The sequence below is a fragment of the Manis javanica genome, chromosome 2 (assembly GCF_040802235.1).
Source record: "Manis javanica isolate MJ-LG chromosome 2, MJ_LKY, whole genome shotgun sequence".
Classification (NCBI taxonomy): Eukaryota; Metazoa; Chordata; class Mammalia; order Pholidota; family Manidae; genus Manis; species Manis javanica.
The window spans coordinates 84056640-84117587 of NC_133157.1; the positions used below are offsets into that span (position 1 = coordinate 84056640).

Genomic DNA, 60948 nt, shown 5'->3' on the forward strand with positions numbered 1-60948 from the left:
GTGCCAGAGGGTTAGGAACTCAGCTGAGGGAAATGACCTTGTATAGGACCATTGGGAGGCATGTGGTCTCTTGGTTCCTGTTCCCCTTGATGGTGGAAAGGTCCTAGTTAGCATAAAGCATCAATGTTGTGTCCTAAAATTCCTTTAGTGATGTTTGATGATTGACAATTTGTTATCCCTTGTTTTGCATATCCCTGTGGGGATGCCTGCTGGCTTGTCTAGTTACACTGCCTGCGGACAAATCCTGGTTTCCACACATATCAACTAAGGAACGTTCGAAACCTCTCCAACCTTCAGTTTATTTATCTGGAAGATGGGGATACTTGTTATAAGCAGATGGAAGGCTGTGATGCAAGCAGAGTTTTGAGTGGGCAACACATTCCAGATTTTCTGCTTGCTCCAAGAGGCCACAAGGAGGCAAGGTAGCACTTGGATGCATTTTTCCCATTTTTGTTGATCTGTACTTGTTAAGATTTCATAATGATTACTTGGATAACTTTTTAAGTGAAATAAATAATAAGTGCAGAATAAACTGCTAGAAGGACAATGGGCAGGGTCTCTGAGAATCCTTGAAAGCAGCCACTACCAAGTATTTACTGAAAATTCTAATGGGAGGAGGTGATCCAGGTGGAGGATGAGCTTCCTGTCCCGTCCCCAGGAGCAGGACATTAGGAATGTATGACATCATTTCTCCGGATCCAGGAGCTGGTTAGGTTATTGTTCCCTGTGGCAGTTAACTTTCACATATTCTATAGTTTTAGAAGAAACCAATGCCTTTTACAACATACTGTGAAGAGGTCAGGACCTAGAGACTGAAATTTTAAGGGAACTGTTTTGCTAGTGATTTCATTTAGATGGGACCAATTGAAGATTCAGCCCACCAGAAATAAAGTTGTTTTTAACATTCTTATTTGTATGAGAATCTGAAAGAAGAGAATATGAAGGAGCCCAGCTTCCCAGATGGATAACTGGTCAGCAGGTTCACCAAGGCTAGGCCTGCGCTCAGCATTGCGTTTCCCAAGAGATTCTGTCCACAGTTGACCTATTTCACGGCACCATGCATGTCAGGCTTAACAAGCAATGAAAGCACGGGAGAGAGCAATGAGGGTGGGTGTTAATTTGGCTGAAGACACGCCAAGGGCACAATAATTCTTTAACTCTAGAAAGAACCAAGAGGACAGAGCACACCTGAGGCAACACACTGAAATGGCTTCCCTTGAGATTCCTTGTGTCCCTAATTTTCTGTCATATCTGCTGTGTCCTAAGATGATGATAAGTGCTCGGCCCTATCCAGACCTCAAGGGCTTATCACATACCCATTATTTTTCTATTTTCTGACAATTGTGAAACCATTAGTGATATATCTTATGGGATGGTATGATCACAGCAAGGGTATTTTGATAAAGGCCTCTACAAATTCCAGAGCATCATAAAGAAGAATCATAGATAATTTCTTAGAGCTGAAAACAAATTTCGATTCCTTAAAAGCTTTATCTGAAACATTTAATTACTGTCAGAAGCTGGGGGCGAGCGTAGTATCTTCCTCTGGAGCTCGCACAGGGAATACAGCCCTGTAATGATGTCGGTTTGGAATTCTAGCTTCCAGACCGTGATAGGATATATTCTGGTAATTTCAGCCAATGAGTTTGTGGTAATCTGTTTCATCAGCTCCAGGAAATGACTGTACCTGGTGTAGCCTCATGCTCCCCTCAGCAACCAGAGGGCACACAGAATAAAGCTGGGGGAATTACGCTGCCCGACTTCAAGCTCTACTACAAAGCCACAGTAATCAAGACAATTTGGTACTGGCACAAGAGCAGACCCGTAGACCAATGGAACAGACTAGAGAGCCCAGATACAAACCCAAGCATATATGATCAATTAATATATGATAAAGTCAAGATGCCCTTCATCACCACCACAGCTTGGTCATTTCTCATTTGCACTGAGCCTGAGATGGCTAATTTTAAGTGTTGTTGGGGGGGTGATGGTGCTCAGGAATTTGGTCAAACTTGAGTCTGGAGGTTGCTGTGAAGTCCCTGTGCAGTTGCCAGATTGCCCTCCCAGAAGGCTGTCCCTGGACCTGGCTCAGAGCCGGAAGGAGAGCTCCGTCTCCCAGCACCCTCAGCACACTTGATACCCTCAGTCTTTGTGGGTTTGATGAATCTGATGAGTGGAAGCAAGCTATGGATATACAATGGGGAAATGACAGGACAGCCTCTTCGAGACCTGGTGTTGGCAAAACTGGACAGCTACATGTAAGAGAATGAAACTGGATTACTGTCTTAACTCCATACACAAATGTAAAATCGAAATGGATCAAAGACCTGAATGTAAGTCATGAAACTATAAACCCCTTAGGAGAAAACAGGAAAAACTCTCTTGAATGTAAACATGAGCAACTTTTTCATGATGGGTGCGGAGCCCTGACCTGCACCCAAGTTGAAAGCTGCCTTTGGTTTGTGTGAACCACCGCCCCAAAGCTGCGCTGGGAAGGAGAGCCCGGCCGTCTCCGCGCTTCTCCCGGCCCCGCCTCCTCCGCGCTTCTCCCGGCCCGGCCGCCCCCCTGCCTTCACCTCCGTCTAATGCGTCACTCTGGCGGATTTTCTGGTGTTGAACCATTTTTTGGTTTGGGTTTAAACCTGTCTGAATGCATTTGTTTTAAATACTTCTGGACGTGGTTTGTCAATATTTCATTAGGATTTTTGGTCTCTAGATTCATATACATATATAGCAATTCACACCCCATCTGAATCTTGACATAATTTAGACAAATGAAGAGTCATTTAAGCAGTATGCTGTGGTTAGGCCCTAGAATAGATTAAAACATTTACTCCAAAAAATGAAAATGAAAAAGTTAACAGGTTAAGAAAAGCATTTATTAATTTTTAACTATTAACTCCGGTTACTATGTGGCTCTGTCAGTAGTTTTTGCCATTGCTCCCAAAAAAGGCTCAATCCAAAATATTAGAACTTGTAAGCCATCAGATTTCTAACCCAAAACATCCGAAATAAAACAAAAACTCTTCTAAGAAATTGCCAGCCATTTAAATATACAAATATATTTACATATGTCTTAATATTTATATGTAATTTTAATGTGTAGAGATACATTTAGTATATAAACAAATTAATATGTTTCTATTTCTATGTAAATTATGTGTCTATTTCTCAAGAAAGGAAATGAATCACTACAAGAGAAGGCACTAAGTTCAAATTTCAAGCCAATCAAGACAAATTCATATTATCTGGGCTTTTTGCCCACAAGTAGACAGCTGCCAATTACTTAGGCTCCCAGAATTAGAATTACTGTTTGCCTATATACAAAGGAAGACAAACCAAAGTTGTTCTTTCACACATGGATTTTATTTTCAGCCCTCCAGTCTGGCCCCAGCCCCGCCTCTGTTCCGGAGCCCGAGCATCTGCTGCTGCGTCCTGGGAGTGACCAGGTGGTTCACCTTTTCTGCTCAGCACCCCTGTCCCTACTCTCCCTTCTCTCAGGGTCCTGAATAGAAGGTACAGGACAAAGAGAGGAGGGCTCGCAGGCCACTCACTACCTGCCTGCCTGATTGCTCTGCACACAGGTGAGATAGTCCTGCACATCATCCGGGGACCCCAGGATGAGCGGGACACGCTGGTGGAGGGCCTCAGGCCTCACATCCAGCACTGGCTGGGTGCCCGTGGTCGCCAGGCCTCCCGCCTGTTCGATGATGAAGGCCACAGGATTGCACTCATACAGGAGCCGGAGCTGTAGGGAAACAGGCAGGCGGACAAGCTGAATGGGTGGCCCACCTGAGTCATGGCCCAAAGCCGGCCGAGGAATTCCAGCTGCTGGGCTTCTGTCTGTCTCATCAGCACAAGGATGCCCACACTCCTCAGCAGAGTGGGCTGAGGTCAGGAGCCTCAGGAGGCTGGGTGCACCAGCCCATGCTCTTCACTGTGCGTTGGGGGCACTCTGCTCAGTTTGGCCTGCCTTGGGTCTCTGTGCACATGGGGTCCTGCCTCTCACCTGGGAGTAGGACACAGGGGCACTCGCTTCCCACTGGCTCAGCCATGAGGCCTGGTTAGGAGCCACTGGACAGGACCTTATGGCTGATGAGAAGGCAAGTTTGGCAGGACTAGAAGGGTCTCCTCAGAGTGCTTGGGGTCTCTCAGGAGCACCTCAGTGTCTGGGATTGTTGGGAGCAACTCCACACCTCCAGGGTGGATTGGGCAACTGTGCTGCTGGTGTCTTAGTGCCCTTTGCTCTTGGACCTTGAGAAAAAGTCCCTCTGTGCTGTGCATCCCCATGGCATCCTGCATGTCTCTGTTCATAACAGTCATGACACTGAGGTTTCTCTGTCATCTGCCTTCCTCCCTAGATGGCACCCTGGAGGCTGGGGATAGTGTCTATCTTGGCTGGTCATGGTGGCATCTCCATTCCAGCTCTGCCTGACCCAGGGAGAGTGTCCACACAAGGCTACTGTGAAGCTCGCACAAGGGCTCCAGGATAGGGGGCTGGAAGGTGGGGTGTGGGGTGGCAGGGAAAGGGGGGCCAGGGGAGATGGGGGGTGGGGGAGGTAGAGGGAAGGGGGTATAGTCAGCCTGCACCCTACTTGCCAAGCTGTGCACACAGGCCAGAGCAGAGCCTGTTATGAAGAAGGAATGTTTTTTCTCAAAGTGCTAGGAGCACTAGCAGGTGTCTGCCCTGCGTCCAGCAAATACGCGGGAATTGAATTGAAGTGGGCAAGACTGAATGTCCTTGGTGGGTCTGTGTCTGTGATTAAGTGTGGCTCCCTCCCCACCCACACTAGACACACACACACATGCATGGCTGACCGTATCATACCATCTGCTCCGGCCTTCTCTGACAGGTACAAAATGGGTAACTTAAAAAAACGTTCCCTTACAAAAGTGGTTGACCTGGCTCTCTGTGGCCTTTCATTGAATTCTTCCAATCCAGGGTGAAGGTGTGATCTATCATTTTTCTGCAGTTATACAGGGACAGAGAAGAATACACACCTACACCCAAACACATGTGGTCACAGAGACCATGGGAGCTAACACGTGGGAGTTCAGGAACCAGTGGCATTTTCCATACAGGTGGTAGTCTTGGTGCTGTGACTACAGATTACATATGGAATTTTATATGCTTATGAAAATGCTTAGTCTTACACAGGTATTTTCTGACTAATTTTTAAGTCGTTTTAATAATTAGCAACAGTAGTCTTAATATTCTCCATGTTGGAATAGAGTAGGAGGCAAGAGTGGTTCTACTTAAGAACTTCCACAGTTCCTATTTCCCACATTTAATCCTCATGACCCTTTCCTTCCTCAGCACCTTTCATGCAGACCTCCCATGATTCTCAGTTCACCAGGTTCACATACATGAGCTAAACACTCACATGAGGAGAAATACCTGATACACCAATCTGCATATGAGAAATCTCTCTGGTCTCCTGGGCTGTTAGATTCCTTATCATGGCTTGAATCTGGCATTCCAGTAATTCAGATCTCCCACCCAGAGAGACGTCCATATGTGTGGCTAGCTGTGGGCATGTCAGAGAATGGCAGGACTTTGTTTGGATTTGCCTGATTACCTATGATTTCTGTGCTTGGCTAAAAACCAGACACTTTTCCATAGGCTCTTCTATTCAAGAGAGGTGCATTTGGATCATAATATTCCCACTTGATAGTAAAAATATTTTTGGTTTTGTGTCATAAAGCTACAGTAAAGAGGTTTCAGGAGCTACCTCTCCAGAAATAGAAGGATTTTTGAGCAATTCTTATTCTGGAGTCTGGGAATTCTCCAGGGGATTCTTGGATGGGCTTCAAATCATCTGATAGGCCCTGAAAATGTATGTGATGGGTATGTTCATGTGCACTTTTTCCTGAGAAGTAGGTCCTTCAGCTTCATCAGATTCTCAAAGGGGTTTGTGGTTCATAATCAGTGGTGCCTCAGCTCAAAGTCAAACAGAGCAACTACGAAGTGGGGGATGCATGTGGATGACTCATGGTTTAGGACAGGCACAAGGCCAGAGGAATTGCAGCCACTGTAAAGTGCTGACAATCTGCAGACTTCCCCTCCAAACTTTTCATCATGGCCCCAAATTCACAGGTGGGAAATTTATCTCGTTTCCCTTTCACCTGCCCCTCACAGACAGACATGCCAAGGACAGGCAGTAGCCAGAAGCAGGCATAAGGAGAAAGGAACTCTGCTCTGGCTCCCTGACCAGGTACAGCAAGTGGACAGGGGGAATTACCTTGCCCTTAGGACTCTTCTGGTTGGCTGGGTACAGGAAAATTCCTCCATAGACCAGGGTGCGGTGTACATCGGCCACCATGGAGCCCACGTACCTGGCCCCATAGGGAGCACTGCCGTCCTAGAGGGTGAGGGGGAGACAAGACCAGTGAGCTCAGCAAGTACCAGGTCCAGTTCAGGACTATGGGTCCAGCTGCTGTGTCCTCTGCATTCTAGGTCCTCTGTCCTTCACTCACAGCCTAGGGTGCAACAGCATTATGTGGTTGAGTGCTTCATCCATTAAGCCCCCCCACCCCTCGCCCAGTGATTGAATTCATTAAATGTAGGACTACTTGAAGGAAGAGATGGTACCCTGTAGCAAACTTAAGAGAGCAGCTAACAGCACAAAAAGGGAAATATATACTGAAAGAGAGCAGAAATGCCACCCCAAAACATGCCCCTTTAGCATATTTATTTATTTATTTATTTATTTATTTTTTATTTTATTTTTTTATTAATTTTATTTTGGTATCATTAATCTACAATTACATGAAGGACATTATGTTTACTAGGCTCCCCCCTCCACCAAGTCCCCCCCACATACCCATTCACAGTCACTGTCCATCAACATAGTAAGATGCTGTAAAATCACTACTTGTCTTCTCTGTGTTGCACAGCCCTCCCCGTGCCTCCCCCCACACTATACATGTTAATCATAATGCCCCCTTTCTTTTTTCCCGCCCTTATCCCTCCCTTCCCACCCGTCCTCCCAGTCCCTTTCCCTTTGGTAACTGTTAGTCCATTCTTGGGTTCTGTGCTTCTAGCATATTGATTATTTTGAATTAAAGACAGTTGAGAAACTGCTAGTGCAATAAAGACCCTCTGACCCTTTTATACCCCTGAATGGAGGAACTAATCTCACATATGAAAGGTACACTCCCTGCACCAGGAGAAAGAGAGATGTCCTTATCCCTAGAGATAGAAAATTAAAGCCCAGAAGGCTGTATAAACAAACCTTGTTACTTTCTCACTAATTTCTTAGGCCAGCCCTAACTTGGTTGTCTTGTCAATTCTTCAGAATGTATTGTTTCTTTGTCTAAAAGACATAAAAGCCACCTGCTTTGGTCACTTGAGTCTCCTATTTTATATGGGGATCCCATACATGAGAAGTTGTTTATAAATCATGTATTTTCTGTAAATGGATTGCCAACACTTAAAAAGTTGGGTAATTTCTCATAGCACCCAGATAAAAACCACAGGCAGTGTTGGGTATGTGTGGGCCCAGGACCGGCCATTGATGAGAGAAGATGCTCTCCAGGTGTTCATGGGCCTGCCATCCCTCTACACATGGGGCTGGCTTCACCTGAAATAGATACTCCCTTACTCACAGATCCTGGTTTGGGGGATTACAGAGGAAAGGAAATTGACTAGTAAAGCCTTCTAAGAAGAGAAGGGGAAACCAGCGGGATTTGGGCTTGGCTTAGACCAGTAAGAGAAATTCACCCAACAGAAGATACTGAAAGACATCAAGGAAATGTGATAAAAGCGGACACTGCAGGTGATTTCAAGCACTGAATGTTAGATGGAATGCAAAATCTGCCATATACTTTTCTAGCCAAAACATGAGTAGTTCTGTGCAGAAATCTCAATTCAGTAAAAAATTTTAAGCACCTTATTCATGACTAGCACCAGGTTGGGCCCTGAAGATGCTAAAACTGGCAAAACAGTCAATGCCCCAAGGAAGTCACAAGCTAAAGGAGACTAGCATATGCAAATGCATAAAAATAAGTGAATTCATAATTCTATAAGACAAATAGCCTAATACAAAATGGTAAAGGACTTACCTTGCACCACATAAAAAAATTAAGTGGATTGAAGACCTAAACAATAGCTAAAACTATATAGCTCTTAGGAAACGTTAGAGAAAATCATGATTTTGGAGTTGGCAATGGTTTCTTTGATACAATACCAAAAGCACAGACAAGATAAATAGCTAAACTGACTCCCTCAAAATTGAAAACTTCTGTGCATAGAAGCACACTATCAACAGAGTACAAAAGCAACACACGTAAAAGAAAATATTTGCAAACCACATACCTGATAAAGGATTAATATCAGAATATAAAGAACTCTAATAACTCAACCACAAAAGCCTAAACAACCCAATTCTGAAATGAAGGAAGGATTTGAATATGGATTTCCCAGTGAAGTTATGCAGATGGGCCATAACACATGCAAAGATATTCAGCGTCTTTAGCTATCAGGGAAATGCAATCAAACCGCAATGACATATCACTTTACATTTACTATGATGGCTGTTGGAAAAAGATAAGTGTGGGCAAGGATGTGGGGAAACGAACCCTCGTAACTGCTGGCAGGATTGTATAATGATGCAGCTGCTGTGGGAAACAGTCGGGCAAGTCCTCAAATAACTGAATATAGAGCTACTATGTGATCTTACCATCCCTAGGTACACACCCAAGAGAAATGAAAACAAAACTTTGCACACAAACGTTCCTTGCAGCAGCCAAAAAGCTGGAAACAACTCACATGTCCATCATCAACTGATGAACTGGACAAATAAAATATGGGCTATCCGTACAGTAGCACATTATTCAGCCATAAAAAGGGAGGAAGTCCTGACACATGCTACAACATGAACCTTAAAATCATGATACAGAGAAAGAATTCAGTCACAAAAGATCACGTATTATACAACTTCATTTATATAAAATGTCCAGAAGAGACAAATCTATAGAGACAGAGTGTAGAGATTAAAGGTGCCGAGGCCTGAGGCATATGGGGAGATTGGGGTAACGGCTGAGGGACTGAGGTTTCTCTTTGAGGTAATGAAAGTGTTTTAAAATTGATAATGGTGATGGATGCAAAATTCTGTGTCTATAATAAAAGCCACTGAGTTGTAAACTAAATGGGTGAATTGTATGAAATATGAATTATATCTCAGTAAAGCTGTGATACAATAAATGAATCAATGCATTTGGTTGTGGCTGGTGCCACTATAAAGGCAGGTTCCGCGGATAATGGGCAACATGAGGAGTGTGACTGTGTCACCTGTGGGGGCAGGGAAGGTTTCCTAGCACAGGTGATGCTTAAATAGGGAGTTCACCTGACACACAGACATGAGAAAAGCTTTCTTAGCAGAAAAGCAAACACACAAAGACCTGGAACGTAGGAAAGGTGGGAATGTTCACAAGCATCTAGTATAGCTGACAAAAGGGAGCAAGAGGGACAAAGTAAGGAATGAAAGGCCAGGTCATAGGGGGCCTGGCTAAGTGAGGTTAGGGAGTTTGGCTTTTAGCCTATAATAGATATGGCTTTTATTTTGGTATCATTAATCTACAATTACATGAAGGACATTATGTTTACTAGGCTCCCCCCTTCACCAAGTCCCCCCAGCACAAGTATAGAGAATGGGTTGGAGACAATTAGGTATTCACTGCCACCTGCATTGTCCACTACACCTGGCATCAGCTGCAATAAAATGCATTTGTTGTAGGCATTTGTATGCCAGGCCCTTCCATGAATTTGTGATGTTATTGCAGAAAGAGACTGTCGTCTTATTCCGGCATTCCCTTGCCCAGCTTAGTGAAGGCATACAGCAGGTGCTGGGAAATACTTACTGCATTGCACACACATGAAGTTTCTAGAAAGCACTACTCAGGTTGCCACCTTAAAAATTTATATGGAGAATTTGCATGCCTCCTATATTTTATTCACATAATGATATTAACTAAATAAAAACATCTTTGGATGCCAGCTAAGAGATTCTCAGTAGGTAAGAGAATGGACTTTATTACACCAATGGTCTCATGGATGAAGAGCATGGACTTACCTGAGAAACAGTTGATAAATAGAGTTGATACCACCTAATGATCGATTAGACATGGGTATGAGAAAGAGGGAGTCCTTGGCTCACTCCCAGAACCTTGTTGGGGATGCATATGAGGTTGAGGGCAGTCTATCATGAAAAGAAAGAACAGAGGAGGGAGCAGGTGTGGGGTGTGGGCTTGGCAAGGGGTGTGGTATAGGAAGGTCAACTAGAGGTGAGGAGGAGCAAACAGATTGGAAGCCCATGAGAGCAGGGGTGACCAGGAGGTACTGGTCGGGGTCACCCTGGGGGACACCAAGTGTGAGCCAATAGCCTGGCTTGGAATGGAGTCTAGTAGTGCACCAAATTTAAGGGCAGGCACAGGTGTGGGAGCACACAGAAGAGGCTGGGAAGGTGAATAGGAAGGTAGGTGGAAAACTGCTCAAGATAAAGGAAGACAGTTTCCTGGAGGAAGTGGTGAACAGTGCTAAATGCCATGTAACGTGAGGTGGGAACATGACCGCTAGGTTTGGCAACATTTCCAAACCTGGTGACCTTTGCCAGGATACTTGCAGAGGATTACGAAGGACAGACACTGAGCGAAAAGAGCCAAAGAGGGAATGAAAAAGAAGAAAAGCTTTTTCAAAATGGAAACTTCCCTGCCACTTCTTGGTGTATATCCAAAAGAATTAGAAACAGTATCTCAGAGATATTTTTATTTGTACACTCATTCATTGCAGCATTTATTCACGATGGCCAAGAAATGCAAGCCACTGAAAGGAAATGAAGTCTCTTCTGAGGGACATAAAAGAAAATTAATGCAAAAGAAAAGATACTCTATGCTTCTCTAAAGTAGGAAGTGTTATTTTAAAGATACTAATTCTTTGTAAATCTATTCATAAATTCAGTGTAGTTCATGAAAATATCAATGGACTTTTTGTGGAGAAACGTGAAAGAAACGGTGTTAAATATATCTGGCAAAGTAATCCTGAACACTTGTGAAAATAAAGACTAAGAAGGGAAGACAGTAACCACGAAATCTAAGAACATATTGTGAACTAATAATATTGACATATCCAGGCTGGAGAAGAAATGCAAAAGCTGACAGTAGCTCAAAGTCCAGTCACAGGTAAATCATATATGAGAATTTGATTTCTGGTAAATGTGACATTTCAAGTCAGCATGGTAGAACTATTTAGTATTAGGATAGCCAGCTAGCTTCTTAAAAAAGAGTTATGTGGAATTCCCACCTCATTCTTTACACCAAAATTACTTCAAGATGGATAAAGATGTAAAAGTAGGAAAGCATAAATAATTAAGGATAAGTCTGTCCAATGGAGTTCTCTGTGATGATGGAAATGCTTTTTATCACTCTGTCCAATACAGTAGCCACCCACCACATGTGGCTATTGAGTTCTGGCAATGAGACTAGTGAAGATGAAAATCTGACTTTAACTAATTTACATGTAAATGGCTATATGTGGCTAGTAGCTATTCTATTGGACAGCACACAAGAAAAGATGAGCACATTAATTTACAGTTTGGTACACAAAACACATAGAAATTTAAAAAATAAAACTATTGACAAAATTTTTAAACATTTCTGTGGCATAAAAGCTGAAAGGCTACATATATTTCTAACACGAGTAAGAGACAAAAGGCTAGTTTCCTTCGTTTACGAAGTTTACACAAGCACCAAGAAAAAGATGAACACTATATAATAATGGAAAGGATAGGAATAGTCAATCTACAGGGACAAAAACAGATGCTCGATAAATATAAGGAAGCTTGTACAGCCTAAATCGTAATTACACATGTGCAGATCAAGTCACAGGGTACACCTTTTTATCCATCAGATGGACACAATTTCAAAGGATTAACCATATCTGGCACTAGTGAGGCTGCAGCAAGAGGGGTACTATTTTATACTGTGCCAAAAAGGATAAATTGATGCAACTTTTCTGGAAGAATATTTGGCAGTATCAAGATGCTAAATGCCCATACCCTTTGATCCAGCAACATCAGTAAGAAATTTGCCCTACAAATACACTTGCAAAATGTCCCCAGTGTATGTAGTTGGGCATTTCCATTACAGCTCTGTTTCTGATGGTGAAAAACCACAAACAAGCATAGCTTCTCCATGAGGAATTAGTTCCGTCATTCCTGCTCCACACAGGGCCGGGCAGCCCTCTCAGGGAGTGCAATAGGTCTGCTCATGCTTAGCTTAGCTACAACAATCTTCAAGGTCATCAAAAAAATAGGTGAGATTAATATGCTATATCTTATGGCTTAAAAGGGAGACGGGGGTAGATAAGGAGATAGGTGCATATACTCCCTCATCACCATTCCAAATCAAAGAACAAAAGAAACACTTAACAGTGGGATCCCTGGAAAGAGCTACTTGGCTGGAATGGGGAGAGGGAAAGCTTTCACTTTTAATTTTGTATATTTCTGTATGTGTAAAGCTTCCTAATCTTACATTATTTTAAAAATTGAAGTAAAATTCAATCACATAAAATTAACCATTTTGAGGTGTACAAATTCAGTGGCATTTAGAATATTCATAATGCACAAGCAATCACCTCTATCCAGTTACAGAACACTTTTATCACCCCAAAAGAAAACCCCATACCCATTAGGTATCCTTGCCCTCCCCTCCCCAAGGTCCTAGCAACCATTGACCTGCTTTCTGGCTCTATGGATTTACCTTTCCCTTGCATCTGGCATCTTTCACTTAGCACAAATATTTTCAAGATTCATCCATGTGACAGTATGCATCAGTATTTCATTCCTTTTTAAGGCTGAATAATATTCCCCTGTATGGATATACCACCTTTAATTTATCCATTTATCAGTCAATGGACATTTGAGTTGTTTCCACCTTGAGATATTATGAATAACACTGCTATCAACATTTGTGTGCAAGTTTTTGTCTGCATACCTGTTTTCAATAATTTGAGGTATATACCCAGGAGTGGAATTGCTGGGTCATTTGGGAATTCTATTTTTCACTTTTTAAGATATATTACTTTTTAAATTTTGTTAACAAAAATAGAAATTATAGTTTTAATCAAGTGGAAAATTACAGACTATTTACTGTTTTCTCTTTTAGGCCTTTCTGTATTTAAAATGGTAAATAAAAGTACTTCATAAAGCACCAGCTTCATGCCAATGCTCAGCATGCCAGCCTCTCCTCCTGTGATCTCTACTCCATCTCTTCATGGAGAGTTTCTCAGAGAATGGGGCTCAGGTTATTTTCCTTTGCTGTCTTTTAATTTCTCTAAGGGAACACTGTGAACCTCTCCCGCAGCCCAGGGGGTTGCACACCATTCTGTCAATGGTATGTCCACTTGTCTGGGGTTAATACTGCTTTTTATATCTATAGGGCAGATTCTGAGATCCAACTGTATTTCACTGTGTCTCTGCTTTTCTTATCAGTCAGAACTGGACATTCCCAAGACCATCCAGCACTTCAGTCAAAATAATGACAGTTTTTGAATCAAGAAGAAAATCTCCCCGAGAACTCTCAACCATTGCCTATGGAAATTATCCAGCATTCACACTGGTCCCTTGATATGTGACATGTGCACTAGCGTTTTGGGGCCAGATCCAACTAACCTCTAGTCTTCAATTTATGAAACTTGTAAGGGATATTAGGTAAAAGTGAGCAAGCAAGACACCAAACAATTCATTTTTTGCTAAGGACAGATGTACTTTAAAACTAGTTTCACATTAAAAAGGAATGGGAAGATTCTGGAGTCTTGCTTTATGTTGGGAAATGGTGTACCTTCCTTTAGTTCCCTTTGTTTAGAATTCCTATTTTTAAAAAGGAGAGAAGGATCTCATTTTGTTTTTTTTTTTTAGAAAGCATGTTTATAATTACATTTTGTATTTATACATGAGTATGTATGTGTGTGGTTTATGCATAAAGTTAATACAATAATAATGAAAAGAAATTTGTAAAATATAAATCATTTATCAAATTCAAGAAAAAAGGGTCTCCTCTTTGAATCAGTACTGAAATATTGATTAATATGTTGAGTTCACTGGTCTCTTTATGATTTAAGTGACCACCAGACTTTCTATTTTCTACAACTGACCAGAGAGACATGGAGACTTTTAACAGCTGACTAATACTAAACATCACAGAATCCAGGAAAAAGAATATACTATTTTTAATAATTAACTACCTGATATATTTTTTCTCCTTAAATGTTTTGGTTGCATACACTTTGATTGCTTCTTCAAATGACAATGATTTTGTAATAATTTCTATAAAGAAAATTGGAATAAGCTATTTTCAGTAACACATGATCATTGCACATATTTACACATATAGAAAGTGAAGAACCATGTAGCCTCAACTTTCAGAAACCACTGTTAATGAAATGGAACAGTCTTTGAAGACATTTTATGCATGTATGCATGCTACATATATTTGTGTGCATAAATATATATACATAGATATATATACTTACATATATGAGATTACATTTCGTTCTGTAACCCACTTCTTTCACTGAGTATTTTGTAGACATGTCTTACTACCTATAGATAAGAAGGACTTACCTTTCTAGTGGATGAATGTGTAGCACAACACTTCCCTGGGATATTGTGGCTATACCATAATATATTAACCAGCCCTTACTGATGGACACTTCAGTTCCTTTTGTTGTTGTTATGAACAATGCTGCAATGACATATCCATGTGCATTTATCAATTTTATTTGACCTGTTAGTTCCTTAGGGCAAATTTCAGTGGAATTTAGAAGAAACTGCTGAGTCAATGGATATGGATACTTAATATTGGAAATCATACTGAGAGACTGTCCTCCAGAAAGGCTGGGACATTTGTTTCCTTTAACAATTCACAAGAGGGCCTGTCTTCCCACACCACTGGGCACTGCTTATCTTTCAATCATTACCAATCTCATATGCAGAAGTGGTAGTGCATTTTAATTTGCATTTGTTTTTTAGTGGCCACTTCCCACTTGCTGATGGGACATGTATGTTTCTTCCATGACTTGCATGGCCATGCCTTTGCCCAGTTTTCTATTTGGAGGCTCATCCTTGGGCTAAGATTTGTAAGGCATCCTCGTGTAGTCACTGTTCCACCTGTTGTTGGTCATCTATGTGCTGATTACTTTTTTCTCAGTTTGCAACTTCTCTTTCAGACAGACTTGTGGTAATGTTTATGTATAGGAGTTTTATTTTTTAGCAGTAAGTGTCTTCCTTTATGGCTTCTAAAGGAGGCACTTTTTAGTCTAGAATGGGAACCACTAAGAAAACATCTCCAAGACTGGGGAGATGTAGTTTTGTAAATAGTTTTAACTTTATCAACCTCATAACTCATATTCTGTTACTTTTGGCCTCAAGACATCTGATGGGTTCGTGTGCTATGGCAAAAGGAAGAGGTAAAGGAAATGCACTTTTGAGAATTTCACTTAAAAAAACAAACAATAAGAAAGGAAGAAGAAAATTCTCTGAAGTTCCTGTTGGAGGCAGCAAACGCAAGTCTCAGTGTCCAGTTGACTGAGTGCCGCCTGGTCCCATGGAACCCTGAGCTCTTTCTCCTTGGAGCTCAAGTGGAGGTCCAGGGACTCCCAGGCAGGCACCCCACCCCACTGCGTTTCCATCACAGGAGAAAGGCCTCCCTTACGATATCCTCCAGAATTTGGTGAAAGAGGGTCCCACTTGTAAATAAGCTTTTGCTCCCCTTCCAGTCTAAACCAGACTTCACACACTTGATCTGGAAGTTCCTCGACTCTGCTGCCATCCATGACTAGAAAGCTCCCTGTATGCTGACATATTGAGTGGGTTATTCGGGCTGTATTAATGCATCCAGAAACGGTGATCATGTTGGGAGCCAAAGAGATGTCTAAAACTTGGGATAAACACAGGTCCCTGTATTAGAGCACATGAGTAGAATTATTCCACGTAAATGCGAATGTAACTGAGTGATCAGCATCTATACAAGCAGTAGCTCAGCAAACAAATGACTTGAGAGAGGTTCTGGCCTGAACCTCCGATTTTGAAAATGTTCCTTTGACCTTCTTTATAAACAATTTCTCTTGGAAAAAATTTCACCTGGAGAATGCAATCTTTAGGAGGTTAATTTTAGCTATAAAAGACATTGATTGCTTATAAAGAAAGGCAGAGTTCACCACACACACGCTGATCAGAACCACCACCTCACTCAGCCAGCCCCAAAGCCACCATCAGAGCAGGAGCCCACTGAGGTGGCATTCTCCCCCTGCCGCCTCAGGCTCTCTGTACTCACCTCGGGAAATTTCTTTTTCTGCACATATTCTGTGGTGGCACCATCAAAATACTTGGCGTAGCCCTCATTGAGGCTGTAAATCTTTCCCTTCTTTTTAATCTTGACATCTTTCTCCACCAGGACAAATTCACCAAGAGCCTAGGAAGAGGAGGAATACCAGAAAGAAGAGGGATACCAGGCCACAGAAGCCACCACTCCCCAATGGCCACAAAGGTTGGTCAGCAATCAGGTGTAGGTCTGCTGGAAGATCTCAGGGCTGCCTGAGTCCGTCCACAGCCTGCCCGGCCATGTTTGAGGAGTTGTAGAAAAACAGTGACAATACTGAACCCACATAGGAAGCTCAGGCAGTAATTAACAAGAGATAAAACAATGGGGGTGGGAGAGGGAAAGTTCCTTTGTAACTACCTTTCACTGTCAGCTGGGATACTCATTTAAAAAGAGTCTAGCTGTGTCTCATCCACAGTTAATTCCTAATGTTTTCAGGAAGAACTGAGCCATCAACAAAGAGAGAAGGAATTTACATAGATGTTGTCTTGCCAATGGGTTTCAGCCCCGGGCAAGTTCGCTATGGATTCAATGTGACCAAAGAAATTGACAGCAAAACGTTCTTTGGGGTGAAAGGGTTTATTACCCGGCTTGTTCTCCGGCAGTAGAGCACCAGCGTCTCTGCCTCTGCCCAGAGCACTGGGCCGAGCTCTCTATATAGTGGAATAATAGCTACTGCCTAAAGGTGTGGAAGTGGCAGCCCAGCAACAGGCCAGTTACATCATCAGGTGGTTTAAGTTCAGTGAGGATACTGGCCATAGGAACCCCAGCTTCCCCAGAGATGTTGAGATGAGATTTGTCATAAAGGTGGGACATGCAGTTTAACCACTAATTTGTGGTCCAGTTTTCTTATTTATCTTAAAGGCTTAATCTTAAAAACAATTTAAAGTGTCATCCCGATGACTCCTACATGGTATAAAGGGGAAACCCCTTCAGTTAGAAACTGTATTCACTGGGCATAAGGAACAGTTGATAAAAATTAAAAATCCTCAGGATTGTTAATAAAACTGTGCCCAGTCCCCCTGTGGTTTCTATGGATGCTCTCTGCAGGACATCCCTCAGGTGCCCCTTTATCTGAATGCTGGGGACATCCTGGTACCCACATGTATGGGATTAGCCAGCTGCAGGCATCACATGGAAAGGCCGGATGTCTCTAGATCACCAGGAGGGAAACCAGGGCCCAGGGAGCCAATCAGCTTTGATGAACTTCAAAGACTAAGACAGTGATATCCCCCAAAATGACAGCTCACAACTGGCAGGTAGACTAGAACTTTCCTAACAAACACAGACAACATTTCCAGAATATCAAGAGGCAAGGTCACATCTTTACCAATGAATGTCTACCCTCACTTTAATCTTCCCACCGACTCCATCAGAATCATTGAGATACATAATCATTACTTGTATCCACTGCAGACAACACCCAATCCAGAACTGACCCTCTGCTTCTCAAATCCTCTTTAGAACCATCAAGCAAAAGCCCACATGCCTTATGAGCCCCACCTGACCCCTCTGAGCATGAGGCCCATGGTTCGTCCGGAGTGCATTCTCCCTTGCTCAGTTAACCCAACTTCTTTTTATTAGAGGAGATGTTCTCAGTGGTCTCTGGTTCATGAGTTTTAATAACCTGTTGTGGACATACATTGCTGTGGAGCAGCCCAGGGTGGAGTTCCACTCCGTAAAGCATCCTAACTTCCTCAGAAGAATTAACTCTTCTCACCGGATGCCAGTCTAAGAAGACCCTCAGCTGGGCTTCCTCTAGCCCACAGTCAGGCGTTTGATGTAGCTGGGTAAATTAGGTACTCCTCCCTGGTGTTTGAAACCTGAGCAAGAGGCACAGAACCGGGGTGGTGTCCTGGCCAGACCGGCCTTGCTACGAGACCATTCCCATAATTCCTACCACCTGGTCCTCTAAGACCTGCCCGTTTCTAGCCTGGTCCTCAGCCTTCCCATTATTGCAGTAATATCCTGTACTTAAATGAGTAGGATACTTTTCTCTCTAGCTTATTTGCAAAGACCAAAAAAGATACACATCTGTTGTCTAAACAGTATCATTCACCTGTTTATCCACCCGGGGTCTTGGGGTGGGGATCCTCACACTCCTGGAGAGATGATCCCTCTTGTGGATGGAGATGCTGTGGAGACTTAGCCTAACCAGGAAAATGTATTCCATTGTTCTAACTATGGTCACAAACAATGCACTGGTTATTAAGAAGGCCTCTGACAGCTTTGAGAAGAGGCTACCTGATAATCAGGCACCATATCCTTGTCACTCAGAAACAGTTTCTGACATTTGTAAATGAATGTGGTTTATACCACAACTGAGAATTTGGTTAACATGAGGTGGTCTCTCTGTGCCTGAATAAAATGTGTGCTGTGACACAAGCAAGTTACCAGCCTGGCAAAGTGACAGATCAGACAGTCCCTGACTGACCTGCCGAGGAGCACTGTCCTGGGGGGCCTCGCCTGAGTGTCCCTGGCCGCCTCCATGGTTTCCTACCTGTGACAACTGTTGTCAGCTGCTTCCACTGGAGCTACTTCAGCCTCTCAGACTGGCCCCAAGATTCTTACCGGGGTCCTCTGCTTAAATGTCCTTTGTGGTCAGGTGATGCGATCCAGAGCACTTTCAGGCTAGCGAGGACAGGTCACAGGGACTGTGCTGGGGTTTGTCCCTTCTCTCCCATGCAAACTCAAGCCCTCAGACCAGGCCCTCCTCCGGGGGGGAAAGCAAGTGATCTAGCTGCAGGATCCTCCTGTTGGACCCCTGAGCCATGGGCAACTCCCTACTGCCTTTAGAATCACCTCAGGATGTTTTTGGAGATGTTCTGCTTGCAGTTGAGAGCAGTCTTCTCAAAATTGCCTGGCATAATAGTTAAGTGTAAGACTGCCTGTAAGTAGGTGTTCTGGAGCCAATTCCAATGTGTGGGGGTGGGGGTGGGGGAGGGCGCTGGGCAGGGGTTTCCACACAGGCAACCAAGCAGTTCTTGGACCCTAGCAGGGAGTCTGAGAATTCAAGTCAGTTCAGCTCAGTTCTGACACTGTCTACCTGGAGGTAGCATCAGATCCCATGGTCAGGGTTCAGTCCCATAAGACCGCACTCCCCTCCCCCAACTTGAGACACCAGCCACAAACCCAGTGCTTCTGATGCACTGGCTGTAAGCCAGAGGTTCCCAGGACCCCTCCTTGGGTCTGGTTCGCTTACAAGAGCAGCCCACAAAACTCAGGGAAACTTGTTATCTACTAGATTACTGGTTGTAAAAAGGTGTGATTCTCCCACAGCCAGATGGAAGAAATGCTCAGGACAAGGCCTGGGGAAAGCCTGCTGGGCTTCCATGTCCTCCCCAGGCATGCCACTCTCCGCAAATCTCAGTGTGCTCACCAGCCCTGAAGCTCTCTGAGCCATCCTTTTGGAGTTTTGGAGGCTTCATAACATCGGCACTATTGATTGAATCATTGGCCGCTGGTGACTGATCAACCTCCAGCCCCTCTCCCCAAGGCCAGAGGGGGCAGAGGACGGACACTCCAACCCTCTGATCACCTGGTTGGCCCACTGGCCCCCAGCCCACATTCTCAGGTGTTGGGGGAAAACTGACTCATCAGCATAAAAAGGCACCTCTGTCACTCTTAGCAGATAGGAAATTCCCAGGGTTTGGGAGCCGTGAGACAGGGGCAGTGGGCAGTGACCAAACATGTTTTTTCTCATAAATCACATCACAGGCTGTGTGTGACTCCCTACACCACCGCTACCAGCACGACCTTGGGCAGGCTGCTTACCTACTCTGTGCCTCCCTCACTCTTGCAAAGCTGGAAATAGTAGGGCCTGCTTCATAGTAGGCTTGAATGCATTTGGTAGCTGTAAATCACTTAGAACAGATCCTTACCCACCATTTAGTAAGTGCTGTATAACTGTAACTATTGTTCTGAAACAATTTTAGGGTAATTTGGTGTCTGAGAGTAATATTTGTGAACTATAGTATTTCTCAAGTTTTACCTGCCTACTTGAAAACAAGGAGAAATGAGGGTATCAGCAATGGGTTTTGATCCGATGGGTTAATATGTGAAACGTCTGCACTTGAAAGATACCATGCTTCCATACTGTGGAGTTTAGTTCACCTCTGTTCGGAATTTTCGGAACCATTCCCCTTCCCTCTGTACACGGGCACCAGCGTGGAAACCCCACATGGGCTGGGATGTCTGCTTCATCAGTGCTGTATTCCCACTGCCCAAAGCGGTGCTTTGGGACATACTAGATGCTCAATAAACATTGGTAAATTCAAATTAAATTGAAATAGTGAACAATTGCTTTTGGCTCACTGAATACTGGAAACTTTGAAATGGCTTTGGCCAAAATTATTTCAAATTTGTGCTTTCACAAGACCTAACTACATTTGGCAAAGCAGTGCATGAGCAATGGCAAGGTCTCCAGCATTTAAAAAAGAAAGGCTGTAAGTTGCAAGATCTTCCAAAACATCACCTGAGCATTTTTAATGTTCACTGGCATGAAGGTTCAGCCTTATGTTTTGATCTCTGTGTCCTTATCCAATTATTTCTTCCTTTCAATCAACTTTGTGTTATCATATTTTCATCTACCCAGTGATTCTTCTTCACCTGCAACTGAGCATTTTCTCTTTGTGGAAAGTGTGGGAAATAACAGAGAATCTGATAAAACAGTGTTTCTACCAGCTCTTCCTTCCAGGATGTGCAATAAGGTAGCCAAGAGCCACCAGTACCTATTCACGTGACTATGTAAATTGATTAAAATGAAATAAAATTTAAAAACCCAGTTTCTGTCACTATAACTACACTGCAAATGTTCAATAGGTGCAGGAGGCTAGTAGCTACCCTACTGGATGGCACAGGTGACAGAATGTGCCCGTCACCACACTGGGTGGTGCCACTCTAAAGAATCCCTGTTTCTGTCGGGATTCCTGAATCACTGTATTCCCATGAACCAGGGAGGCTGAATGCACTTTTGGATAATAATCACCTAAGGACAGGGCCTGATGATACAGCTGACCATGTAGAACCCCTCAGATTACATCACTTAGACAACAGTCCCTCATGTATTTTGATGATGGTATTGGCTCCCCATTCTCTGACCCCAGAAGCAAGCATTAGGAATGACCAGGAAACCATGGAGTCCCAGGTGCTGATTCTGCCATGCTGGACACTTACCGGGTCGAGCATGAAGAGGTCCACTCCTTGCCCAGTGGAAAGAGCCACCATGGTGGCACTACCATAAAGTGCATAGCCCGCAGCCACGATATTGCGGCCCGGCTGCAGGGCATCCTTTTCAGAAGGCTCATCCTCTGACGTCTGCAGGAGAGGAGAGAAACATGGTGCATTACTGTCTCTGAAGAGAACCCCTTGCTGGAGTCCTGGGCTTCAGATCTGCTTGAACTGCTGGAGGAAGTGCATTTCTCAGAATTTCCAGCTGCACCAAATGCATCTGGAGGAAATGAGTTACCATGTGAATGAGTGGTTCCACCTGAGCCATTGCAAAGGCCATTCTTGGACATTTCCCTGTTTTCTGGACACATCTGTCTGCAACCTGTCAAGAAAAGTACCCCAAGACGCTGATGCCACAGTGCCTCTTAAAAATCCTAAGCCATGCTCCTTAATGGTTATGACCAAGGTCACTGAGCTCTGATTTTGTGCATACTCAACAGCCCTCAGAGGCAAGTATCTGTATCATCTCTGTTGTCCAGATGAACGACTCAGAGCCTGAACGATTGGATAACACCCAACATCAATGAACCTCACACCTTACTCAGAGCTGGCCTCAAACCCAGGCTTGGCCCAGAGCTCATCACTGTCCCCTGAAGGTCTTGCTTTGCCTGAATGTGATTGAGGAAGCATTTCTTCAGCATAGCAGCTCTAGCAGTGCAGATGTGAGTGGGATCTCACAGACAGGCCAGGGTGGGGACGCTGAGAAGGAGCATGAATGTTCTCCATGCAGAGAAGAGCTGCGGCTGAGATTTGATCTCACAGCCCACTTTTCCCAGCTTCCCTTGAAGGTTCCTTCCATCCCCACTTCCTTGTGCTCTAAAAGGCTAGTGAATCAATCTTATGAATTTGAAAAAAATGGACAGAAAATTTCTGGCTCACCTTCCAAAGAGAGGCAGGCAATGCTCAGTTCTCTCTCCACCCTCATCTGGCATTCTGACTACATCGCAAACCCTTACGGAGGGGAAGAATTCTGGACAAACACGCAGGCTGGTCCTAAACCTTAATATCACAACAAATGGCAGATAAGAGCAGCTTTGAAGGAGAGGTGCAAGGCCTGCTTCAATCAACTATTTTCAAATAAGAAGAGCCAGACAGATTAAGCTGCACAGACTGGGGAAAATGGGTATGACATGTATGACAAGTTCAGGCTCCAAACTTGCTCCCCACTGCTCACCACACCCAAAGATTGTGGTGTTAGTGTTGATAAGGAAAAATTCTGAAACATCCTAAATGAGTGACCTAAGGGCTGAAGAATGGGGGACAGAGACAAGGGAAGGTCTCCAGTCAATAGCCTCAGGCTGCTGCTCACCGGAAACCACCTCCTGGATGCAATCATCCCACCAAGCATGTAGCAGGTCCCCAGGACCAGCGTGTCCCCCTCGTGCAGGACTAGTGTCACCATCCTCAAGAACTGATCCCTGGGCCTTCTCTGTGGACTGACCTCCTCTCCCAGGACTGTCCCCACTTCACATTAGCCCACCTTCCTTATCTGCGGCCAATGGGAATCTAAAAAAGTTTCTTTCCTTGAGACACTCATGTCCCCCATTCCTTAAATGTGGTGGACAAGTTGTGTCTGTGAACTGGCCCTGCTGCTGGTGAAGCAGAGACTTCCTGTCCCAGGACTCAGTCCTTATCTGGCTGCGTCTGTAAAGGCTCAGCAAACCCTTTTATTTCAGAGCTCTTAGTCTCTACAGAGCTTTGATGTGTCAGTGTGCAAGGGCTCAATTAAAAATTGTTGGCCTTGCTGCTCTGGAGTCACTCAGCTCTCTGCTGTCAGGTTTCTAGCACAGCTACCTTAGGTATTTAACTAGATGTTCTGTTCTCTCCAGACACCAGGGGGTTTTTGGTTACAAGGCAGATCCAGAAATACTACATGGAGATTTCCTGCTGAGCAGAAAGTTCCAGAGAATTAGAAATGATGGAGATGAAAGAAATACCTTTAAAATTATGCAGACACACTCAGTGATTCTGTAAGTAGGACCCAGAACAATGTGCTTCTCAGCACTGCCATGGTATATGGGGCCAGTCAGCCCTTTGCTAGTGACACTCTATTGACTTTGTTGTAAAAACCTAGCTTATCCTTCTTTAGAAATGGCACATTCTCTTTAATAATTTTTCCTATTTTCACAATCTTGCTTCCTTTCTAATTATTTTTTTCTATAACTAATTACATTTTCATCTGACTTGCACATGTTCAATTAATTGGTTTTATTTCTAGATTCCCAGGCCACATATGGATTCTGAGAACCAGACCCTAGAGCAGCCATTCTCCAAAGGGACCAGAAGAGTCAGCAACCCCTGGGATGCTGTTAGAAATGTGAATTCCTGGGTCCCTCCCCAGGCCCTCAGAATCAGAGACTCTGGGCCTCCCTCCAGATAATATGGAGGCACCCTATGGTTTGGGAACCACTGCTCCAAGCATGATCTGTTAAGAACCTTCAGAGAAGTGGAAGCCAAAGGCATTATCAGGCTTTTAATTAAAATCTTTGGTCTTTACCATTGAGGCTTCTGAAACACCTTCATTCAGCCATCAAAAGGATCACATTTTCTCTGAGCTCTGCTGGTTTCTCCTGGATAAGATGTTCCTTCCTCTGCACTGTGATCCTGGACCCTCTGCTCAGCACTGCCCCCTCTCCATGGTCCTCAGAACCTGCACTGTGGCCTGAGGAGGACGCCCTCCTGGACTGGCCTCACTGGCTATTTACATGTAGATCTCCCTGGCCTAACAAATACCAAAAATACTTTCTGGATAGAAGACTTTCCTCTAGCTACTGCCCTACCTGCCCTACCTGCCTTCATCTAGACCCTGGAGGCTAAAATACCTGTCTACACTATCTTCCTTCTCCTGCTCCCACTGCAGGCTGCTCTCTTAAACCTGGCACACATATTCCAGGCCTTCTCTTACCTGACCACTCAGCAACATTGCACCCACTGGCTGCTGCCTCCTTGAGATGCCTCTCTCCTGAGCTTCTGGTCCACTTCCCTCTTTTCTGACTGCTAAGAAATATGTATTTGGTCATTCAGATGACCAAAATACATTTCTCATATATACTTGGTTTCTGTCCACAGTTCCTGCCTCACAGCTCCCAACCTTGGAATTTCCTGAATGCTGAAAGTGATACATTTTGTTATATTAATGAGGTGACTACTGGGAAGCACCTAAGGATGGGTGTTAGGGGTCAGTGGAGCCAACCAGGTGATTAGAGGGTTGGAACTTCAGTCTCCTACCCCACTTCTGACTTCCCGAGAGTGGGGAAGCACTGGAGCTTGAATCCATTGCCAACGGCCGATTATTTAATCAGTCATGCCTATGTAATGAAGCCTCCAAAAAACTCAAAAGAATGATTTCAGACAGCTTCTAGATGAGCACATGAAGATTTGGGGGAACTGGCATGCCTGGAGGGGACACAGAGCTCCATTTCCCTTCCCCAGATTTGCCCTATGCATCTGCTCCATGTGGTTGTTCCTGAGTTATATCCTTTAACAATAAATCAGTGATCTAGTAATTAATATATTTCTCTGAGTTCTGTGAGCCTCTTTAGCAAATTAATTGAATCCAAGGAAGGGCTCTTAGGAACCTCTGATTTATAGCTAGTCAATCAGAAGTACAGTTAACAACATGGGCTTTCCAGCCTTGAGAAAGAAGAGCAAAGCTGGGGGTATCACACTCCCTGACTTCAAGCTATACTACAAAGCTACAGTATTCAAAACGGTATGGTACTGGCACAAGAACAGAGACATACATCAATGGAACAGAATAGAGAGCCCAGAAATAAACCCACACATAGATGGTCAATTAATATATGATAAAGGAGTCATGAATATACAATGGGGAAAAGACAGCCTCTTCAATAACTGGTATTGGGAAAATTGGACAGCTGCATGCAAGAGAATGAAGCTGGATTACTGTCTAACTCCATACATAGAAGTAAACTCAAAATGGATTAAATACCTCAATTTTAGGCACAAAACCATAAAACTCTCAGAAGAAAACATGGAAAAATCTTTTGAACATAAGCATGGGTAATATTTTTCTGGACATATCTCCCTGAAAGAGAAACAAAAGCAAAAATAAGTGGTACTACATCAAACTAAAAATCTTCTGTACAGCAAAGGAAACTATCAATAAAACAAAAAGACATCCTACAATATGGGAGAATATATTTGTAAATGATATATCTATCCCATAAAGGGTTAATATCCAAAATATATAAGGAACTCATATGAGTCAACTCCTCAAAAATATAAATAACCGACCATGGGGGCGGGGCCAAGATGGTGGCATGAGTAGGACAGTGGGAAAATCCTCCCAAAAACATATATATTTTTGAAAATACAACAAATACAACTATCCCTAAAAGAGAGACCAGAAGAACACAGGACAACAGCCAGACTACATCCACATCTGTGAGAACCCAGCGCCTGGTGAAAGGAGTAAGATACAAGCCACAGCCCAGTGGGACCCGAGACTCCTCACCCCAGCTCCTGGCGGGAGGAGAGGAGTCGTAGCAGGGAGAGAGAGGGAGCCCAGGACTGCTAAACACCTAGCCCTAGCCATCCGCACCAGAGTGCAGACACAGTGCATGCGCAGGGTGCTGGAAACTAGGGAAGCAGGACAGTAAGACCTGTGAGCGGGTCCCGCAGCCGGCGCCCCTGGGACAAAGAAAAGCGAATGCTTTTTGAAAGTCTTAAAGGGACAGGGACCCCACAGCTGGATGGAAGCATCCCGGGTCACAGTCTAGCAGCTGGAAATTCCAGGGAACTCTGGGAGCACTAACCCCCTGGGCAACAGCTCTGAGACCCCTCACAGAGGTAAACAGCCAAACAGTCCCCTGTCCATTACCCCTCCGGGGCCCTGCCATAGCAGAGGAGCAGCCTGAGGCTGGCCATGCCCACAGCAAGGGAACTTCCTCCATACCGGCTGGGCAAGATACGGAGACCCAATCTACATGCAATTGCCCAACACAAGCCACTAGGGGTCGCAGTTGTCCCAGTAAAGAGAGGCCAGGAACAAGTGGAAAGAGTCTTGACTCTCCCAGTGGACAGACAAGTCAATAGCATACCATTGCACCTATCAACATGAAAAGGCAAAAAAATTAGATCCAGACAAGACTAACCCAGACAGCTTCGACATCTTCTACATCTTCCCCTGAGAAGGAACCTGGGGAGATAGATTTAACCAATCTTCCTTAAAAAGAATTTAAAACAAAAGTCATAACCATGCTGATGGACTTGCAGAGAAATATGCAAGAACTAAGGAGGGAGAATACAGAAATAAAACAATCTCTGGAAGGACTTCAAAACAGAATGGACGAGATGCAAGAGACCATTAATGGACTAGAAAACAGAGAACAGGAACGCAGAGAAGCTGATGCAGAGAGAGATAAAAGGATCTCCAGGAATGAAAGAATTCTAAGAGAGCTGAGTGACCAATCGAAAAGGAACAATATCTGCATTATACGAGTACCAGAAGAAGAAGAGAGAGAAAAAGGGATACAAAGTGTCTTTGAAGAAATAATTGCCGAAAACTTCCCCAAACTAGGGGAAGAAATGGCCTCTCAGACCACAGAGGTACACAGAACTCCCATGACAAGGGATCCAAGGAGGGCAACACCAAGACACATAAAAATTAAAATGGCAAAGATCAAAGACAAGGACAAAGTATTAAAGGTAGCCAGAGAGAAAAAAAAGGTTACCTACTAAGGAAAACCCATCAGGCTATCATCAGACTTCTCAACAGAAACCCTACAGGCCAGAAGAGAATGGCATGATATACTTAATGCAATGAAACAGAAGGGCCTAGAACCAAGACTACTGTATCCAGCATGAATATCATTTAAATATGAAGGAGGGATTAAACAATTCCCAGAGAAGCAAAAGTTGAGGGAATTTGCCTCCCACAAACCACCTCTACAGGGCATCCTACAGGGACTGCTCTAGATGGGAGCACTCCTAAAAAGAGCACAGAAGAGAACACCCAACATATGAAGAAGGGAGGAGGAGGAATAAGAAGGGAGAGAAATAAAGAATCATCAGACCAGATTTATAATAGCTCAACAAGTGAGTTAAGTTAGACAGTAAGATAGTAAAGAAGCTAACCCTGAACCTTTGGTAACCACAAACTTAAAGCCTGCAATGGCAATGAGTTCATACCTCTCAATAATCACCCTAAATGTAAATGGACTGAATTCACCAATCAAAAGACACAGAGTAATAGAATGGATAAAAAAGCAAGACCCATCCATATGCTGCCTGCAAGAGACTCACCTCAAACCCAAAGACATGCACAGACTTAAAGTCAAGGGATGGAAAAAGATATTTCGTGCAAACAACAGAGAGATAAAAGCAGCTGTTGCAATGCTAGTATCAGACAAAACAGACTTCAAAATAAAGAAAGTAACAAAAGATAAAGAAGGACATTACATAATGATAAAGGGCTCAGTCCAACAACAGGATATAACCATTATAAATATATATGCACCCAATACAGGAGCACCAACATACGTGAAACAAATACTAACAGAATTAAAGGAGGAAATAGAATGCAGTGCATTCATTTTGGGAGACTTCAACACACCACTCACTCCAAAGGACAGATCCACCAGACAGAAAATAAGTAAGGACACAAAGGCACTGAACAACACACTAGAACAGATGGACCTAATAGATATCTGTAGAACTCTATACCCAAAAGCAACAGGATACATGTCCTTCTCAAGTGCACATGGAGCATTCTCCAGAATAGACCACATACTAGGCCACAAAAAGAGCCTCAGTAAATTCCAAAAGATTGAAATCCTACCAACCAACTTTTCAGACGACAAAGGCATAAAACTAGAAATAAATTGTACAAAGAAAGCAAAAAGGCTCACAAACACATGGAGGCTTAACAACACGCTCCGAAATAATCAATGGATCAATGACCAAATCAAAATGGAGATCCAGCAATATATGGAAACAAACGACAACAACAACACAAAGCCCCAACTACTGTGGGATACAGCAAAAGCAGTCATAAGAGGAAAGTATATAGCAATCCAGGCATATTTAAAGAAGGAAGAACAATCCCAAATGAATTGTCTAATGTCACAATTATCAAAATTGGAAAAAGAAGAACAAATGAGGCCTAAAGTCAGCAGAAGGAGGGACATAATAAAGATCAGAGAAGAAATAAATAAAATTGAGAAGAATAAAACAATAGCAAAAATCAATGAAACTAAGAGCTGGTTCTTCAAGAAAATAAACAAAATAGATAAGCCTCTAGCCAGACTTATTAAGAGGAAAAGAGAGTCAACACACATCAACAGAATCAGAAATGAGAAAGGAAAAATCACGATGGACCCCACAGAAATAAAAAAGAATTATTAGAGAGTACTATGAAAACCTATATGCTAACAAGCTGGGTAACCTAGGAGAAATGGACAACTTCCTAGAAAAATACAACTTTCCAAGACTGACCCAGAAAGAAACAGAAAATCTAAACAGACCAATTACCAGCAACGAAATTGAAGCGGTAATCAAAAATCTACCAAAGAACAAAACCCCTGGGCCAGATGGATTTACCTCGGAATTTTATCAGACATACAGAGAAGACATAATACCCATTCTCCTTAATGTTTTTCAAAAAATAGAAGAGGAGGGAATACTCCCAAACTCATTCTATGAAGCCAACATCAACCTAACACCAAAACCAGGCAAAGACCCCACTATTAGCAAACTGAATTCAAAAATACATCAAAAGGATCATACACCATAACCAAGTGGGATTCATCCCAGGGATGCAAGGATGGTACAACATTCGAAAATCCATCAACATCATCCACCACATCAACAAAAGGAAAGACAAAAACCACATGATCATCTCCGTAGCTGCTGAAAAAGCATTCGACAAAATTCAACATCCAGTCATGATAAAGACTCTCAACACAATGGTTATAGAGGGCAACAACCTCAACATAATAAAGGCCATATATGATAAACCCACAGCCAACATCATACTGAACAGCGAGAAGCTGAAAGCTTTTCCTCTGTGATCAGGAACAAGACAGGGATGCCCACTCTCCCCACTGTTATTTAACATAGTACTGGAGGTCCTAGCCATGGCAATTAGACAAAACAAAGAAATACAAGGTATCCAGATTGGTAAAGAAGAAGTTATACTGTCACTATTTGCAGATGACATGATATTGTACATAAAAAACCCTAAAGACTCCACTCCAAAACTACTAGAGCTAATATTGGAATTCAGCAAAGTTGCAGGATACAAAATTAACACACAGAAATCTGTGGCTTTCCTATAGACTAACAATAAACTAATAGAAAGAGAAATCAGGAAGACAATTCCATTCACAATCACATCAAAAAGAATAAAATACCTAGGAATAACCCTAGCCAAGGAAGTGAAAGACCTATACCCTGAAAACTATAAGACACTCTTAAGAGAAATTAAAGAGGTCACTAACAAATGGAAACTCATCCCATGCTCCTGACTATGAAGAATTAATATCATCAAAATGGCCATCCTGCCCAAAGCAATATACAGATTTGTTGCAATCCCTATCAAACTACCAACAGTGTTCTTCAATGAACTGGAACAAATAGTTCAAAAATTCATATGGAAACACCAAAGACTCCGAATAGCTAAAGCAATCCTGAGAAGGAAGAATAAAGTGGGGGGGGGGATCTCACTCCCCAACTTCAAGCTCTATTACAAAGCCACAGTAATCAAGACAGTTTGGTACTGGCACAAGAACAGAGCCACAGACCAATGGAACAAAATAGAGGCTCCAAACATTAACCCAAACATATATGGTCAACTAATATTCAATAAAGGGGCCATGGACATACAATGGGGAAATGACAGTCTCTTCAACAGATGGTGCTGGCAAAACTGCATGTAAGAGAATGAAACCAGATCACTGTCTAACCCCATACACAAAAGTAAATTCAAAATGAATCAAAGACTTGAATGTAAGTCATGAAACCATAAAACTCTTAGAAAAAAACATAGGCAAAAATCTTTTGGACATACACATGAGTGACCTCTTCTTGAACATATCTCCCCGGGCAAGGGAAACAAAAGCAAAAATGAACAAATGGGACTATATCAAGCTGAAAAGCTTCTGTACAGCAAAGGACACCATCAATAGAACAAAAAGGTATCCTTTTTTCATAAATGACAGATCTGATAAAGGGTTGACATCCACAATATATAAAGAGCTCACACACCTCAACAAACAAAAATAAAATAATCCAATTAAAAAATGGGCAGAGGAGCTGAATAGACAGTTCTCTAAAGAAGAAATTCAGATGGCCAACAGACACATGAAAAGATGCTCCACATCGCTTGTCATAAGAGAAATGCAAATTAAAACCACAATGAGATATCATCTCACACCAATAAGGATGGCTACCATCCGAAAGGCAAACAACAACAAATGTTGACGAGGTTGTGGAGAAAGGGGAACCCTCCTACACTGCTGGTGGGAATGTAAATTAGTTCAACTATTGTGGAAAGCAGTATGGAGGTTCCTCAAAATGTTCAAAATAGAAATACCATTTGACCCAGGAATTCCACTACTAGGAATTTACCCTAAGAATGCAGCACTCCAGTTTGAAAAAGACAGATGCACCCCTATGTTTATCGCTGCACTATTTACAATAGACAAGATATGGAAGCAACCTAAATGTCCATCAGTAGATAAATGGATAAAGAAGATGTGGTACATATACACAATGGAATATTACTCAGATATAAGAAAAAAACAGATCCTACCATTTGCAACAACATGGATGGAGCTAGAGGGTATTATGCTCAGTGAAATAAGTCAGGCAGAGAAAGACAAGTACCAAATGATTTCACTCATATGTGGAGTATAAGAACAAAAGAAAACTGAAGGAACAAAACAGCAGCAGAAGCACAGAACCCAAGAATGGACTAACAGTTACCAAAGGGAAAGGGACTGGGGAGGACGGGTGGGAAGGGAGGGATAAGGGCAGGAAAAAAGAAAGGGGGCATTAAGATTAACATGTATAGTGTAGTGGGAGCACAGGGAGGGCTGTGCAACACAGAGAAGACAAGTAGTGATTTTACAGCATCTTACTATGTTGATGGACGGTGACTGTGAACGGGTATGTGGGGGGTACTTGGTGAAGGGGGGACCTTAGTAAACATAATGTCCTTCATGTAATTGTAGATTAATGATACCAAAATAAAATTAATAATAAAAAATTATATATATATATATATATATATATATATAAATAACCCACTCGCAAAATGGGCAGAGGACTTGAATAGACATTTTTCAAAAGAAGACAGATGGTCAGCAGGCTTATGCAAAATGTTCCACATTGTTAATCATCAGGGAAACACAAATCAAGACCACATTCTCACACCAGTTGGGATGGCCACTATCCAAAAGACAATAAGTAACAAGTGTTGGTGAAGGTGTGGAGAAAAGGGAATCCTCCTACACTGTTGGTGGGAAGATAAATTGGTGCATCCACTGTGGAAAGTGGAATTGAAGTTCCTCACAAGACTAAAAAATTGAAATACCATACAACCCAGTAATTCCATTTCTAGGAACTACCTGAAGAAAACAAAATCTCTGATTCAAAAAGATGTATGTACCCCTATGTTTATTGCCACATTATTTACAATAGCCAAGATATGGAAGCAACCAAAGTGTCCATCAATAGATGAATGGGTAAAGAAGAGGTGGCACATACATACAATGGAATATTATTCAGCCATTAAAAAAGAAATCCTGCCATTTGCCACAACATGGATGGACTTAGAGGGTATTAGGCTAAGTGAAATAAGCCAGGCAGAGAAAGACAAATACCATACGATTTCACTTATTTGTGTAATCTCAAAACAAAACAAAACAAAATGAACAAAATAGCAGTAGACTCATAGACACTGAGAAGTGACAAGTGGTTACCAAGGAGGAGGAGTTGAGGTGGGCTGGTAAAATTGGTGAAGGGTATGAAGAGGCACAAAATCTCAGTCATAATATAAATGAGTCACAGGGATGAAAGTACAGCATAGAGATTATTGTCAGTGGTTCTGTAACATCTTCCTATTTTGACAGATAGTAACTGCACTAGTGGGGTGAGCATTTAATAATGTAGATAACTGAGGAATCACTGCTGTATAATTGAAACCCTTCTAATACTGTGTATCAACTAAACTTCAATAAAAAAATGCATCCAAAACAAAACAAAAAACAACCTGGGCTTTGGACTGGCATCTGAAGTTGGGCCTGGGAGTTGCAGTTCTGTAGAAATGAGCCCTTGCACAGTGAGATCTGATGCTAACTCCAGGGAGATAGTGTCAGACTTGAGTTGAATTCATGAACACCCCACTGTGTCTGATTATTGCTTGGTGCTGTGGGGGAACTTTTCCATGGCCTTCTAACATGAGAGTGTGCCTTCTTACTTGCTTTTGCCAGCCCCTCTTGAATGTCAGTGCTCCTCCAGGTCCCTCCCCTGCCTTCGGGTATCTAACCAGCTCGAGATGGACTTTCAAATCACCATTCTATTGAAAGTGGGGACTCACAGCTGCTGCATGACACACAGATTTAATGGGGTCTGGGATGAATTCCTGACACAACCTGGCCCAATCAGAATCAGCTCCAGAAATCTGGATTTGGGGCTAGAACATTTGGGTTGACCTCAATTTGGGAGCTGTGGGGGGATATTTCTTCTACTGTTTGCCAGAGAACCAGAGAAAACTTGGTTCACAGAGAGAGGGAGTGAAGTGGCTGCTTGGAGGGGAGGCAAGAGACTGCGGAAAAAGCTCTCAAGGCCAGACCCTTCTCCGCACCAGGCCCTCCCTGAGGCTGGCCTGGTTTCCTGACCCACCCCTGTCATTTATATGGGAGCCTTAACTAACAAAGCTCCCTCTCATTCCACACAGTCCCCGACCATCTCGCCCCCAACCAGAATGCCAAGCCTACCCAGGTGCAGTTGCCTCTCAGCCTTCACCTCCCCCGAGGGCCTGGCCATGGCACCACCTGCCCACCGGACATCCCTACTCAGGTTTCCCGCAGATGCCTCAGGCTCAGCACGTCTAAGATGTAATTCATCTGCTTCATCTCACCCACAAAACCCCTCTCTTCTCCCATTTATCCTCAGCTCACAAATGGCATCATCAATGCCCAGGAAAACCATGTCCCCTAACTTCACTACCACCCCTAGGTCCCAGTGACCATCGCTACCTGTCTGGTCCCCACTCCATCCATGCCCAGCTCAGGTCCATGTCACCTCTCTGCTTATAGCCCTCCACTGACTTCCCACTACCCTGATGTCCAGCAGTCTTAATCCGTTTTACCACATCTTCCACAATGTGGCCCCCAACCTCAGGCCCTACACTGAAGCAACACTGAGCTTTTCTCTTCTCGAGCCTTCCACCCAACATCTGAGCTCCAGGCCTCTGCCTGTGCCCTTCTTTCCAGCCAGAATGGCCCTCTCCTTTCTCCTCATGCCCTTTGCCTGCAGAGCTCAGCTAGCCTTCATGTCTCAGATAGAACATTTGCTTCCCCATGGAGGCCTTCCCCACCTCATGGTTCATCTTCCAGGTATTTGGTATTCCTCTGAAGATCCCAACACACCCTCATTGGTGTGTTAAATGCTGACTTCCTAAATGTACCATAAGCCCCATGTGGCAGATACCAACTATCCTGCTCACATCTGTGTTCCTGCCACCCAGCACCTTCTGGCCCAGGGTCATTGCATTCAGTTGATCTACATACACATACAACTTTATATACATGCACATATATACGTGCATATATAATTTTTCATGAACATGCTGGATAGTCTACTGCAACCCCAAATGTAATTAACTTGTTTAAGGTTTAGGTTTTTCCTAAATTTTTTACACTTTTTATTTTAAAATAATTATAGATTCCCAGGAAGTTGCACAGACAGCACAGAGAGATCCTTTGTTCATTTTACTTATTCCCCTGATACATTTTATATATTTTATTATAATATAATATAAACACCAGGAAACTGACATCGGTATTGTGTACTGTACACCATCTTATCACATGTGTAGATCAGGTACCCACCACCACATGAAGATATTCCATCTCTGCAAATCCAGTTGATTTTTTTGTGTCCTGTGAACTGGCTGAGCTCACTGATTCTAGGAAGTTGGTTTGGGTTTGGGTTTGGGTTTATTCCTTGGAAATTTCCATGTAGACCATCATGTTGTCTGCAAAGAGGGATAGTGTTATTTCTTTCCAATCTGTGTATCTTCTTTTTCTTTTTCTTGTCTTACTGCCCTGGCTAGATCTGCCAGCACTGTGTTTAATAACAGATTTGGACATCTTTGCCTTGTTCTTGATTTTAAAGGAAGAGCATTCAGTTTTTCACCTTTAAATATAAGGTTAGCTGTTGGCTTTTTGTAGATATCTTTTATCAAGTTGAGGTTAGTTGCCTCTTCATTTCCTGTTTTCTGAGAGTTGCTTTTTATCATGAATGAATTAAATTTTGTCAAGTGCTTTTTTTTCACCCATTGATATGATTATGTGACTTTTCTTCCTTAGCCTGTTGATATGGTGGATTATATTGCCTAATTTTTTAATATTGAACCAGTTTTCCATCACTGGAATAAACCCACTTAGTCATGATGTATAATTCTTCTTATGGATTGCTGAATTCATTTGCTAATGTTTGCTGGACTTTGCATCTATTCATGAGAGATACTGCCCTGCAGTTTTCTTTTTTTGGACTGTTTTTATCTGGCTTGGGTATCAGGGTGATGCTGGCCTCATAAAATGAACTGGGAAGTGTTCCTTCCCCTTCTCTTTCCCGGAGAGATTGAGTAATCTTTTAACATGTGCTATAGTCCTCCAGTGAAACTATCTGGGCCTGGAGATTTCTTTTTTGAATTCTATTGTTTTCGTAGTTATAGGGCTCTTCAAATTAGCTGGTTTATAGAGGGCTATCAATAATAGTGTGCTTTTTAGGGAACTGGTCTATTTCATCCAAGTTATCAAATCTATATGTGTAGAGTTGCTTATCCTTTTGATATTTTCTAATTTTTAAAATATCAAAACAACTCTGAAATGAGTAATCTAGTGAATAAATATGTTCTCTCATTATTTTCCTGAGAAATTCCAAATAAGAAATTATTGGACAAAAGACTTTTGAATCATATTGAAAAGTTGCCCCTTGAAAGACTGCATTAATTTTTACCTTTACCATCAGTGATAAGAGCATTTACTTTAATTCAATCTGATAAACATAACACAGTATTGTCTTTTCAACATGGCCTGTTTCATACTTGAAAAAAATGACATTTGCTTACATTTCTTTTTTCTGTAATTAACAGTGTAATCTTTTTATATCTTTATTGACCGTTTTTACTACTTACTTAGTAATTGCCTGTTTCCTGTGTTTGTTTTTTTTTCCTACCAGGGTATTTATCTTCTTTTTGCTGGTTTTAATAGCTTCTTATAACACAAAAGATACTAATTTCTGTTACATGTTACAAATATTTTCTTCAATTGTCATCTGCCTTTTAATTTTATTTACAGTGCAGTCCTTTTTTTGCAGTGTAGATTTTTGGTAATTAAAATTATTCATTACAATCCTTAATATTTTCTTCTCTTGTCTTTATGTTTAGACAGAATTTCTCCTATATCAAGACAAGATCAGACAAATATCTTTATGTATTTTTTCTGTTTTAAACCCCCTACCTATCCACCAAACTTGTTAACCCACCTGTTAACCCACTGTTATTTCAGTGCATAGAAAAAAGAAGGCCTCAGTTTTTGTTTTTCTTCCAATGCGGTTCTGGGACTTCCAACAATCCACTTTATATTAGTAATCTCCATTGTCATGACCCTTTTCTCAAAAAATCTCAGTGCAGTTTGCAAATGATTTAGTGTTCTCCTTCTCAGGTCTTTTTGCCTTTCCCTACACCAGTAAAACATGTAAATGTGTCACATATAAAAGAAGTAGAGGCTACTGTGATCACCTATCAGTAAAGTTAGTAATGATTGCAAAAGCTCAATGTGTTTGGTGGTAGAGGGTACGGGAAAGTAAACTATTTTTCCTTTTATTGACACGTAATTACACATAGCAAAGCACACAAACCTTAATTGTGCAGCTTGATGAATTTTTACATACATATGTAAAATTTACATACATATGTAAAATTCATATACATGAGTATATACTCATATAACTATTGAGATCAGTTTATAGAACATTTTCACCAACCTAACAGAATTTCTCATGCCTTCTTCCAGCTGCTATCTCCTTCCTGAACAGTAAACTGTATTCTGGCCTTTATCACCTAGGCATCAAAAAAACAATTAGCTTTACCTGTTTTGGAACTTCATGTAAATGAAATTACAAAGCATGTGTTCTTTTGTATCTGGCTTATGCTTCAAAATATTATGTCTTTGCAATTTTATCTATGTTGTTGCATGTAGCAGCAATTTATTCTATTTCACTGCTATGTAGTTTTTTCTGTTGTATGAATATATCACAATTTATTTATCCATCCTATTGTTGATATACAGACTTTTTCCAGTTTGGGGCTATTATGAACAATTTGTACACTTCCTTTGGCAGACAGGCAATCACTCATTTATCCTGGGTGCATACCAGAAGTGGACTTGCCAGGCCATAGTGTACAAATATGCCTGTCATTAGCAGGTTCTATCAAAACTTTTCCAAAGTGTTTGTAAAAATTTTTTGTGCCCACCAGCAATGTATAAGGATTCCAGTTTCTCCATCAATACTTGGTATGGTTAGCTGTTTTAATTTTAGTCATTCTGGCAGGGGTGAATAATGTCTTGTTTTAATGTCCATTTCCCTGATATCCAATGGTGTTGAGCATCTCTCACATGCTTATTAACTTTTGGGGGAAAAGAGTTTCTTTGAAGTGCCTTTCAGGTCTTTTGCCCGTTGCTTTTATTAGATTGACAGTATTTTTTATTGATTTTTGGGTGTTTTTTATTTATACTACATCTGAGTCCTGGATATAGGTATCAAAAATCTTTTCCACCTGTCTGTGGTTGTCTTTTCACTTTCCTCGTGTTGTTTTTTGATGGAAAGAAGTTCTTAATTTTAATTAAATCTAGTTTATTAGCTTTTTCTTTTATGGCTAGTGCTTTGTGTGTCCTGCTTAAGAATTCTTTCCCTTTCCCAAAGACATAAAGGTATTCTCCCATGCTTTTTTTCTAGGAGCTTTATAGCTTTACTTTTACAATTAAGTCACTGATCTTTCTTTAAGTAATCTTTGTGTATGGTGAGGGTAGGGGTCCAGTCCATTTTTTCATACAGATATCCATTTGGTACAGTAACATTTAGTGAATGGATCATCTTCTACAAAATGAACTTCAGTGTTGTTTTTTCTTAAGTCAGGCTGCCGTACGTGTGTGGGTTTATTTCTACGCTCTCTTTTGTGTTCCACTGGCCTACCTATCCTTATGTCAGTAAAAGAGCAGACTTTGGGGGAGGTTTACTTAGCCATAATAATGTGTGTGTGCAGAGGGGTCTCCTGACCCTGTAGAGCTGTTAAGACCCACACCCTTTGATTATTCAGATCAACAAGACCTGCTCTTTCCCTAAAGACAACTCCAGCCATCAGTCCTTCTCCTTTGCACTCTGGGTTTTCACTTCCTGTGATTCTGGCCCCTGTCCCTTACCTTGTGTGTATTGCTTATTCATTTCAATGAGCTCAGCTGTGCATTTAAAGGCATGGATGATATATTCTATCCAGCCATTCTGGATATTTTGAATCAGGAGAGTTTTCACTTTGTCTAATCTGTGACTTTGTTGGAAATGAAACATGTTAACTTCAAGAAAAAGGAAAGTCACACTAGCAGAGGGCTAAAAATAATATGGGATGTCCAAAATGGTGTTTAGCATTGCTCCTTAGAGAGAAAGGGAAGAAAATAACTTTCTGACTCTCCTGAAGCTTCTATCTTGATCCTTATGAGAGAACTGTAGAAGTCCTGGTTGGAAATGGGCATTGTCCCAGGTTTTGAGAAGGTTCTAAGATGCTGTGGCAGCCCTGCGGGGTCTGAAGCAAGCTGCTCTCTCATTAGACATTGCATCAGCATCACAGAGCTTTCTCTTGTGTCTTGTTTTCACAGTTTACATTCTAAAAGTGGTTTATTAGCTTCTCAATTTTGTCTCTCTTCTTTAGAAATATTATCAAGGATAATCTATGGTTCTTTGGAATAGCCTTCAAAGCCTGTGCTTTATTTAAATTTTTAGCTAAAATCTCTTGTGTTCAAAATCACCTAAATTCAAGTGTGAATATCCCATATTATGTATAATAATAATTCTCTTTTTTGTTCTAAAGACTTTTTTTAAGCAATTTTAAGTTCACAGAGAAATTGAGAGGAAGACGCAAAGATTTCCCATAGGTCCCCCACTCCCACCCATGAATAGCCTCTTCAACTATTCTTCTCTGTTTTTAAACCAATTGGCCTTAACAAAATGAAAAGGTAACATACAGAATGGGAGAAAATATTGGCAAATCATACATAGGACAGGGGTTAATATCCAAAATATATGAAGAACTCACATAATAGCAGAAAACAATCTCATTTAAAAATGGACAGAGGAACTGAATAGACATTTCTCCATATAGGTGGCCAACAGGTACTTGAAAAGACGCTCAACATCCCTGATCATCAGGGAAATGCGCATCGAAGCTGCAATGAGATACCACCTTCAGCCTGTCAGAATGGCTGGTTTAAAAAGACAACAGATAACAAGTGTTGTGGAGGATATGGAGAAAAACAAGCCCTTGTGCACTGTTGGAGGGAACATAAATTGGTGCAACCACTGTGGAAAACAGTATGGAGTTTCATAAAAAAATTTAAAAAGAAACACCATATGACCCAGGATTTTCACTTATAGGTATAAGCTTAAGGAAATGAAATCACTATGTCAAAGAGAAATTGACACCCCTGTGTTCATTGCAGAATTATTTATGGAAGCTGAGACATGGAACCATTGTGTGGCATATGCACACAATAGAATAGTATTCAGTCATAAAAAAGAAGGAAATCCTATAATTTGCAACAATATATTTGGATCTTGAGGGCATTATATTAAGTGAAATAATACACAGAGAGACAAATGTTGTATGATCTCATTTATATGTGGAATCTAAAAAAGCCAAACTCACAGAAACAGAGAACAGATTGGTGGCTGCCAGACACAAGGGGTGGAGGAATGAGGGGAAAAGGGGAAAGGGGGTCAAAAAGTACAAACTTCCAGTTATAAGATAATTAAGTTCTGGGGATGTGATGTACAGCATGACAACTATGGTTATGAATACTCTATTGTATATTGTAAAGTTGCTATGAGAATAGATCTTAAAAGTTCTCATGACACACAAAAAATTTGTTACTATGTGAGGTGATGGATGTTCACTATATTGTGGTGATCATTTCACTATATATGTAAATCAATCATTATGTTGTACACCTGAAACGAATACAGTGTTATACATCAATGAAATCTATGTCAGTTATATATCAATAAAATGGGGGGAAGAAGCTATTAAGAGCCATCCATGATGGAGGAATTCGAGCACATGTTTGAATTGCTGTCCTGCCATGTCCTGACTGGTGATTTTAGTTGAGTTATTTTTCTGTGCTTCTCTTTGTTCACCAGTAAAGAAAAGTGATAGTACTATGTGCACCTACCTCCTGGGGCTGAGAACACTGCTTGCAGGAGGGCAGAACCAGTGCCTGACTCACACTCGGCAGGCAGGAGTCATAACCATAATGGAAAAACCAATATTTAAAACCATCTCAAAGATACACTGGGTGTATTTTTTTCAGAATCTCATGAATATCACACTATCTCCTTATTTTCATATTGAAGCTATACCTCAAAGAGAAGAACAAAGTCTCTACTCAGCTAGCTCATTTTTGCTTGACCTTGAAACATCGTCTTAGCCTTTAACCTTCGCAAATGCCAAAGTGTCTTGGGTGGCTCCCTGCTGCTCCCTCCACAAAACTCTCCTTTTCTGTCTTCACAGAAAAAAAAGAGAAACACCAACTGGGAAAACAGCCCTCCAGCCCGGGCTGGCTGGCTTCCATTTCATTCTCCAAGGCGACAGAGAGCCCTGTGCTGCTCCTTGCATTCCTTCTCAAAAAGAAAGCACAGGCTGATTCACACATTCTGCTGACATCAGTACTCTGTGAAGCTTTTGTCCCGAAAATCAAATTCTGGCTTCTCTGGACAACCACCTGCCAAGTCCAGCCATGTATGGCAGCATCACTCTCTGCAGACAATCCCGCAGGCGGCAGCGTGCGGACCAGTCCTCCTCATTCGTGACCCAGGGCCACAGGCAGACACCACGGAAAGTTCATCGCACACTCGCTGCCCTGGCGCCACATGGGTGTTACAGAAACACTATTAGTGGTAAGGGTGTGCTGCAGCCAGAGAGATGGGCTCTAAAACTGGCCGAAGAGCTGGTTACCCGGCTGCACAATCCTTGAGGCCCTTGGGCTCCCTAGGCACCCTTTTGTCTGACAACCCCAGGGGCAAAAGCCCAGTGGTCCTACGTGTGGTGAGGACCGATCCTCAAACTGAGGCCCAGCGAGGATTCTGTGGTTTGGGAGGAAGTTTCTGTTAATTCTGGGTGGCCATAGTTCAACCCATGAAGTCTTCTCTGTTGTTAGGTATGTGGGGTAGGTGGAATGACCCCAAAGATACCCTAGTCCCTGGGATCTGACTGTGTCACACTGCACAGCAAAAGGGGCCTCGCAGGTGTGACCCTAACCCTGGATTATCCAGGCGGGTCCAATCTAATCAAATGAGTCTTTAAAATAAGCAGAGACATTTCTTGGCTGGAGGCAGAGAGATGAGGCAAGGTGGGGGTGTCAGAGAAATGTGCTGGCTTTGAGGACAAGGGAGTCACGAGCCAGGGCATGCAGGAAGCCTCTAGAGGCTGAGAACGGCCCTGCAGAGAGAAGACATACGTCCTGTGGCAGAATGGAACCAAACTCTGCCAGCAACCCAAATGAGCCTGGGAGCTAACTGTCCCCTCTGAGCCTCTCAATAGGAGGCCAGGCCGGCTGACACCCAGACTGGCCTTCTAGGACCCAAGCAGAGAAGCCAGCCACCCCTGCCAAATGTGAGCCTTACAGAAGGAGGAGACAATGGCTGGGCTGCTGGAAGCCTCTCAAGGTGTGGTCGGTTGTGAAGGCAGCGAGAGGAAAGCGAAGCAGCCGGGTGGGCGATGCAGAAAGGAGAGACGGAGGGACCTTCAGACGCTGCCTGGCACCCGATACCACAGCTGACACTTGGGTTGTGCCCAGATTTTCAAAACCAGGCCCTGTCTGGCCTCTCACTTGACCCCCAACAAATGCCATGAAGGGCAGATGAATCACACACCCCTTGTGTTCTTCACATGAGGAGCCCGCGGCAGGGCCCGTTTCATGATTTGCCTACAGTGGCATGTCGCGTCAGTGGAAGGACAGAGTTAGAACTCCAGACAGGTGGTTTCCAGCTGGGGAAACTTCCAGAAAAGGTTCTTAAAGAAGGCAATAAAGATCAGACTGTCCACTCACCTTTCTATAGATAGAGAATATGGTTCCAATGGAGGCCAAGCAGTCAATGTTGGAAGATCCATCCAGGGGGTCAAAGCAGACCACGTATTTTCCCTAAAGGCACAGAGGGAGAAACCACCTGATCAGGTCACCTTCCAATCCACACACTCTAAGTGCATGTGCAGGCAGGCAGCACCACATCAAAATGCAACTTAGAGCAAAGGGGTGTGTTTATCCAAAAAGGCAGTTCTTTGAGAGGACAGTGTATATGATTTGTGCAGCTAATGGCAAACATGCCCATGAACAAGTTGATGCCCATGTGGGGTGCTCAAAGTCCCAACTGCCTGGCTCTCCTCCTGCCTCCTCTGGCTCTGCCTCCCCCCCCCACCACCATGCCTGGACCTTCAGGGGCCTCAGGACCCCGTGCTGTTGACAGTGCGGGAGGAAACAGGTCTGAGATCAGCACCTTGCAGGGAAGAGGTGGAGAAGTGGGAGATGCACTTGGGTAGCTCTACCCACATCCTCGGTAAGGTCCGCTCTGGATTATTGATAATTCTTTCTGAGTCTTTCCCCAGGTCAGCTTTGTTCATTTGGAGCATTTTTGCCAAAAGACCAGAAACTCTCAGAACAACGTCCCAGGGCCTCTGGGTCTGTCTTATTAAGATAGTTGTTGTGCATGAATATATCAGGAGAATAAAAATATTGTCTGGGTTTTGCTGCAGCCAACCCACCTGTCCGACATGAAGGCCAGAGAGCCAGGCAGGTGGGGGTCCGGCCCACCCACGCTGCTGTCACAGGCTGCTCCATGTGAACAAATCACCTGACACTTTTACAGGCCTGCTACGCACAAGGCCCTGTGAGAGCTTCAGAGGTGGGGACAGAGTCTTCTGATTAATTAAACACTGGTAATAAAACATCAAGTAGAACGTGGTCATTTCTCCTGCCACTAAACTCACCTTTCCCTGACTTTCTGATGAGCAATGCTCTAGTTTAAAATGACCTTTATTTCTTTTCTTTGTATTTTTTCCTTGTTCAGTGGTGGTGGTCAGAGGCAGAGGCAATAATCCATAAATTTGGAAATTCCCCATTTTTCCCACATATAATCCCACTGAGCCCATTCATTCAAGCATTCATTCAACAGGTGTTTGTTGAGCAGCTAGCATATGCTGGGAAGTGTTCAAGTAGCTGGCATCGAACAAGCATGGAGTTTTCAAGAACCAGCATGAAGACCTGTGCAGCTCAGGCCAGCTGGGGAAGAAAATGGAGATTAGATTGGAGAGATAATCAAGGGTCATATCAGTAGAAATTTATAATTGAAAATAACAGGTGTGATTTAGCTTAAATTATGTGAAACAAGACTAAAGTGCCTTTCACAGTCCTGGGCACACAGGAGCACTTAGTAACCTGGCTTTGCCTTTCTTTCAGCTAATCATAAATGGTACCTGGTCTCTGATACCCGGTGTATAAAGTAAGAGTCAATTACGCCAGCATTAATGGTGTATCACTGTATCACAGCTGAGCATGGGTTGAATTTTGTGGCCACCAGCAAATCTCTCACTTTGATAAATTGTTTGTGAAACCTTAGTGAATATCGACCCTCCCCAGTCCTGCCCTGCCCTAACCAAGTTTATCAGTGTATTAAGGCAAGAGCCCACAATCTTTATGCTTTCTTTTCTGTGTTAGTCTAACAGTTTGTCAGGCATGAAGAAATTTCTGCTGAAACCATAACTTTCTTGGGGAAGTGTGTGTTGGCGTGCGTGAGTAATAAAAATGGGGATAGGAAGAGTAAGAAGCGTACGGCTCTTCCCAGGAACTCTACTACTTTTACTGGTCTGGATTTTCAAGGCCCCCAAATGCCAGCACTTGTTATGGGTACAATAAGTGGAAACTCAATAACCCACCCCTTGAGGCATTTGGGGAAATCACTCTGATTAATTTCTTGAATCAGCCACTGCGTTGGTATACAGTATTTTTTCATTAGACAGCATGAGGCTTCCAGCTAAAGTACTTGGTCCACTTTTTTCCAGAAAAGTTAAGAGAAAAATCCCACAACTTTTGCAACTCAGTACCACCCTCCGCTGGTGCTGAGGGGAACTGCAGCCTGGCCGCGCACGCACCCTCTTCTCCTTGGGAGTGATAATGGCTTCTTTGTTCTCTTCCGAGACCAGAACACAGGTGCTGTAGGAGGACTGTAGCATGTTGATCACCAGGGAATTGGATAACACGTCCAGTTTCTTCACCTCATCCCCTGTCACGTTCACGCTTCCCGCAATGCCATACCTAGGAAGACAAAAGGCTGTGGGAAATCAGTAAGGCGTCCCAACCCCCCGCACAGCATCCGGACTCTGGCACACCTGCACCCCCACCCCACCCCGTTTCCTTCCGCGGCTCCAGAGTCTCCGCTTACGCATACGCGGCAAGCACAGCATGTCTCAGGGCGGGAGCCTCCCAGGCTTGCTTCCTTTCCCCCTGTGGTATGGTCATAGTCCTCCACCAATTACCTAACAAGAATCCGATCTTACTAACAGCCTGCACTTGACACTGGGATGTGAAGACAAAGACTGTAACATCAGAAGCTTGTCATAATTAATGGCTCCAAAAAGTAAAGGGCCGTGGCTTTCCACACTGGAATTCCAAGCATGTGTTAACCTCAGGTAGTGGCCGGCTGGTCTGAATTAAAAATCGCTCTGCTGTAGCCTGGTGTTACTTGAATAAAAGGGAAATTTGGGGACCAATTTAACCAATTTAATTTTCTTCTTCACTCCCATTTCAAGCAATATAAGAAAGAGCACTACTGGGAAGATTCTATCTAGCTTTGTCTTTTTGTGTTTTAGGTTCCAAGGGTCTCCCAGCTTCCACCATCATGGGAGGGGTCCTTCTAAAATACACTTCAGATCTCACTCGGGGTTCCCACCTTCCCACAGTGGGCTTCAGGCCGCCCCCACCCACACCCCCCGCCCGGACGCCCTGTTCCCACGCTGACATTGCCTCTTGAACTGCTCACCTGACTCCGGTCTCAGCCTCAGGATCCCACAGGGCACACGCCTGCCTTACACCCACCCATGTGGCACCTTTGTGGTTTGAGTAGGGCACCCAGCACTCCTCCCTTTTCACCTTCCCTCATGGCGCTCCCCCTCAGGCAAGCTGTCTGCCCACCTTCAGCTTTCCCTGCTCCCCCTGCTGACCCTGAAGCTTCCCTGTCCCACCACACACTACGCATGGCCCTGAAGTTCCTTCCAGAGCTGCTCACCATCTGTTCATGGGACTGTCTTTCCTGCCAGACTCTCTGCTCACTGAGGGCTAGGACTCTGGCCTATTGTGTTGGTTTCCACGGTGCCTGAGAACATAGCAGATGCTGTCTCGCCTGAGGGTTTCAGCCCCAGGCAAGTTCATTCTGGATTCGGTGAGACCGAAAAATGACAATGGAACTTTCGAAGCAAAAGGGTTTATACCCGGTTTTATTCTTGGGGTGGCAGGTCAAATGTTAGAATTCCATCCACCTCAGAGCAAGTCTGCAGGCAACAAGCCAGTCTCTGCCTGCAGCCTCTCCGCCTCCTTGCAGCCTAGTAGTAACTCATTGCCCACATGTGTACAAGCCTGCACCTGTGAGCACTGCACCACATGTATCCTCAGTCTGAACTCACCTGCAGTGGTCTACAACTATAGGCCCTGCAGGATATCTGTCCCCCAAATACATTTGGGGATAGGAGAGATATACACAGTATACTGTATACAGATGCCCTATTCCCAGTGGGATTTGGGCTTGTTTCACTCTGACAGTCTTACCCCTGTATCCATCTATAACAACAGGGGTTCTGGGAAACCACTCAGGGTTGCCACAAATCATTGAGTATTCAGCTCCTGTGTCCACCAGGGCCAGGACACATTGTATGTTCACTGGGAGCCAAGAATTGATATTTCAACATGTGGCCCCTGGTTCCGCCAAGAGCCAGAGGGGAGCCAGAGGGGTGTGGCCCCCCAGACCCCCAACGCAGATGTCTTGACCCTCCCCTCAGTCAAACCATATCGCCAAATTGTCTTCCTGTGAGGTTCCAGGTGGGGTCAGCTCACTCTCCACCAGAAATTCCTGCAGGCACACAGGCCAGGCTTGTGGCTTTGTCTCTGTCTCCATTTCTTTGTCCTCGCTTTAGCCAACTGCTGAAACTTGCTCTGGCTTCAGTGGCTGCCACAGCTCCAGTAAAATTTTATTGAATTTCCATCCAGTTTCTCTCTGTTTGTTCCTGCTTTTATCAAATCAGCCCACATATGGATCCTTGTGACCTTCATGGGGCTCTTTAAACTGTTCCTCTAAGTAGCTGACCATATTCCCTTCCATGCTCTCATTGCTTCAGCCTCTTCCAAGTCTGATACAGTATGGGTAGCCTCACTGATGGGCTGTCCTAAGTGAGGGGCAAGAATGATCACTAGGGGCCCAAAGAGGGATGTGGAAGCCATCTGAAGCACCACATTCCTCATCCTTATAGTAAAATGTTCCTCATCTGGGCCATAATTCACTAGGCTATAAATGGCATTTTTCATGCCTTTGTTGGAGCTCAGCATATATCTGCCATCTAGTGGGAAAAAGTGATAAATCACCCTGGTTGGACCACAGGGCAGGAAGCACGGCCATAAGTTTATCAGGGAGGGAGTGATTTTGGGGGGTCTGATGTGCATTTTGCAGTTGTTTCCACAGGGCAGGATGAGTCATCAGGGAAACCAGTTTTCCCAATTCTAACCAGGACAGAATGATTGCATTAACACCTACATCCCAAAGATGCTGAAGCCAAGCTCATAGTGACTCCAAGGGCTTCTGCTGAAACCGGGAGCCCAAATCCACCAGCTCAGCCTGATTGTAGGGGCAAAGCATAGAGTGCTCCATGACCTGGGGAGGGGGCTGTGCCTCTCCCAGAGGAACCATCAGTTGCTGTGTATCTATTTCCTTGACTACAACTGGGCAGGATTTCAATAGAAGAGGGGTCATCTCCTCTGGCCTCTACCCCCTTATCTTTCCCCAGCTCCTCCTCCATTTTCAGGGCTGATGTCACCTTTCTCTCCACTCCCCTGAGTGCTTCCTCAGCTACACCCTTTACCTTTTCTACAGTGCCTCACATCAGCGCTAGCTTAGCTTCAACAGCTGTCTTACCTTCACCTCAATACCTCACAGCTGGTGTTCTGTGCTGCCTCTTGTGCTTTTTGCAGGAGTACGACCTTCTCTTCCATGGCTTTTGCCTCTTCCATAGCACTTTGCAGCTTGCATTTTTGTGCTGTTTCTTTTTGTACTACCATTACATCCTTTACCATCTCCACAGCACCTCACAGTGACACTGTCTCGGTCACCAACAAATTTCTTACCTCCTCTATGGCACCTGGCAGCTTGCATTCTCATGCTTCCTCTTCTTGTGCTTCTTGCAGGAGTACGTCCTTCTCCTTTATGGCCTTTCTTAATCACAGTGAGAAAAAGCCAACCCATGGTTCCTGTCTCTGTGTGGACATTCGTTTCTCCAAAAAATTCCCTGTTTTGCTGAGGGCCAACTTTACTGCTTCAGGTGTCACCTCCACCTGACTCTAGTCCTGGGGTGGGGCCCAGTCCTCTAGGAGGCAAGCCACCTCGGGCCACATGCCCACTGGGGGATATCGAGTGTCTCCCCATCCACAGGGGCAGCCCACTGAAGTACCCCTCTCATAAGGGCAGCTTATTCTGGTTTTTTTTGGTCTGCAGTAAATCCTGCCAACTACACCAAATGTCTCCCCTGTCAGCCCTGGGAAAGTTCACTCTGGATTCGATGAGACCAAAAAATGACACCAGAATGCTGGGGGTAAAAGGGTTTATACCCAGATTTGTTCTCATGTTGGCAGGTCAAGTGGTAGAATCCCATCCTCCTCAGGGCAAGTCTGCATGCAGAAAGCCTGTCTCTGCCTCTAAGCCTCTCTGCTGCCTCGCCGCCCCAGAGCACTGGGTGGAGCTCTTTACATAGAGTCAATAATAGCCATTGCCCACATGTGTGCAAGCCTGACCCTGTGAGCACTGCACATGCACAGTGGGTGAGCAGAACAGAGTCAGGTGAGGATCCTGGCCATGCAACTTCCATTCTCCCTACAGATACCCTATATGTGTCCGCTGGATTATGAAGAAAGGATGGCAGGAAGGTACTTTCCCTTCCTCTACCTTTTCAATTTATTTGTTTCAATTTATTTAAATACCATTTATTTGTTGAACGAATCTTCAGGTGGTTCTAACAGGTAGCCAGGGTTGAGAACCACTGATCTACCCTAAGTGGGACACAACTCACTTACTCACTTCCCACACTCTTCCCTGATTGACAGCCTCTCCTCTCCACCACAGACCCTCCACCCATTATTTGCTCTGATGTCATGTGATGTGCAGAGAGGGCTGCCTTGGAAAATGATATTGGTAGCCTGGCCTCAAAGACTGTACCTTCTGATTCAAACAAAACCAAGAAAAAAAACAAATAGCATGAAAAAAACTGGGTAATTTTTCCATCAGAGTTTAAAGGGACCACAAACCCATCCTTTTGTTTAATGTGGAATCTCTTGGCAGCTGCTGCTGGAGAATGAAGGGCCAGGTTGCCTGAAGACTGGTGAGAAGAGCTGAGAAATAGGCTCTCTCTCCTGAGGGTTGCAAGGCCCCCCCGCACCCCATCAACCCCACCCTTACCGCATCCCTCTGCACCCTCTCTCCAGGTGCTGGGCATCCTGCTGTGTCTATCCCCCCACCTCCTCCTTCCAAAATAATGGAAGCTCTTTCACAATGGGATCTAATTGCCTGACAATTGCTCTGAGTTAGATCATGGGTGAAAGACTGTCTTATAGCTCACAGGACATTTCTTTACCATTTTAACTAATACTAAAGCTTTACTGACAATTGTTAAACAAAGTGTTCTGACATTTTGACAGTGGAAAGCTATGGAGAGGCTTCCAGGGGAGGCATTCTCTTCTTCCCACACCATGGAGCAGACAGAAAACAAGGGGAAACATGAGAATTTTCCAGCACTTTTGCATTTATTGAGCCTGTGCCTAGAAATGTCTTTCCAAAAAGAGGAAGCAAAGGAAGGAGGGGCCTTGAGGACCCCTAAATGGGAACGTGGCAGGAATATGGGAGAGTCCCATTCTCCTGTGCAGAATGGCTCTAGGACGTTGGGCAACCTTTTAGCAATCTGAGAAGCAATTCCAGGGTTATATTAAAGTAATCTCAGCATCTTGGTAGAAGGAAGGAATTTCCAACTAGCGGGCTTCTCCTGCTGCCACTTTGGGTCCACTACTGAGGGACCCGGGGAAGGATGCCATCTGAATTGGCAGGAGGGGGCCTCTGCCAGACACTGGACTCCTGTCTCAGCCTCAGAGAAATGTGGAATCTGGACTTCTTGTTTCCATGGGCTGTGCCTGCCACGTAGCAGTATGGAGGCATTAACCAGCCAGCAAATTTCCCCAGGTCAAGGCTTGAAATTGTGTAATTATGACCATTTACTGAGCATTTATTATGGGGCACTGTCAAAATCATCATTATATGGACTGTCCAAGCCTTGCAACAACCTTAAGAGTTAAGGGTTTTTAGTATCCTCTCTGTTTTACAAATGGGCGAACTGAGGTCCTAGCAAGATCATTGCCATGAATGAACACGTGGAAGGAAAAGCCAAGGTAGATGAGCACCTTAGTTATCCAGTTCCTGAGTCCACTTCACTTGCACTCATTTCATTGAGCCTGAACACCCAATGGCCATAAAGTCAGAAGCTGATTAGTACAGCCCTATCACAGTAGACTTGCCTAGTCAAGACTCCTGCACAGAGGAGGAGCTAATTAAAGATGGCAAAGAATACCGAGATGTCAGCAAGCAGCAGGGATGCCCAGAAATGGCTCTCAACATAGCAAGGCCCAATATGAGAAGACGCAAAGTCACTACCTAGTGTCACTCAGCAGGACCTGTCACCCGGTATGAGCAGGACAGAGGCAAATGGCTGTACCTCACACTTATGAAGGCCCTTAAATGTAGAACTTGGATTATTGCCAAATGAGATACTAATACAGTTATAGCAGTACAAAGAGAGGAAAAACTGGTCATACTGCATCTTTAACTTGGACCCTGTTACTAGGTCGCAAAACCTTACATAAATACATTCTGTAAATATCTTGGAATAATTACATCTTGTGATATAATGCTATCATTTTTTTGTGTTAAAAGTACCAAATTGTTGAATGATTCTGGAAAGAAGGCAGAGTACAGAGAGCCTGGCCCCCTTCTCTCACTTACACACTGAAATGTATGCCAACACACAGAGCATTTCACCCTCAAGAAGAGAGGAGCACCTTCTATACAAGGAGGGACAGACAGCACAGTTAAAATAAAAAGCAACAGCAGAGACAGAGACACAGTAGCTGCAACCCCACCTCCAGCACAGCCAACAGCAGGCGGGAGGGGAGGGACTTCACTGGGAGAGCCAGGGGTGGATTCCCTGCCCTAAGGCACAGGAAAAACGCCTCGTGGCTTAAAGTGCCACTGGACCATGAGTGAAAGAACCTAAGTTTCAGAACTAAACATCCACTACTTGGCAAGGGAACCACTGGAGGCAATCCAGCTTGGAGGAGCCAGCCAGGACCATTATTTGTACTCCTCCCCCACAGCCTTGTGCAGCTGAGAACAGGATCTGGGAGTGATCCAGCAGTCCCCCCTCACTGACACTGTTACCTACTGGCCTAGCTCCCATCAGCAGGAATCAGAAGTTCCCCTGCTCACAGGGAGGGTGCCCAAATCTTCAGGCTGTACCACCAAGACAACTCCCCAGAGCACTGCGGGGGAACATGTGTGGGGCTGGCCTATGGCCACCAGTGGGACCCAGGAAGCACCAATTCCCCAGAGCAGTCCAAGTGTGCAAGGGCCTTGGAGGAATTTACATGTGCATGGTGTCTGATCCCAACTGCAACAGGACCCCAGATGCTGACGTGGAAATGCTCAGGAGCAGACCAGAGTGCCCAGGGACCAAGGGGGAATGTGCAGAGAGCCTGAGTTCATGCTGCCCCTGGGATCTGGTGGGTGCCCAGCACAGGGGTTCCCTGGAGTAACCCCAGGCAGCCCAGAGCACATACAGGCATACAAGGTGTAAAGGCAGAGGGGACTCAGCTAACACCAATCTAGGAGTTGCCTGCAGTTCGCCCCTGACCAGCCACTGGCCCACCACCCTCCCCCAACCAGTGCAGAACCCACAGGTGTCTACCCACTATCCCCTCCAATGGGCTCCCAAGGTCATGGCCCTGGGACCACACTCTGGGAGCATCAGCACCAGGAAAAGCCTATTCCACAATTATTCAGCTTCCAGCTTGTCAAAACCATGAGGCACATGCAGTCTACACAGGGTATTCTCCTATTCAAGGTCAATCCTTCAAGACTAGGAGAGTGAGCCCTTTCAACTAATTCATAGAGCCAAGCAGAGAAAAGGAGGAGACAGAGGAACATTCCCCAAATGACAGAACAAGAAAAAAAAGAAAAAGAAAAAAACAAGAGTTAATCAATCTATCTGATAAAGAGTGTAAAGCAGTGGTTATAAAGATTCCCACTGTACTTGATAAAACAAGAGAGGACCTCAAGAAAATTGAAAGTCTGTAAAAGAACCAATCAGAGATGAAGAATTCAATAGATGAAATAAAAATTACTCTGAGGGAATGAAGAGCAGATTAGAGGATGCAGAAGAATAGATTAGTGACTTGGGAGATAGAGTGATATAAAGCATCAGGCTGAACAGCAGAAGGAAGAAAGAATTAAAGAAATGAGAATAGGGTAAGAGAGTTCTGGGGCAACATCAAATGTCCTAATATCTGCATTATAGGAGTCCCAGAAGGAGAAGAGAAAGAGAAAGGAGTAGAAAATTTATTTGAAGAGATAATAGCTGAAAACTTTCCTAACCATGGGAAGAAAACAGTCCACCAGGTCCAGGAAGCACAAATTGCTCTAAGCAAGATGAACCCAAGGAGGTTCCACCAAGACACATCATACTTAAAATGTCAAAAATCAAAAATGAAGGTAGAATCTTAAAAGAAGCAAGAAAAATGCAAGAAATCACATATAAAGGAAATCCCATAAGTTATCAACTGATTTTTCTGCAGAAATTCTATAGGCCAGAAGGGAATGGCATGACATATTCAAAGTGCTGAATGGAGAAAAAAAAACCTCCAGCCAAGAATACTCTACCCAACAGGGTTATCATTCAGAATTGAGGGAGAGATAAAGAGCATCACAGATGAATATAAGTTAATAGAGTTAACCACTACTAAAACAGCCTTACAAGAAACGTTAAAGGGACCTCTTTAAGAGGTAAGAAAATACCCTAAGTAGAAGCAAGATAGGGAAAAATCTCCACTGGTAAAGCGAACATATAGCAGAGGCAGTAGATCAGTTACTTAAAAGTTAGTGTGAAGGTTGAAATTCAAAAGTAGCAAAAGCAATTATATCTAAAAATTAGTTCCAACAGAGGAGCACCTACATATGTGAAACAAATACTAACAGATTTAAAAGGGGAAATAGAAAGCAATGCATTCACTCTAGGAGACTTCAACACTCCACTCACTCTGAAGGACAGATCACCCAGACAGAAGATAAGTAAGGAGACAGAGGCACTGAACAACACAACAGAACAGATGGACCTAACAGACATCTACAGAACTCTACACCCAAAAGCAACAGAATATGTTCTTCTCAAGTGCACATGGAACATTTTCAAGAAAAGATCATATAGTAGGCCACAAAAAGAGCCTCAGTAAATTCAAAAATATTGAAATTGTACCAACCAGTTTCTCAGACCACAAAGGTATGAAACTAGAAATAAATTATGCAAAGAAAATGAAAAATTCCACAAACACATGGAGGCTTCACAACATGCTCCTAAACCCATGGATCAATGACCAAATCAAAACAGAGACCAAGCAATATATGGAGACAAAGGACAACAATAATTCAACACCGCAAAATCTGTGGGACGCAGCAAAAGCTGTTCTCAGAGGAAAGTGTATTGTAATATAGGCCTACCTCAGGAAAGAACAATCCCATATAAGCAGTCTAAACTCACAATTAATGAAACTAGAAAAAGAAGAACAAATGAGGCTCAAAGTCAGTAGAAGGAGGGACATAATAAAGATTAGAGCAGAAATAAATAAAATTGAGAAGAATAAAACAATAGAAAGAACCAATGAAAGCAACAGCTGGGTCTTCAAGAAAATAAGCAAAATAGATAAACCCTGAGCCAGACTTATCAAGAAAAAAAGAGTCTACACACATAAACAGAATCAGAAATGAGAAAGGAAAAATCACTATGGACACCACAGAAATACAAAGAATTATTAGAGAATATTATGAAAAATTATATGCTGACAAACTGGGTAACATAGAAGAAATGGACAACTTTCTAGAAAAATACAACCTTCCAAGGCTGACCAAGGAAGAAACAGAAAATCTGAACAGACCAATTACCAGGAACAAAATTGAACTGGTAATCACAAAACTATCTAAGAAAAAAACTGCTGAACCATATGGCTTCACCACTGAATTTTATCAAACATTTAGTGAAGATCTAATACCCATCCTCCTTAAAGTTTTCCAGAAAATAGAAGAGGAGGGAATACTTCCAAACTCATTCTTTGAGGCCAGCATAACTCTAATACCAAAATCAGGCAAAGACACCACCAAAAAAGAAAATTACAGACCAATAGCCCTGATGAACATAGATGCAAAAATATTCAACAAAATATTAGCAAACCAAATTCAAAAATACATCAAAAAGATCATCCATCATGATCAAATAGGATTTATGCCAGGGATGCAAGGATGGTATGACATTAGAAAATCCAGCAACATCATCCACCACATCAACAAAAGGAAATACAAAAACCACATGATCATCTCCACAGATGCTGAAAAAGCATTTGACAAAATTCAACATCCATTTATGAAAAAAACTCTCAACAAAATGGGTATAGAGGGCAAGTAATTCAACATAATAAAGGCCATATATGACAAACCCACAGCCAACATTACACTTAACAGTGAGAAGCTGAAAGTTTTCCTTTAAGATGGGGAACAAGACAAGGATGCCCACTTTCCCCACTTCTATTCAACATAGTACTGGAGGTCCTAGAGACAGCAATCAGACAACACAAAGAAATAAAAGGCATCCAGATTGGCAAGGAAGAAGTTAAACTGTCCCTGTTTGCAGATGACATGGTATTGCACATTAAAAAAACCCTAAAGAATCCACTCCAAAACTACTAGAACTACTCTGAATTCAGCAAAGTTGCAGGATACAAAATTAATACACAGAAATATGTTGCATTCCTATACACTAACAATAAACTAGCAGAGACAGAAATTAGAAAAACAATTCCATTCACAATTGCATCAAGAAGAATAAAATACCTAGGAATAAACCTAACCAAGGAAGTGAAAGACCTATACTCTGAAAACTACAAGACACTCATGAGAGAAATTAAAGAAGATACCAATAAATGGAAACACATCCCATGCTCATGGATAGGAAGAATTAATACTGCCAAAGTGACCATCCTGCCTAAAGCAATCTATAGATTCAATGCAATTCCTATCAAAATACCAGCAGCATTCTTCAACGAACTAGAGAAAATTGTCCTAAAATTCATATAGACCCACAAAAGACCTCGAATAGCCAAAGCAATTCTGAGAAGGCAGAATAAAGCTGGGGGCATCATGCTCCCCAACTGCAAGCTCTACTACAAAGCACAGTAATCAAGACAACTTGGTACTGGCACAAGAACAGACACATAGACCAATGCAACAGACTAGAGATCCCTGATATAAACCCAAGCATATATGGTCAATTAATATATGATAAAGGAGCCATGGATATACAATGGGGAAATGACAGTCTCTTCAACAGCCGGTGTTGGCAAAACTGGACAGCTACATGCAAGAGAATGAAACTGGATTATTGTTTAACCCCATACACAAAAGTAATCTCGAAATGGATTAAAGACTTGAATGTAAGTCATGAAACCATAAAACTCTTAGAAGACAACACAGGCAAACATCTCCTGAATATAAGCATGAGAAACTTCTTCCTGAACGCATCTCCTCAAGAAAGGGAAACAAAAGCAAAAATGAGCTCATAGGACTACATCAAACTAAAAAGTTTTTGTACAGCAAAGGACACCATCAACAGAACAAAAAGGCATCCTACAGTATGGGAGAATATATTTGTAAATGACATATCTGACAAGGGGTTAACACCCAAAATATATAAAGAACTGACATGCCTCAACACCCAAAAAGGAAATAACAAATGGGCAGAGAATATGAAGAGACAGTTCTCCAAAGAAGAAATTCAGATGGTCCACAGACACATGAAAAGATGCTCCACATCACTAATCATCAGGGAAATGCAAATTAAAACCACAATGAGATAACATCTCACACCAGTAAGGATGGCCAGCATAGAAAAGACTAAGAACAACAAATACTGGCGAGTATGTGGAGAAAGGGGAACCCTCCTACACTGCTGGTGGGAATGTAAGCTAGTTCAACCATTGTGAAAAGCAATATGGAGTTTCCTCAAAAAACTAAAAATAGAAATACCATTTGAACCGGGAATCCCACTCCTTGGAATTTACCCAAGAATACAACTTCTCAGATTCCAAAAGACATATGCACCCCTATGTTTATCGCAGCACTTTTTACAATAGCCAAGATATGGAAGCAACCTAAGTGTCCATCAGTAGATGAATGGATAAAGAAGAGGTGGTACATATATACAATGGAATACTATTCAGCCATAAGAAAGAAACAAATCTTACCATTTGCAACAACATGGATAGAGCTGGAGGGTATTATGCTCAGTTAAATAAGCCAGGCGGAGAAAGACAAATGCCAAATGATTTCCCTCATTTGTGGAGTATAACAATGAAGCAAAACTGAAGGAACAAAGTGGCAGCAGACTCAGAGACTCCAGAATGAACTAGTGGTTACCAAAGGGGAGGGGTGTGGGAGGGCGGGTGGGGAGGGAGGGAGAAGGGGATTGAGGAGTATTATGTTTAGTACACATGGTGTGAAGGATCACGGGGAGAAGAGTGTAGCCCAGAGAAGGCACACAGTGGATCTGTAGCATCTTACTACACTGATGGGCAGTGACTGCATTGGGGTATGGGTGGGAACTTGATAATATGGGTAAATGTAGTAACCACCTTGTTTTTTCATGTGAAACCTTCATAAGAGTATATATCAATCATATCTTAATATAAATAAATAAATAAATAAATAAATAAATAAGCCAGGTGGAGAAAAACAAGTATCAAATGATTTCACTCATCTGTGGAGTATAACAACAAAGAAAAAACTGAAGGAACAAAACAGCAGCAGACTCACAGAAACCAAGAATGGACTAACAGTTACCAAAGGGAAAGGGACTGGGGAGGATGGGTAGGAAGGGAGGGATAAGGGGGGGACAAAAAGAAAGGGGGCATTATGATCAGCATGTATAATGTGGGGGCAAGGGGAGGGCTGTACAACACAGAGAAGACAACTAGTAATTCTATAGCATCTTACTACGCTGATGAACAGTGACTGTAATGGAGTTTGTGGCAGGGCTTGGTGATGGGGGAGTCTAGTAAACATAATGTTTCTCATGTAATTGTAGATTAATGATACCAAAAACAAACAAACAAACAAACAAAGCTGCAGGTATCAGGTGCCATGACTTCAAGCTGTACTACAAAGCTACCGTGACTGAAACAGTATGGCACTGGCACAAGACCAAACCCATGGATCAATGGAACTGAATAGAGAACCCAGATATAAACCCATGCATATATGGTCAATTATATATGATAAAGGAGCCATGAATATACAATGGGGAAAAGATAGTCTCTTCAATAACTGGGGTTCAGGAAAACTCGACAGCTACATGTAAGAGAATGAAACTGGATTACTGTCTAACTCCATACCCAAAACTAAACATGACATGTATGAAAGACCTAAATGTAAGACATGAAACCAAAAAGTTCTTAGAAGAAAACATAGGCAAGAATCTCATGAACATCAACATCAGGAATTTCTATATACAGCTCCATGGGCAAGAGAAACAAAAGCAAAGTAAACAAGCAGGACTACATCAAACTAAAAGGCTTCTGGACAGCAAAGGATACCCTCAACAAAACAAAAAGGCAATTTACCTTATGGGAGAATATATTTGCAAAAGATATATCCTATAGGGGCTAATACATAAAATAAATAAGAATGCATACAACATAACACCAAAAAACAAACAATCCAATTAGAAAATAAGCAAAGGACCTCAATAGACATTTTTCCAAAGAAGACATACAGATAGCAGAAAGACACTGAAAAGGTGCTCCACATCATCAATCATCAGGGAAATGCAAATCAAAACCACAATGAGGTATCACTTCACATCAGTCAGAATGGCCACCATGCGAAAGACAAAAAATAACAAGTATTGACGAGGATGTGGAGAAAAGGGAACCCTCCTACACTGTTGGTGGGAATGTAAATTGGTCCAGCCACTGTGGAAAACTATATGGAGGCTCCTCAAAAAACTAAAAAATAGAAATGCCATATGACCCAGCAATTCCTCTTCTGTGAATTTACCTGAAGAAAACAAAATCACTAATTTGAAAAGATTTATGCACCCCTATGTTCATTGCAGCATCATTTACAGTAGTAAATATATGGAAGCAACCTAAATGCCCGTTGATAGAGGAGTGAATAAAGAAGAGGTGGAACATACGCACAATGGAATTTTACTCAGCCAGAAAAAAGAAATCTTGCCATTGACAACATGTATGGAGCTAGTGGGTATCATGCTAAGTGAAATAAGTCAGGCAAAGAAAGATAAATACCATATGGTTCCACTTACATGTGGAATCTAAAAAACAAAACAAAAAAAGACAGATGTGTAAATATGGACAACAGACTGTTGATTACCATAGGGAGGGGGTGGGGGATGGGTGAGGTAAGTGAAGGGGATAAAAAAGTACAAACTTTAATTTGTAAAATAAGTTAGTCACAGGACTCGAAGTACAGCATAGAGAATATAACCAGTAATATTGTAATATCCTGGCATGGTGATGAGGTAACTACATTTACTATGGCCAGCATCTAGTAATGTGTATAATTATCAAGTCACTATAGTTTACATCTGAAACTAACATAATACTGTATTTCAACTTTATTCTAACTTTTTTAAAGCACTAAATAGTTAAGAATAAATATTTTAAATTATTGGACTTTGTTACTTCTTCCTTTTGGAGCAAAAATAATAATAATGGGTCCCTTTTGCTTCTGAGAGGACTTTCCCTGGAGTTGCTGCAAAGGACATGAAAGCCCAGAGAGAGACGGCTGCTCTGTATCACGGACTTTAACTGGACACGTGGCTGTGAAAATTAATCAGAACTCACAGAGATGGGGTCTGGAGGCCAAAAGGGGGAGCCCTCACGCTGTGACACTCCGTGTCAATGACGGAAGACTTGTGAATTACAGGCCCCAACTGAAGTCTCAGCAGGAAGAACTCACCAGTTACCTTACAGCCCCAGCAGGAGAGATGGGCATTTCTTCTCCCGTAAGAGATCAACTCCTCCAGCAACTCAGCCAAGAGAATCCTCAGCACCCTGAACTCTTGCATTTCTCCAATGGCCTTTAGCTCAAAACAGCCCCTCACAGCTCCTCCTCCCCCACTGGACAGTTCCTCTGCTTTGCTGGATTTGTCTATGGTTTTTGCTGTGCCTTGCTGGCCCCTAATTGCAATTCTCTGCTATTTCTGAGTAATCCATTTTTGCTGATGAAATAACAGACTTGTTTTATTTTTAAAGAGAAAGCTGTGACTATCAGCACAGGTAGCATGAACTTAGCCTCATCTGTGCTTGGATGAAGCCCTGAAGAGAGCAAAGTGGAAGAATGCTCTCAACTCCCTCGGCCCAGTCCCAGCACCTCCCGGCATCCTGCGTGCCAGGTGGAGAAGATAAAGTTACAGAGAAGAAATTTTAAAAATGTTTTAAAAGCAAAAGACTCCTTTTGATAGTGAAAAAAGAGATGTAGGCCGTGGCCCTGGGAAGTTAATCTGTAACTGATTCCTAGCTCCTAACATTTTGGCAAAGACCGTGACACTAAAATGCTCATTTTGCAAAGGACATAGAGAGAAGTCTCCGTCCTCCCAGCAGTTTCTTTGTGTCACCAAGAAGGCAGATACAGTCACAATAATTCAATGTACAATTAAATGTAACAAGCCACTGAGATTTTCATCTTTATAATGCATTGGCAACTGGAAAATTACATTCATATTTTCTCCAGAGTGTGTCTCCACATATTTTGTTCTTTCCTAGAAACAAGACAAAGGCCCCTTTATCAAAGCACACATGACAGAAACTAACCACAACTTCCCTCCGGTGCAAATAGCCTTTGACCGGGCTGCTTGCCCAACACCACAGCTTGGCCCACAGGCCCGAGTCCAGGACAGACCTGTGCACCCACACCTGCCCCCACAGGACTCACAGGTTGGCCAGGCCGGCCTTGCGCACAGCGGAGGAGATGGCTTTGATGGCTGTCAGCATGGAGTTCAGCAGCTGCGTGAGCTCCCCTGTCCCTTTGGCCTGACGCCCCCTTTCCATAACGTAGCGGGTGAGGGTGAGCATGTCTGTCTCAAAGGGGCTTCTGTCCGTCATCGTGGCTATAATTTCCAGATCCTCTTTTCTGCCTGCAGAAAGCCTTGTTTAATCTCTAAGGACTGTGTTTGCTCCGATATCAGAGTTGTTACGTGCTGGCGTGCTAGGACCTTTAAGGAAAAGTGCTCCAGCCCACGTGACTGAGATAACTGGGCAAGCCCTCAGGGAAATCTCTCTGGCCTGGCTGATTCTGAAGGCTGCCAAGGCCATAGCAAGCTGTAAATAGAACCGGGCAGCCCAGAAACACAGACCTACTTTCTCATGATGAACCTTTTTCTTTAAAGATCTTAAGAAGCAACCATTTCATAACAGATAGAAGATGAGAAATCCAGCCACTAAAAAATTATTCATAATGCCATCTTATTCAAGTATTCACATACATTTGGTGCTGTATGAACAGAACCCAATTCCACTGAGATTATAGGAAGCAGATTGGCAGATATCTTATCTGGGGTTTAGGTCACAGAATGAAACAGCAGCAAACCCTGGGACATTTTAGCCAGGATTCTGTCATCCAAGTTTGGAAAGGGTGCTTTTTATTTCCAAAAAGCACATATGAGTGTATGGATGTCCATAATAGGTATGTGATTCTGGAAGAAAAAATTTATATTCCTAGCACACCTCACACCAGGGTTATTTTATCAATTTCCCTAGATTTGCACTTTTATAACAAAAATAATACTTGCTTACTGAAAAGGAAACAGTAGAGAAGTACATAAAGAGAAGGTGGAGTCCTCACCACCATCCCATCCCTCAACCTGTTCCCTAAAAACACCTGCTGTTAGAGCTTGTGGGGATCTGGTTTGGGGACACACTGACCATGGTCAGTGGGGTGGACCAAGCACTTTCTCTAGGGGCAGCCAGACCTGGCTCTGAGTCCCAGGCTAGTTCTCTACTAGCTGTGTGGCCTGGGAAAGTGCCCGAAGCCTGTTTTTTCACCTTTAAATGGGGAGAACAAGAAAACATGTACTTTAGAGTCATTGTGAGGAATAAAAGTGTAAGATGTGCCTCATTCTCGGCAGCTGCTCACTACTTGTTAGATACTATTATCCTTCCAAGTTGAAGAAATATAACATATATATGTATATAACTC

General features: G+C 43.0%; 1 protein-coding gene across 2 annotated transcripts; it reads right to left on the reverse strand.

The window, feature by feature from the left end:
* Window positions 1-2965: 2965 nt before the first annotated feature.
* LOC108393437 (fructose-1,6-bisphosphatase isozyme 2) lies at window positions 2966-59980 on the reverse strand. Of its 2 annotated transcripts, XM_036991382.2 has the most exons (7): window positions 59686-59979; window positions 44270-44432; window positions 42174-42266; window positions 21550-21690; window positions 16330-16467; window positions 6243-6362; window positions 3092-3748 (listed from the first exon to the last, which is right to left on the reverse strand). In XM_036991382.2, exons 1-7 carry the CDS (start codon window positions 59853-59855, stop codon window positions 3554-3556), a joined length of 1020 nt encoding a protein of 339 aa, XP_036847277.1. In that variant the 5' UTR covers window positions 59856-59979; the 3' UTR covers window positions 3092-3553. The 2 variants fall into 2 exon arrangements, with proteins under 2 accessions (XP_073084866.1, XP_036847277.1); XM_073228765.1 differs by lacking the exon at window positions 16330-16467 and having other exon boundaries at window positions 2966-3748; window positions 59686-59980.
* Between the last annotated feature and the right edge of the window lie 968 nt (window positions 59981-60948).

Coding starts and splice junctions, on each gene's coding strand:
- LOC108393437 (XM_036991382.2), bottom strand. CDS start 59,855: ATGACGGACAGAAGCCCCTTTGAGACAGACATGCTCACCCTCACCCGC. Junction 44,433..59,685: donor AAGGCCGGCCTGGCCAACCT/GTGAGTCCTGTG, acceptor TTGTCTTCCTAG/GTATGGCATTGCGGGAAGCG. Junction 6,363..16,329: donor AGAAAAAGAAATTTCCCGAG/GTGAGTACAGAG, acceptor CTCACCCTCTAG/GACGGCAGTGCTCCCTATGG.